This window comes from Glycine soja, chromosome 19 (genome assembly GCF_004193775.1).
Source record: "Glycine soja cultivar W05 chromosome 19, ASM419377v2, whole genome shotgun sequence".
Lineage (NCBI taxonomy): Eukaryota > Viridiplantae > Streptophyta > Magnoliopsida > Fabales > Fabaceae > Glycine > Glycine soja.
The window spans coordinates 43,114,242-43,179,398 of record NC_041020.1 but is presented as its reverse complement, the minus strand read 5'-3'; the positions used below and the strand labels follow the sequence as shown (position 1 = coordinate 43,179,398).

The 65,157-nt window shown below is 31.4% G+C and overlaps 3 protein-coding genes and 2 pseudogenes across 4 annotated transcripts; all 5 read right to left on the bottom strand.

The window, feature by feature from the left end:
- Positions 1-4,514: 4,514 nt before the first annotated feature.
- Positions 4,515-5,387, bottom strand: LOC114398369 (annotated as a pseudogene).
- Positions 5,388-8,208: 2,821 nt separating this feature from the next.
- LOC114400691 (CLIP-associated protein-like) lies at positions 8,209-22,354 on the bottom strand. Of its 2 annotated transcripts, XM_028363269.1 has the most exons (21): positions 21,830-22,352; positions 20,283-20,438; positions 20,122-20,184; positions 19,122-19,190; positions 18,790-18,955; positions 17,806-17,967; positions 16,169-16,266; positions 15,792-15,866; positions 15,647-15,715; positions 15,477-15,562; positions 15,280-15,397; positions 14,315-14,413; positions 13,876-14,233; positions 11,938-13,736; positions 11,307-11,408; positions 10,688-10,792; positions 10,476-10,550; positions 10,323-10,391; positions 10,136-10,204; positions 9,381-9,482; positions 8,209-8,650 (listed from the first exon to the last, which is right to left on the bottom strand). In XM_028363269.1, exons 1-21 carry the CDS (start codon positions 22,160-22,162, stop codon positions 8,489-8,491), a joined length of 4,335 nt encoding a protein of 1,444 aa, XP_028219070.1. In that variant the 5' UTR covers positions 22,163-22,352; the 3' UTR covers positions 8,209-8,488. The 2 variants fall into 2 exon arrangements, with proteins under 2 accessions (XP_028219070.1, XP_028219071.1); XM_028363270.1 differs by lacking the exons at positions 8,209-8,650; positions 9,381-9,482; positions 10,136-10,204; positions 10,323-10,391; positions 10,476-10,550 and having other exon boundaries at positions 10,740-10,844; positions 21,830-22,354.
- Positions 22,355-29,271: 6,917 nt separating this feature from the next.
- LOC114400563 (protein NLRC3-like) lies at positions 29,272-36,514 on the bottom strand. The gene is made up of 15 exons (XM_028363060.1): positions 36,272-36,514; positions 36,123-36,182; positions 35,901-36,017; positions 35,743-35,816; positions 34,905-35,007; positions 33,827-33,869; positions 33,133-33,195; positions 32,299-32,528; positions 31,438-31,558; positions 31,252-31,355; positions 30,879-30,992; positions 30,626-30,796; positions 30,402-30,545; positions 30,177-30,322; positions 29,272-29,832 (listed from the first exon to the last, which is right to left on the bottom strand). The coding sequence occupies exons 1-15, from the start codon at positions 36,442-36,444 to the stop codon at positions 29,681-29,683; spliced, it is 1,815 nt and encodes a 604-aa protein (XP_028218861.1). The 5' UTR covers positions 36,445-36,514; the 3' UTR covers positions 29,272-29,680.
- Positions 36,515-38,026: 1,512 nt separating this feature from the next.
- On the bottom strand, positions 38,027-39,491 carry LOC114398301 (annotated as a pseudogene).
- A 6,028-nt stretch (positions 39,492-45,519) lies between these two features.
- Positions 45,520-50,952, bottom strand: LOC114398153. Its single transcript, XM_028360312.1, has 6 exons — positions 50,714-50,952; positions 49,890-50,036; positions 49,367-49,446; positions 47,379-49,223; positions 46,572-46,719; positions 45,520-46,465 (listed from the first exon to the last, which is right to left on the bottom strand). The coding sequence occupies exons 2-6, from the start codon at positions 50,026-50,028 to the stop codon at positions 45,729-45,731; spliced, it is 2,949 nt and encodes a 982-aa protein (XP_028216113.1). The 5' UTR covers positions 50,029-50,036; positions 50,714-50,952; the 3' UTR covers positions 45,520-45,728.
- Between the last annotated feature and the right edge of the window lie 14,205 nt (positions 50,953-65,157).

The window sequence follows — 65,157 nt, the reverse complement described above, 5'->3', positions numbered from 1 at the left end:
GCAATACAATATAAAGAGATTTTATTACAAGCTATTTAAAAGAAAATAACGAGTTTTAAAAATAAAACAAATACTAGACAATTGATTAATTGGTTACAAGCTACTTATTTTTTTACCACACGCATCGCCCCAATTACTTTAAATTCCATACATTATTTTAATTTAGTAAGCAAATATTTAATTTATTTAAATTTTATTTGAATTTTTTATTTTAAAAAATTAGTTAAAATAATTTTAAAAAACTAACAGAAAATATTTGAAATACTAAATAAATAAATGCATATATTTTAAAATATTTTAAAATGTGATAATTATGCAAATTAATTTTATTCTTTTTATTATAATATTTGTGTACACTTTTGATTTTTTTTTATCAGTGGGAAAAGCAAAAGAACAAAGAAGAACTATACAGGTAAGTTATCAATTAAAAGAGAAGAATAAAATGTCATTTAATTAATTTTCTTATGTTATGTTTGTGTATATTATGACATGAAAAATATTTTACTTTTTATTTTATTTTTCTTGTTTATATAAATATTTTAGAGTAAAATAGACTCTTATTCTTTAAGAGATAGTGTTTAATTTAATGTATTATCTTTTTTATTTTAAAAATAATATTTTACTCGTTTTACACTTTACACTCACCATGTGTGTATAAAGTTTTATATTTGATATCTAATACTTATGATATATATATATATAATTTTATATTTTTTTGTTTAAAACACTATAGTAAAAATACTCTAAATTTTTTTTATTAAAAGTAAATGATTATTTATATATAATCTTATAAAGTTGTAATGATGGGGAATGTATCTTGATTGCATGACGGGCCCTTTAGGATGATGGAAATCCTGGATTAGATTTTGTGTTTTTTTAGACAATCTATCTGTTCTGGTGAATGAAAATCTAACCTAAAAGATTCAGCTTGTTGATAAGAATTAGCTGTAGGTTGAGGGGTTGAGTGGGCCGGGTTGATTAATTCGTAGAGCAACAAATATTGGAAAGCTAAACAGATGGGACAAAAATCTCTCATCTTCAACTTGCATACGATAGTTTGTTTATAGGAGAGGCGAGTACTTGGGACATTTCCCTGGACCACAAAGAAGATTTTGATGTGTTTTGAATTAATTGATTAACTAAAAATAAACTTTCACAAAAGCAACGTAATTGCAATTAGTGTGTGGAGGATAATTTATCAAAATCAGCTTCATCTTTCCCAAACTACAAAATAGGTAGCCTCCCTTAATTATTTTCAATTACTTGGGACTCTTTATAGGCCCTAATTCAAGGAAAGAAGCTATATGGCAGCCTGTATTTGAAACTATGAGGCCGAAATTATCATGGGCATACCTAATGTTTAAGAAGACAAATTACTTACGTTTAATGTTTAAGAAAACAAATTGTTTAAATTACCAAGGAAGTGGTTCTTATAGATCTCCTATGCAAATTCAATTTGGGATTTTGGAGGAAGTATATTAATTTGCAAAGATTGGAAAGTAAAATCAGAAGAAGATTTGTTGTTTGCTTGCCCGAAAAAAAGGAAAGAAATGGCAACAATATATCCTCTCTTTTTGAAAGCTCCCCTTTGAAAGATTCCTTTCCTATGCAGTTCAAATTTTCGGAGGACAAGAATAAGGTTTCAGAATTGGGATCTTGGGCAGATATGGTCACTAAAGTGGCATGAAGCAAAGAGATATTTGGTCAGTAGGAAGATCACACAAATGTGAACACAATTGGTATTTGGTAATTAAGTATGCTAAACTCGATTACCCGTCACAACAAACATGGAGGATGACACATAGTTATGGTTTATTCAATTCACAGTTTAAGAGTATATTCCTTAATAAGATCAGGATATTCTACAAAGTTCGATAATTTTAAAGCTTCTTTATCCCTTCCAAAAATATTATATAGCATTCTCTTGGTGGATGGAATTTCAACTTGACAGAATTAATTTATATGTAAGAGGAAGGTGCTTTATAGTTTCTACCTGGCAAGCCCCTTTGTGTGTGTGATATTCTCTGCATGCATGTAGAAAAATTTACTACATTTGCTAGTTACATGCATGTTTGCATATAATATTTGGACTAGTGCGTATGCTGACTAGTGGCTAGCTTCAACGTAGATGTTTTATGTGAGGGAAAAAGAGATAATAATAATAATAATAATAAGCTCTAGAGATATGCTTTCGCATGTGGTTAATTATTTTGTTCCCCTTGACTTCTGCATAATATGATATTATATTTAGACATGTGAAGGTAGATTTTGTTAGGTTGAGAGATTTAATGAAGGGCATGCAGATGTTGCCTGTTGGTTTGAGCTAGTTTGCTGCCACGTCCGCAGCCCTTTTTATCTCTTTAATTTTCAAAAGAAATTCTATAGTTTAAGGATCCCCTTTTCTTATTATGTTAAAACTCATTCAATTATTAACCAAAAAAATTATACTTTATAGAAATGACAACATTAGATTCTCTAACATATCTTTGTAACACTTTTTTATATTAGTTAAAATTTAATAAAACTCATAAAATTTTATAAATTAATTAATCTTATTTCTCATTCAATAAGTCTTTCTCGTAATTTGGTAGTTTTTAATAATTTTTAAATAATAATAAAAAGTTTATTAGAAGAAATATGTTAAAAAATATATTATAGAAGTACTCAACTCAAATTTCTTTAGGCAGTTCCAATGCAACTTTCTTTTTCGAATTTGTGTGTCAGCTGTTTTGCTTTTGATGATTTTATAGTATTTTAAAGTACAAATTTATATGTCAGTTAAAGTATTGCTTGTACGTACTCCACATTCTTGACCAATTTATTGTGCCCTTGACCAATTTAAGGCTCATTTATGTGGCCGAAGTTATATATAGTCTTAAATTTTGTATTTTAAAAATTATTTAAAAGTTAAAGTTTAAAAATAAGAGTTTAATTAAAAATTAAATTCAAACTATTTAGTAAATTTCATTTCATTAGCTAAAAATGATTCAAGAGAGAGTCAGAAAAGAGAGAAAGAGCAGGGAGAAAGGAAAGAGAAGTTGATTTTTTTCTTCTAAAATTTTATTGACCTAGATCTTTTAAAAAATACTTTTACTTTTTTTTATATATAAAAATAAGCTATTTAATTTTTCAAGAGCATTTTAGAAAGTGTGTTTCGCCAAATTTCTCCCTTTTAAAGAGAAGGGAAACATAAAAGGAATTAGCTCAAACACTTAATAAAACTTTAAAAAAAAAAAAAAAACACTTGAGGACATTAGTTTGCTTGTTTTGTGGAGCGTAGTGATGAAGATTAAAAATGTGAGAGAAAGGGAGTGAGAGAGCAAAGATCAATGTTGGATAGTTGAAGAAAAAAAGCATCATAGAATAATACTATAATGTAGTTTGAATGTAAAATTAAAATAAACACTTTAAAATAATTATAAATCACTTTTTTCAAATATTCTTTCTGTTTTTATAAATTATATATATTTTTATAAATTATATATATGGATAATCTTTTCTTCTTTTTATAAATTATGCCCATAAAGTATTTGTATATTTTGTAAAGAAATATGACATTTTTAATTCCTATAAAAATATTTCAATTTAGACCTTCATCAAAGAAAAAAAAATCATACTTTTAAAGATTACAAGTGAATAATTTTTTTTATAAGAATTAAAAAAATCTTTATATTAAAAAAAGGTTAAATTGATTTACAGTTCCTCACACTTTTACCAAATTTTTAATTAGGTCTTTAAACTTTTATTCATTTTTTAATTTGATACTTCAGTTTAATTATCGTTATGAAAAATTAATCACTGACAATTAGAAGCACAGACACCCCATTGATGCTTTTGTAGTAGATTAGTGCTTTTGGAGTGCGTTATAAGCAAAATTGAATTAATTGTGAGAATTTTGTGTAAAGTTTTGATCGAGTTAAACAATTATAAGAGATTTGTGAAAGAATATTTAGGTTAAGTTAACATGTAAAGGTTGAAATTCTATAAAAATATCATATAATTGATTTAGTTGTGCTTACAAAACATTCCAAAAACATCAATTCATTGTTTGAACCTTTAATTAGGTATTTGGAGTTAATTTTTTATAATGACAATAACATTGAAGAATCCAATTAAAAAATAAATAAAATCTTAGGTATCCTATTAAAAAAAGTTTGGAGATTTAAAAAAGTGTAGTACCCGCACAATAATTAAACCAAAAAAGTATTTAATCTTTTTTAATTATATATATCTGTTGGGTTCTATCTATAATTATATTATTATTCTTTTTTTAAAAGGCTTATATTATTATTCTGCAGTTCTCTTGGATTCTAGCATCTTGAAACAAGAGGTAAGCTTGGTTAATTTCCTATCCTATTAATCGTTCTAATATTTGAGCGCAAGTGTGTAACAACAGCAGCATGTAGCAAAGACTTGATCGCCAAAGTTCATACATGCATGTAGCAATAAACAAATTAAAATACAAAAAGAAAATGAGCATACATCCAGATCATATTAACTAGGTGCCATAGGAATTTCTAATTTTTTGTACTATCTTCCAACTCCGCCATATTGATGAATTGAACAAGAGTTATTCCTCAAGTCTTTTCTTTATTTTTGTCTAACATTGATACTCACGTGCGTAGTCACAGACTTCACCATAGTAAAAGAAGAACTACAGAATCAACAAAAGAAAAAAAGGAAAAACTAAACATGGAATTTGGAAACAAGGAACGGGTAACGTTAAATTTTTTCCACTAATTACGAGTAAAACTAGGGTTGATCTTATCAAGAATTGAACTAAGCTTAGCATTGTTCAAGGGTTTCTCATGGTAGTCATTCAGCCCCGCTTCCATAAATTTTCGTATTTCTGCTTCCGTACAGCGTGATGACACACCGACAATCATGCTACCAATGCCCATTGAGCGAAGTTCCTTTGTTGCCTATATAAAAATAAATAAATAAATAAATAAATTTTAAAAAAACAAGGGCATTAAATACTTGCATTTTTTAACAAAACCATATCTAGAAAAATAGTTTCTTTTTTTGGAAGCAAATCTACAAAAATCGTGATTTCAGCTTTAGCTTGACTACACAATATATAACTTATAATGGGAAACTTGCATGTAATGTAATGTAATTAATTAATTATAAGCACCTCAATGCCATTCATGATGGGCATATCCATGTCCATGAGAATCAGGTCAAATATTTGCCCATGGCAATGAATGTCCACTGCTTCTTGGCCATTTTCCACTCCTTGATTTTTCACGCCAACACTCTCCAACAGCTTGATGAATCTTTCGGTTGAGTATATTGTCATCTACAACAAGTGCTGTTAATTTGGTGCCCAAGTTTTTAGGTGCCATTCGGTTTTTGTTTTGGGATTCCGTAACTTTTTACGTCTCCTCACACTACTACTTGAAAGAAAAATACAGTGAGTTAATTTGTTTAAACAAAGATATTATATATATATATTAATTGCTAAATGTTTGTGTAGATTTAAGGATAATGTAGCAATATCACTAACCTGAATGAGAACTCTTTCTCCAAATTCTGAGAGTAAACTCACTATTATGAGTAGGAGGGGAAGAATGAAAATGGATGATGTAAAGCTAGCTAGTTGGGGGTGCTATATACATATATAGATAGATAGATAAATAAAAATATTGAAATGACACGTATATATCCCTCCCATGTGGATAATTGATCGAGTAAGGCGTGATATAAGATTGAAAGGAAATGGAGCGAAAAGAATTATCAAAGTACCAAATTGGATGTGAGTTAGCTTCAACATTGAATTTGTGGAAGTGTCTCTGGATTTCGTTCAAAATCTAAAAATCTGAGGGAGAGTGATAGTTTTCCAAAAATGTGGATGATTCCTATCTTGAATAAATTCGTAGGCCACCTTTTTTCTATTTTGAACTAGACAAGAAGACAATCAAATTTTGAAGTATATTTTTGGGGTCCTTTCGTTATTTGCCTTTCGTTTCTTGGCATGAAAAACGAGCAAGTATGCCAAACTCATTAGTTATAACTTCCTTATAATTCAGCCATTGCGTGACTCTGTATGTATACCTTACAATGCAAGGAAGAGAATAAAACAGAAGTAAGCACGTATGTCCACACAACTTTTGTTTACAAGGACGAGAATAACATATTACGTGGTGTCTACAACACTGCTATTAGAATCACAGAATGCTATACTACCTAGTTTGTCCTGGTTATAAATAGAATTAGATTCTCTCTTCATCTTCTCCACGTAGTATATATCTCTTCAAAATCAGTTGTTTCCATATTTTATTTTTTTCCATTGTTATGTTATTTTTACGCCTGAAATGTTATACCTCCCATATTCTAGTTAACGATTATGAGTCAATTATTGATTAACAATGTATATCGATTGATCAAATACTAACAAGTGTTTAGAAAAATATATGGATGAATAGTCCGTTAATCAATTCATATATACATGTTAATATTAAAATGGATAAGGAAACAAATAAGTGAAATATACACATGACACAACAAAGTTTGAACATTCGTTCATATTAAAAATATAAAATCAACTTATTAATATAATTGATAATTATAACGAGGGTCGAAAAACTAAAAGTTGAAATTGTCACGAAAACTTGTTTTGGAAAAATATTGGAAATCCTGAAACAAACAATAATCTTTTACTGTAACACAAAAATATATAGCGTCCAAATTATAGTGTTGCCCTCAACACCGACACTAATATTTGACGCAGGCATTTTTTTGTAAAATTATTTTGAAGCTAACAAATTAGTCTCAGTCAAAACTAACTCTAATGTTAAAATACAGTCTTTGTCAATGTAATCAACTATGTCTAAAGTAGTCTCAGCCAAGCCGATGCAACCTAACATTTATAATACAGTCAGGTTATTTGACCGTTTCAAACTAGCTAAAAGTTTCGCATAGCATCGGCTTAAGTCGACAATATATTTAAGCTATTTCATAATAGTTTTGCAATAACTATTTTGTTGTTCAGTAAACTAAATCATATCCCTATAAATTTTGCTTAAACACGAAGTATTATAATAAAAAAATTCTTTTCAAAATGACTTCGTGTGATCTAAGGAAAAATAAATTTGAAAACTTTAGTGTCGATCCCCATGAAATACTTTATCCATAAATTATGATATATTCTTTTAACCAGATAATCGAAACAATCTAAACAGTATAATAAATTCTTGTTTTATAGTATTATTTTTTTCTAATAACTATTTTACCTCAATTAAGTGACCGTGCCAATAAAAAAAAATATTGCACTATTTTCCCTCTCTCATTTTAATTTACTAAATCCATAATTAATTTAACAGATCTTTGAAATACCTCATCAGCTTCAGTATAGTTATTTTGTCATTGTTGGGGTTAAAAGTTGATACTGGCCAATTTTTTAACTCAAATTGTTGTTAAAATTGAAATTAAACCAAACATGAAAGATCTTAAAAAATTATATTTAAGATCCGAATAAAAAAAAGAAAAAACTTATGATTGAGTTGTTAAGCTTATAAATCGTTTTTAATTGAGTTTCAGGAATAGGGTTTCCTTTAAATTACAGATTATTCTTTTTTAAAAAAATGAAAAATACAAATTATTATTGAAAGTTATTACGAATATTAAAAATACATAAAACTATTTTTAAAATCTAAAATAGATTAAGGATCTAACCATTTATTAAACTAAGTGAGCTGGTTTATGAATTTTTGAGAATTTTCAAATAAGTTTCCATACTTTTAAAATTCAAACAGATATTAAAAATATTTCATCCAACTTTGTTGGAATCATAACCAAGAGATTCAATGAAAAATGTTTTATATGTTCAAGGACTCAATTACAAGTATCTTGAGTATAGAAGCTTATTTAAAAAATTTCAAAACAATTCAGATACTGGCTAATAAATTAATCCTTTTTTTACATGGCAATACTCGGAGCTCAAATAATGACTATCAAAAGCTTCATTATTGTGAAGCTTATGTTGGGACGAGAAAATAACATCCTAAGCTAATTCTATAATGGGCATACTCATGGACATATTAAGAGCTGCAACTTTACCCTTAACTTAGTTACGGCTATGTTTGGTTAGGAGGGACGCCACCAAAATGAGTGTTTGGTATTGTTATTTTGTATTAAGAAAAAAGAAAAAACATCTTTCTAGAACAAGAACTGCAGCGTGAAAATAAGTTGACAAAATAAAAAATATTCATGTAAATGAATCAATGACTTTCTTGAAAACCATTAACTACAATCAATAATGTTTACTCAATGTAGATTACAATTTGCGTGTTTCACCATCAGAACTCTCCAAATTCCAACATTGCCAGGAAAAAAGGAAAGACAAAAAAAACTATATATTTAAAGAGACCCAAGGAGAAAGACAATGGAACCCGCATCTAAATTCATGCACGCAGATATACAAAATACACAACAATGAATAGACAACACCCAAAAGCCACAATTTTTTTTCTTCCCCATGAACCTGCTAGTCTTGAACGGCATCAATTGCTTTGCCTGTCCTGGCTTGTGAGATTCGATTTGCATAAATGGTGACCAACTTCAACTGTGTGCTGTTAAGCCCTTGCAAATATGGCAAGAATGCTTTCCCAAGCATGATATAAATATCCACGAGACAGAAAACAACGGTCTGTAACAATCCACATTTATATAAAATAAGTATAATGAAACAGAATATATAAAGGGAACAAAAATATAATTATTAGTGATAAATAATACCCTAATCCTCTCATTCAAAGAAAATGTGTATAGATAGAAACAGTTACATTTATGATCCTCTATTATTAGTCAATATTTAAACCTTATAATGAATTAAGAGAGAAGACTACTGATCAGATTTGGCAACAGTAAAGTAGGCACAATGCAAAGTTTAGGTGGCTAATATATCAAACCATCAAGGCTGAAATCAAAAGAGCTCGACACATACAAAGGACAAACTTCCTGGCATTGTTATAAATGGTTTGCTGGATTGATTTTGTTCTAATGAGGGAATGGATTATGGAATAATCACTGCTAGTATGAATGAAAATGATCATCTCTTTCTGTTCATACATTTGGTATGGCAAATTATACAGGGAATATAGTCAGAACTAATTGTTTATGATGAGCCATAGCAAGTTCAGAGAAAAGAAGTTTCAATTTAGTGACACCATTGTCTTTTTTTTTCCATAGGGTCCAAAGTCCAAACAGAGATAACTTACTTAAGATACCAAAAAGGTCTCAAGCATCTAATCTCTGGTTGTCAGATAGATTTGTTATAACTACATATGCCACTTAACAGCATTATCTACCATCTGACATTTCTTAAGATGTACAACTCTATGGAACATAAATTACTCCAGATAAAAAATCTAAAGTACCTTCCGAACATCTGTACTCTGGTTACCAAAAGCTTCGAAAAGAGCAGGCAGAAACGAGGGTAACTGAGTCATCAGTTCCTCCTGAGAAAGCCGCCCCACAAGCTGAAGAAAGGAATAATATGATGTTAATTGTTAAACAAGATAAATGTTTATAAAACATGTTTAGTTTATGTGTAAAAATGGATCACTTCCTACAAAGTAATGGTATGATGTGGTGCAGGTACTATATGACAAAACAGAATACAGTAAATTCTTAAAAACATGAGATATGATACAACTAGAATACGTAAAGACATTTAAAAGAATAAGAAAAAACTTGTTCGCATGTGCTACAATGCTAGTGATATTAATGCACTTCATACAGTGAAATGGCATGTTGGCTGGAGTAACCGAGACAATGCAGGATACACTCCAGAATATGTTTTAGGGTCTCCTTAACAACAGCCTAAAAACACTAGTTGGGAAGCATTTAATACCCCCTGTTAAATTCTTCTAATTACTTAAAAAAGAAAATGCTTAAATGATTTTGGTATTTTTATTTTTAATATAATAAATACTTTATTTTACAATAAATGTCTTTTTGTATCCTTAACAAGTGACCTATGTGCACTGGTTAGCATTTACCTATGTTTTATAAGTATCAGAAGCATATACAGGATATGGACATGAAAATACTAACTCTGCTTTGAAATATTATTGATTCATTGGGCACTTCTTTCCAAAATAGAACAAGAAATCATTCTAAAGACAGTTACCTTTGTTAAGCAATTTATGCAAATAACGAGCGTTTTCTCATCCTCAGTAACCAGTAGAGGGACAATGACCTGAAATGATTGAAATTCTGAGCATTAGATTGTCAAAAAAGTAAAACCCCATTCCTTTCCTCTAACATTTTACAGGGAGTAAAGGGGCAACAAAGTACAAAAATCAAGAAATACATACACTTAAACATCTGAATGGATCATACTGAGATAAAACAATGGTCAGGCAGTGCTCTGCTTCATTCGAGACCTAAATAAGGGATGGAAGAAGCTGAGACTAGGAAAAGAAAGCAAATGTACAGAAGACAAAGTAGAATGGAACAACTTTTCCTACCTTAGGAATGATATCTTTTGTAACATGAAGCAGCTTCTCAATTACAATCTCAACAGAATTCTCCACGGCACCTTTCTGTGAACAATAAAAGTAGAAGTTAAATTTTAAAATCAGAAAGATCTTTGACTGAGGAAAGATATGCACAATTGTAGGTACTGACGTAATCAAGAGCATAATCCCCAAAACAAAAATGGAACAAAAGGAGTAGGAACCTGGTTTTTAAGCATTTCAACTATCAGTGAAAGAGCAAGCTCTTTGACTGAGGAATCTGAATCATCCAGCACCTCAAGCACTACTGTCAAAATCTGATTGAAGTACTGCAAGTACATCATGAAACTGCCATTACATAGAGAAAAGGGGGGAAAAACTCTACAAAGAAAAAAAAAAACTTCTTTACAATACATTATAATCACTGTTTTTAAAAGTTTAAACAAGCAAGTATCATTCTTTGTTGTTTAAGTTTAACAAACTTGGAGAAATTATAATATTCTAACAGAATGCCAGTATATATATATATATATATAAGTAATTGTATTGTATCACATACATTGATTGTGTGTTATAAATGGCAATATTATACTGATCTAGTGGTTAGTTCAGCACCTGTTGGTCTGAAACATGCATATATAGATGTAATTGTATTGTATCACATTAGGGTTAAAACAAATCATATTATTCAGATTCATAAGTATTTTCTTTCAACATTTCATCTGTTTCCCTGATTTCTCTCACTTTCTAATCAGTTCCTGAATCCTGAATCATAATAATAAGTATGACCAACAGCCATACAACTTATGAAGAAAAAGAAAGTGTAAATCAAATCAAGCATACCTTGGTCCAAACAGAATGATCATTTGTTATAGAAGCTTCAACCAATTGTTGAAGAGCAGTCCGTTTACTTGAAATAGGGCTTCCATCACCCCCACTGCATATCTAGAAAACAACATTTTTCAGACGCGAAGTGATATATCTCAAAGATGTCAAAGACAGGGGAGTTTGCAACAATCTCTTCATTGATTTTAGTGTTTTGGGTGAGTTTGTCCTGCCACCTTTGACAACTTTCTTACAACTCTTTATCAAAGTTTTGGGTAGGGTGAGGATACAAAAAATGTATGGAAAAGTGCACTTTTTGTCTTATGATTGCTCTTAACTAGCTACAGCATAATGTTATAGTTTTAAACAACGATGATAGCCATCCTTTCTCCTTGACTAGCCTTTATTCTTGGCCCTGTGTTTTTGCCAATGCTTTAACAGGTTTCTTTATCTTGTCTTGCAAAGAGACTTGACTGAAATTTTGAGTTGATTATTACTATTATTTTCTGCTGCAATTTTCCATCCTTGAAGAATGCTTTATCACCATCCTATTTTTTTCTCACTATATTTCTCTTTCTACCAGATCTTTTTGTTTTCCAAATAATAAAATTACAAAACCAGCTTATCCTATACTAGTTGCATAACTTACCATATGAAGAATTTGAGGAATGCTGGGTCCTGTGTCTGTCATAGAGTTAATCTTTACATCTTCAGCTGAGTGATGATTACGTTCCAATTCAGAAGGATGCTCTTTGTCATTTACATAGCCTTCAGTACCATTTAAATGCTCTGATGGCATCAAACCGTTTACATCTAGACGAGGAATGGAAAGACCCTCTAAGCTCACGCTACTGTCCACATGTCCATGTTGGCTAGTTTGAGAGCCAATGTTTTGACCCATCGGATTGACTGCATAAGCAAGATCCTTAGTTTTTGAACCAAGACTACCACTGTTAGGATCAGTCTCAAAATTATGATACAGATGTTCCCGAGTTTCACCAGAAGATGCTTGACCAAGACTGGCTTTTATCAGTGTTGAATCTTGGGAACTCCATTTCCTGCCACCATCACCATCAAGGGAACCAGCAGAATACTTACCAAGGTAATGAGCTTTCCTAGAGTAACCAACATATCCATCTTCAGAGGATGTTCCCACAACATCAGATGGATCATAGGAAGACTTAGAACGTTGTTTCTCTTTCTTGTTTTGCAGATAGTTTATTAGGTCTACTTCAATGCGAGGGGTGTATTGTTTCAATGCTCGTCTCAAGGAATTTTGTTCTTCAACTGACAAACTCAGAATGAAATTAAGAACAGCAGTCGAATCAAAGTGAGAGTACACTGATATAATGCAGGTAATAGCTGCTTCTTTAAGCTTTGTATTTTTGTCATTGACCAAAGGGGTTAACTTAGCAAGCCATAATTTTAGGATGCCAATATTCGCAGCACCTTCTGGATTCATAGCATGTTTGTTAAAGGAATTGATAGCAAATTCAATAACAGCCAATTTAGCCTTTGGAGACCTTTGTTCATCTAGTGAGCGTAATAATGCAGGTAAGAGAGAATCTATACTGTAAGTTTTGCTGACAACTTCCAGAGTTGTTGAACATGGCTGCCTGACAAGTTCTTTAGGGTCAATTAACCGAGAAAACACATGGGGTAATATTCTTTCCATGTAACCCTCAAATGGCTTTCGGCATACTGGAACAATATCTGCAAGTGTTGAAAGAGCAGCCTGTGCAACTTTATGATGGGGATCATCCAAGTGCTGGAAAAACAACTTCATTACCTTCTCAAAATTCTGAACAACTTCTAGAGTTCCCTTTGGACCTTGCTGCAACAAAGAATGAAGATAATTAAAGGCAGCAACCCTAGCAGACCAATTGGAACCTGAACTAAGTCCTTCACTCAAAGCTTCATGAAGAGATGCTGGTCCATCTGCAAAATTTGACATCTCTCCAAGAGATAGCTGATTATCATCAAAACTCCTCCTCCTGCTAGCAGACATGCGTCCAGCCACATTCTTTCTCAATAGTGGTCTCTGGAAATTAGGCACATAACTATTATGAGATTCCCTAAAGTTTCCATCTCTATAAGGGGCATCCAAATACTGCCTATCAGTGTTGGGGTTCATATATCGCCTAGTCTCCCTCATATCATTGTTATCATCAAGAGAACTTCTTTCTTGTCTGTCAGATGCCCTTTTACTCGAATATGATGATAATGATGATAAAGGCTCGATACCAACATTGCTACGATAGGATAACTTGGCCGAATCTTTCGAAGCTTGAATCTGAGTGATTATGTCAGACAAACCAAGACCACCATTTCGGTTACTACCTTTATTGATGCCAGAAGTAGTTGATTCTGTTAAAGAGCTTGTCAGATGATTAGATGCGGGGACAGCAGCAGGGAAAGGTGGATCACGAGATGATGGAGGGTCAACTCCTGCACTAGGGGCAATAAGAGAAAAATTTAACCGCTCAAATAGTTTAAAAAAACACTAACAGATCAACCATTGAATGACATCTAGTCCTGAAAATTGAGGTACAAATAAAAATAACTAACAGGAAAACTTATGTGGTACCTAGATCCAAACTTGTTGACCGGAGAGAAGATGAATTATGCTTATCAGACAAATCCAAGCCTCTAAGCATGCTTTCAATAGCAGAAACCTTCTGTTTGCTTGCATGTAACATGCTTTCCAAACTACGTTCTGTACCCTTACCAAGTGACTTAGCTTGTGAAAGAAGTATGCCAGATGAGATAGATGTCCCTGATGATATACTTGAACTTCTATCCATCGCAACAATAGCAGAAGTTCCATAACCAGGTAGATTAGAGGGAGCAGAGGCCTGGCTAGATAATGACATCAGTGCACCTCTATCTCGAATGGAAGGTGAAGCATGTCGCCGATGCATTCCCCCATCCTCTTCATTTATTAACTGCAATTTACATTCACTTTAAAAGATGACTTGAACAAAGATAAAAGAAAGAATGACATCCACAAAATCATAAGTGTATACCCGTTGAATAGCAGGGTCAAAGGATGAAAATAGGCGACGAGAACGCTCAGGCCAAGTTTTGGCAAACATTCTGTAGCACATCCTTGCAGTAGACCGTACCTATTAATTTTCATATAGTAATTATTTTCACATGCATATACTTTGAATAATCAATGAGTATGCTAATGAGTTTCTGTCCTAAATCAATGAAAAATGATGAATAAAAAATTTGCTCGAAAAAGTAAATGATCATAACTAATAATAAAGTAGGTGAGATTGGCTACATGGATCTCACAAATCACAACGCCTTTTGGCACAGTTAAAAACCAAAACTTCAGGAATATAAATTAAATTAAGCAAGTGGATGACAAATGGAAAAAAAAAATAGATATATGCAAAAAAAAAAGGATGATTTATTTCACTGATTCTGGTTCCTGAAGGGATATAATGGCAGGAAAGCCGTGAGTTTTTCACAACACAACTGCCTCTTGGATACTTATTTTCTCCCCACGATCATTATTGTAAAAGGAAATTTATATTATTTTGGCATGATGCACATGTGCGAGTGCACACAGAGATAAAGCATTGGACAGAGGCCTTGTTCTTTGGCTAACCATAATAGAAGCATCATTCAGCATAAATTCCATTACGCTAAGTTTCAGAACCTTAATCATTCCTTACTACACATAGACACATTCAGACATAAAGCCAACCAATAAATAAAAAATTTATGGAATTTCACAATTTAATTATCATTACTGATTTATCATATCATACATTTTATGAGAACTGAAATTTCACTAAAATATAAGCAAACAAGGGGAATCACTTTCACTTCCCACAACACTAACACGCTTATAAAGGTGATACAATTTCTTGATAGTTCAGGAAGAAGAGAAAACCCAATGGAAAAGCTAGTCAGAGTTTACAAATTCAATGCACTATATATTTACCAAATATCCAATAACCTAAAACTATAAAGCTACCTCACTCATTGCGTCTGAAACACAACACTTTATCAGATCCTCATATAAATCAGCTGATCGATGTATTTCTGGTGCATCAGGCCAATGTTCTAGGACCAAATAAGCATATTCACAACACCTACAGTACAAATGTCCACTGGTATTGATCAAAAACCAAAACTCTAGCTTGTGACTTTTCAATAATTGTTGATATATACCTTGCACGAAGTACTGCATTGCGATCATTTTTTGCACAATCGGCTATACGGGGAAGCACACGAGCAACTTTGCAGTTGCGCAGCATCTGCAAAGTAGAGGCAAAGGTGAAAATGACACATAGCAAGAGGGATAAGAAAATGCAGGTAATTAAATGAACATATTACAGTACCGTTTTAATGCAGTTATCTGCAGACTCTGCAATTACAAGCACAGTAATCACAACCAGCTTGAAAAGGACCTGATTATCAGATCAAAAATTAATAATTTCAAAAGCATCAAAATTGTGATAAATCCGAGATACTAGGAGAACTTACTGGTATCAACATTTCAGCACATGCCTCAAAATCACCCAAGAGTTCCTTTGACAAAAAGCACAATAGATGGCAAGCCTAGAAGAAAGCAAACAACAAACCAGAAACAGTTGGGTATAAGAACCTAACCTATGGACAAGGTCCTTCAGTAATTATAATGAGACAAAACCAACAAACATACTAAGAGAAGGAATTCATCAAATTCCAAACGAATGTTTCATTTTAAAGATATGCAAAGAAGGATTGCTTCAAGAGAAAAAATTCACCATTCTCCTAAGTTCCAGAAACAGCAAAGAAGGAACAGGAAATTATAACTTTCACCTAGACCAGTTTTACAAATTAATAAAAGAGAATATAGAACAATAATAATATTAGAGCACCTGCTTCACAATGGTAGATCTTCGGTCTGACAATTGTGTGGTTAAAGGTCCAACAAGTTGCTTCAGGAGCCCACAAAAACATGGATAATCCACAGCACCTGTTAAAGAAAGTAATAAGATATTCAACAATCATGCCACAGGAAAAGAAAATTTATTACATTTAGTTTATTAGCTCAGTGGATTACAATTAAACATACATAAAACCATTTTCGCTTAAACAATAGGAAAAAAATACATATTACAGAGAGAAAACAATGCAGATAATTCAAATAAGTGTAAATTACTCCAATCTCCATTCTATATTGCATTTTTTTTTATATAAAATCCCTTTTATTTCTAAAACTGACGCAAAACTCTTCTTATTTTATAAATATACTACACTTAAAGCTAAAGCTTTTATTTCCGTATAATATAAAATTGACAAAAATATCCTCATCACAAATTTTTGCACTTCAAAAAATTCTCTTCAATTTTATAAATATATTACAATTAAATCTCTCTACAATAATAACAATTTGAAATTATTAAATACCTAAACAATATAATTTGGAAGATAACATTAAATAACATAAGAAAATACAATAAATTATAATTCTGTATCTTCAAATAACAAGAATTGTTTTTAAATTGTTATGAAAACCATTTTTTTTCAATAACATTATGATAAAAAATTTAATCAAATGAAATATTAAAAAATAAATCAATAAAACATGGTTCTATTTTTTATTATTTAATTTTTTTAAAAATTGATTTAAGAATAGTTTTATTCTATCTTATTAATAATTCACATGATTTAGTTTTTTCTTACATTTATTACAGCAACAATTTTGCAATAGTTATTGTTATTTTTAATATTTGAAATTATAATTTCTTCATTATGTATTCTCATCCACTATTATAATATTATCTTCAAGTTTTATCGTTTAAGTAATTAAGAAATTAAAAGTTTTACTATTGCAGGGGATTTAATCATAATGTATTTATAAAATACAATAGGGTTTGTGTAACTTTTAAAGAAATGAAAATGAGTCAAAATAGTAATAAAAGTATATTTATCAATTTCATGCAAAAATAAAATTGTGTTTAACCCAAAAAAGTTCATAATTTTATAAAACATAGAGGGCTTTTGTGTAGGTTTTATAAATAGAAGTGATTAAGTTTAAGAAGTGCAAATTAGAAGAATGGTTTTGGAGTAATTTACTATCCAAATAATAATAGACTTTTAAAAATGTAGGCCCTGATCAATTAAGTTTAAGAAGTGCAATAATGTTTAAGTCACCCCTGGCCCACAATTTAGGAGAACTAGGATCCTAAAAACTGCACCTCTATAGACTGGTATCTCAACAGCTGTAGTTAATGGTCCTACCAGCATTTAATTTTCTTTTTTATTGTCTAATTGCGATAATCTTTCAATGCCACAGCTCAGTTAACTATGACTTGTGTTGAATCAACATCAACAAATAAAACCCAATACCATATTCATAAAAGATCACCACAAGCATCCTTCAAGTAATGATATTCCACAACAGCTAATGTTCTTTCCCTTTTAGACTCGAAATAGGAATAAGCTCTTAACATTGCACTCTAAGCGCATATTTTTCTGAACACATTTCTCAAAGGAATTCAGAACCACCAACCTCCAAGAACAAGACCTTCAACTCTCTGCATAGCAGCAATTCGAATTGACCAGTCTTTTTCAGGCACAAGGGTAGATGCAATCTTCTCAAATTCCCTGATTAACTCCTTATCTGAATATACCTTGACAGGGTCTATGGGTTTCTCAGTGATGTCACCTTCTCCTGCTCATAATTTAATAAACAAAATGAACACTTAAATAGTTAATATTCTCATCCAACTATACACAGTATATTAACATTATGGGATGTGGATTTTATTTTTTTAATTTTACAATTTTACAACTTGAGATGCCACTCATCTCTTTGAATCATATCATGTTATCTTCAATCATTTTGCCTCCGCCATCAAAATTATCTCAATTTTTACACATTCTGCACATGCATCTCATGTAATTTTCTATCATTGAACAAGTGCAGAAGAATATATCCACCAAATGACAACTAAAAGCAGTTAGATCCAAGGACTAACATGTAATTAAAGCTAGAATCCCAAAGACCAAGTGTGTTTAACTTTTGGAATTACCCAAGGATACATGTTAGCTACAATATCCCAAAGTTTGAAAAAAAATGACACAGAAAAACAAAATCACCACAATTAGTGCTAACTGAAATAGCATCGCTTAAAATCAAAAGCTAAAAAATCTAACATCATGATATCAAAGTTTAGTTTAATGATAAGAAACAAAGGAGCTTAAACTAATCTAAACTCAAACCAAAATTAGATGTCGAAAATATACATGTCCAAACTCCATAGGGTCCATAACCCCACACTATTTAAACATTTGAAAGTATGTTCCAATATAGCGGCAACTATGCAGCTCATCTCACATTAGTAAATTTTAATTACAGAGAAAATTATAAGGTAAATAGAGTCAGTATGAGAAGGAAATTACAAAGATATAAATCATCATGCCATGTATAAAATTTAATCGATATTAAACTAAAAAGAAACATTTATGATTGAAGAATTACAAATATACTAACCTCCAAAAAGAGAGTTCTCCCTTGAGGAACTTTTAGCCTTTGGACTACTTTTCTTGGGATTAACACTTACATGTTTAATTTCCCCAGTAATATATCCACCTGGAATGCCATCGGAAGAGCGAACTTTTGGTTGGATTCCCTCAAGCCTGGCATTAATATCTTTCACCTGAAACCATATGATGCAATGAACAAGACATAAGAAACTCTCACAGTAGATGCTATTAAATGTAAAATGGCAAAGGTCCAAATTCATGAGCTTAAAAGTGTGTTTGTGCATTTGTAATATATTAAATAACAATGAATGAGGAAAGTGATTCTTGTTTTATATTTACCAAAGATGAAGGAAGATTGTGGCGATGAAGTTCGTCACGAAATTGAGGTCCAGCTTGTGTATACATCTCCTGTAAAAAAGATAATGTCAAAGAAATGTACTAACAATAATATTCATCTTTTATCTTAAATCCATAATCACTATCCTCAGGTATGACTGTGAACACATCAATAAACCAACTTTTGTTTATGGCATCATGATATCAATTACAAAACTGTTCAATAAACCATTAAGATTAACATAAGGCTTAAATATGTTGTTAATTCCTCAAATTTGAGGAACTTTTGGTTTTGGTCCCCCAATCTAAAATTTGCTTGTTTTAGTCCCTCAAATTCGCAGAAAGTTGTTTTTAGTCCTCCAAAATGAAGTTGAGGAACTAAAAACAACAGTCCGCGAATTTGAGGGGCTAAAAAGTAAAAAGTGCAGATTTTTAATAGGGGGACCAAAATCAACAGTGTCCTAAATTTGAGGGGCTAAAAACATGTTTAAGCCTTACTGTAATCCAGTTATTCATACCAACAACAACAACAAAGCCTTTTTCTCACTACTAGGTGGGGGCAGCAAAATCCAGTTTTTCATTAACATGCATAAGCATGAATGAAAATTTCAGTAATACAAAACTTCAAACTTTCAAAATAATAGGTGAGCTTTGGATTTCTCAAATTTAGAGCCACAAAATTCACAAGCCTCAGGCCTTGAAAAGTAATATATTTTTATAACATCAGTTTTGAGATTATATAACATCAAATCACATCCTCCATTAGACAATAGACCCACTTCCATTTTCTTGTTCTTCAATAATTATGCCATTCTCTCATTCTTTAAGGTAAAAGCAACATACAATATTAGCAATTCTTTACTTTTGGTTCAGAAATTCAAGAATTGAAATTAACTGTTGATATGGCACAAACCCCTTTTTGGTAAGTAACATGATAATGCAACTGAGTCCTTTAGCCAATACATAGAAAATACTAAATGACTATAAGATAAAGCATGCTTACCTCAATGCACAAAATAGCTGCTTCCCTTACAGCAGGATTTGGATCATTAAGCAAATGCAAAACCTGACAATCAATCAAGTTTTGGAAGGAGTTATTATCACATCCCAAGAATATTCAAAATGTACAAAAGATATGTACTGCTTGTTTGTAAAAGTCAATACAGGGGGGAGGATAGCCCGTTGGAGTGGAAGCTCAGTAGATGCAAATAGATTAATTGCAGCCGTGACAGTTCGTGTAAACTCTTCTCTAACTCTCCAGCTTTTATGTGCCCAAGCAAAGGACCCTGCTCTTTCAACAATTATTGTAGGAGAAGAAACCTGCATAATAATAATCCAAAATGAATGCAAAATGCAAGGTACTAAAAAAGTATCATTTTCAAAATTACAATCAGGACATATTTACTTCACCTTTACTCTTTTAGACAGACATAATATAAACACCAAAATACACGTGGAAACATTATCCATTTCACAGTTAGACTAAGTTTGGATAATGACGAGTGGAATGGAATGGACTGGAATGCAGACTAGTTCCATCCCATACTCCAGAAATTGGAGGGGAAGAAAAGAGGGCTATTGGATGGAAAGCAATGCACTCCATCAGGTTCCATTCCATTCTCAAACAATCCAATAAGTGGAACCTAGCATCATGCCATCATGTTATTTCATTCCATCCCTTTCCATTAGTCCAAACATAGCCTAGGTAAAGATACAGATCGGAAGTGTAAAAGAAACACTCAAGCTATCACAAGGTCATATAGATAAATAAATCCAATCACAGATTAGCCATGAGAAACTCCACTTAATTGTTTAGTGATAAATCACAAGCTTATGTCAACATTTATGCCATGCAAGAAACCCAACACAAACTACTCTGCTTAAATAGTTTCCTGCTTGAACTGTTCATAGATCTACATCCATCCCCCGGCCATTTTATAATGATTCACCTAGAACAGCCTATGACTACATAATTATCAACTTAACAGAGTGCTATATCAGTTATCTTCGAAGCATTCACTTATAAAGTTACAATTAACTGGTGGTAACAGACTTAAATCTGGTCTGGCTTACAAACGAGACAATCAGAAATTATAAATTTTATTTTCACGGACACTAATACTATCTGAAAAAAGAAATTCTCCAAGCTTCTTCTAGAAGCTACTTGCAGACATTCTGTCACATGTTTCTTAATGCTCCTCTAGAGTCTAAAGTCAATTAAAAAAAATTAACTGGTGAAAGGTTAATTATTCATTTGAGTTGAAGGCACCACAATTTAAAAACACAGCATCTGAAAGGCTTTAGATTCATCTAACCTACTAGTAGTGTGTTTGGAAACACGATTGACACTACAGGACGTGGATCCCTAACAACTAATAGCTGCTTTTGCATGCTCTTCGACGTGATTTTGCAGTAAATATGGATCTTAAATGAAAAACCAAACACACGCGACGATGAAATCACACCAGCAAGAGATCCTAAGACTAAAGATCTCGCGATATTATTCCGATCCTCATTCTCCAGAACCACGAGACAGGTCATGCAAGAGCAAAATAGCGAACAATTCCGAAATCGTCGCCGCACGGTTTCCGCTCGATACATCAAAGTCATTATTATCCTAATAATAATTCCTAAACAGCACCCTATCGATACCAGTTAGTTAGCACAACACTCGATTACTGTCACTATCGAGTTAGAGGAAGGTGTACTACCTCCATGAGAGTGAGGAGGAGGCGGCGCGCGGCGTCGCGGACGGGCTGCTTGGCGTCGCCGAGGCGGTCGACGACGGCGGGGAGGAGGGCGTTGAAGTGGAGCTTGAAGTGTTCGCCGGCGAGGACGGCGGCGGAGGCGAGGGCCTGGAGCGCGCCCTGGGAGACGCGGAAGTTGTTGTCCTTGAGGAGATCCATACACGTATCGACGAGCGAGGTGACCTCGGAAGAGGATAGGCTCTTTCTGGAAGCTTCTAGAAGTTGGTGGAGGCGCTCCACGCCCGCCATCCTCTCCTTCGTGTCCTTGGCGCGTGACAGTTCCAGCGCTTCCTCCATTTCTTTCTTCGATCAGATCTGAAGAAGAGTGAGCGAGTCACTGAGTCACTGAGCGAGCGAGTGAGAAACCGACGAGATTACGCGGAGCAACCGTCAAATTCTGAGAGAGTGGCTAGATTGACGGGGGAAGAAGACGAAGGATGAAGTTGAAATGAAATCAAAACTTGCTTATGTGGTTCGGTGGTTGAAATTTTAACCATTCTTTTGTTCCAGATTTCCCTTCTTTTTAAAATAATAATTAATAACTAATCCGAAATTAATTAATCATAATTCAAACATATTCTAAATTATCTTTTTTCCTCGATGACCTAATTTCTAAACTATATTAATAATTAACTTATTTTACTATGTTCGGTCTCTTTTGCAGTAAAAAAAAAAGGTTCAGTCTCTTTTTTCTTTCAAAAAAAGTCTCTCTTTTTTCATTTGGTCTTCCTTTAAGGTTTGTTAAATTATACTTTAGGTTTCATAGAGAAATGTTATTGACACTTCACAAATTTTGTCTCACTTATAGATTAGAAAATAAAGTCATTAAATATTAAATAAAAAAGGGTGACTCATTAAAATCAACCATTTGCAATCAGTTTTAGCTAATAGTAGTAATAGAGAATGATAGAAAAAAATATTAGACAGAGTGTCAATTAGTATTTCTCTTCTTTGGTTTAGATTATCCTTTAGGTTTTGTTTAATTTTAAGAGTTGATTACGAAAAACGTCCCAATTACTATTTTTAATTCATTAAGATGCTTTTTTTATTCATTTCTAGAAATTTCCCAATTACTATTTTAACAATGAGATAACGCAAACGAAATATAGTAAAAGTACTTGTGGAGCTGCTGGTGCCTTTAAATATTTGCTTAAGGCACCGTAAAAGGAACCACTTATATAGAAGAAAGCATAAAGTTAAAATGATTTTTTAATGATCATGATTGATTTAGGAGATTTTGGTATACCAGAACCACACTGCATTATTGATTTGTTTGTGCCCAGAAAAAAAAAAAAAAGAGTTTTATAGTATAATAAAAATCACGTAGTGGAGTTAGTGTCTGGGAAAAAAATATAACAGTATAAAAAAGTAAATAAATGAATATAGGATACAACATAAGTGACATTTTATAAACTCTTTTTAGAATATGGTTTAAATTATTTTTTATTTTTTTATGAGAGATTAAAAATACATTATTTCTTTTAATTTTAAAGATTAAAAATAATAGTAAAAACTAAAAAGACTAATTTTGAAAATAGTGCATTTTTAATGACCAGACGACCAGTAATTAATTAATTTAAACATTTATACTTCTTAGTTCCCTTTAATGCATGGAGTGTCATTGACTGGTATAGGAAATCAGCCGTCAAAATAGCAGTATAAGATATTTTTATCATTGTTTATAACATATTTTAATGCATATGTCTATTTTCATGACTGTGTAATTGATGTCTCACATATAAATAAATTGATGTTTTTGTCAACATGAGCTTACTTTCCTTCCTTCTCGTTTCACGGTAGTTGCTCGATTTTGCTTGCCCTAATTTTTCTAAATCCAGAACACACAAAAAGTGGGTAATTATTTGATAACAATTTGCAAAGAAAATGATAAAAGGGTATATTTAAAAAATCGTTTAAATGTCTTATTTATGGAACATATATGTTTTACACAAACAAAAATTAAAATTCGATCATACATAACATATTAATAAGATGGTGATAGAGTGTATTTCTATTAAATCTTTGTGTCAAAAGATTATATGACAATATTACATTTATTTTTTCCTGTCAAATTTCAGCTCAATTTTTTTTATTTTTTAATTCAATAAAATACATAATTTTATTAACCTAATTATCACCAGTGTATGTTTTAATTAAAATAATTAAGATTAATTTAAATTAATCAGGGTAATTAAAAGTTAAAACCAAATACATTATTTGTTTTTGGTATAATTCAACCAGTATTTTTCTTAGTTAAAGACTTAAGTTAGGTTGAACCAATACACTTATTTAACTAAAGTAATTAATATTATTTTAAATTCATTGGAATAATTACAAGTAATGTATTAATATATTGTATTTTTTTAATTCAACCAGTATATTGTGTGCAAATGTGTACACACACTTCAGATAGGAAGAATAATTTATTTTAATTACCATGTAACATTATTGTTAATAGATTTTAATATCTCTTTCAAATTTTTTTTGTTAATTATTAGTTTTTCTTGTGCATTTTTTCAAGATATTTTGACATTAACAATTTTAATAAAAATATAGTCAATATATGAATGATTGAGAAAAGCATTTTTATGAGTTTTAATGAATTTACTTGTTGAGAAAAGATGTCTTATATATCACAACAATACAAATTATTAAGAAAAATTATCTTATCATCGTAACCTTTGTTGATGAGAAAGAATGTTTTTCATAGCGATAATGGTCATTAAGACCTGGAAATGTAGCAACAACTTTAATGAAGGTCCAACAATGGACATGGTTTAGAGGAACATTGACACTAGGCCTATGAATGAGAGGAGGCCGAATAGTTTTCATTTATCTTTTTTATAAGATGTTATCTAGAAAGAATTTATTTGGAAGTGAAAAAAGAAAAATTAATAAAATCACAAAGGACTATTGATAAGTTTGTTGGTGAAAATGTAAGTTCTTACAAAAATTTAAATGAATCAAATGAAAATTTGAATTGTAAAAACCATGTAAGTGAGGCTAAAAGCAATGAAGTTAATATTTTTAGTCCTAAAAAACATTATATTTTTTAATTTTATTTTAGGTCCTAAAAACCTGTTCATTTTTTATTTATTTTAGTATATGATGACATTATTATTTTTTGTTTGACATTTTTTGTCATAATCATTTACTAATATAGCACAAAGACTATGCAAAATGTTTGATTACATGACGCAATGATATTATTGTTAGTCACATTAATAACGTTACTAATGATATGACTAAAATAAAAAATGAAATTTTATAGAGATTAGATTAAAAGAAATAAATTTTAAAGTACTAAAAAAATATTTTATAAGATCAAAAGATTTTTTTTAAGCCTATAATTTTCTAGTTTTTTTTAATCATCAAATAATATTTCACCTAATAAAATTAATCATCTACTCATTTTAAGAAAAACAGTTTTCAAATAAGATGTTTGCTCACAGTTGTACTTTTAGTCAAATCTGTTACTGCAAAATTTTTGTCGGTTGATATAACATTTTCTTTTAAGATGTCAGCATTGGATTGACGGCATGTGTTTTCCAAAATAAGGAGCAATTCTTTAAGTGTTACAGACACAAAACAAGGTTCACTCTTCAAATTGCTTTGGCGAGACTTTTAAAATTATTACTGAACCAAAATAATAATTAAGCTGATGAGAAGTAAGAATTGTGATGACAATAGTTGACATCAATTTATCAACAGCATGTGACTAAAGAGCCTTACCTAATCCCTCATCACTAAAATCTCACTGAAGTTTAGTCCTGGAACACATTGGACTTAAACTTGTGGTGACGTGTGTTTAGTGAACTTATCACAAGATAAACTAGTTTGACTTCTGTAAAAAAATAAAAATAAAAACAAGTTTAACTTCAATGGTTACAGCATATTAGATGAAGTTACTGTATTTTATTTTACATTTTAACAACAATAATATTGCAGTGTAATAATTCCTTCTCTTTCTTTTTAAATTACGTGTTACAAGTGGATCCTTATAGACTATTTTTACTCCATTGTATTGACTTTTACTTACTGTTAATGAGCTATCAGTTTAATGACAATGAACTGTCACCAATTGTAAAGTAATTATAGTTATGAACTGTAGTTGGTTAGTAACTATCACAGTTGAGAATTAATTATAGTAGACTTTCTCTATATAAAGAGATAACACTATTTCTTGTAATTTTGTCTAATTTTTTTTAGATCAATAATAAACACTATTTTATTATGATATGGAGTCTATCTTAAATCTATTAAATAGGTCATTCATAATATTATTCATACATTAAATCCAAAAGTATTGAACATGATGAATGTATTAGAAAAAGTTAAAGTCTCACGTCAACTAGAGATAATATAAAGATAAAATTTATTGAGAGACAATCCTCAATCTATGAGTTAGCTTTTACAATTAAGTTAGACTCAAATTTACTTTCTAAGAATCCTAAATACAACATTTTTTTTCAAGGCATTAGTAAGAACTATGAATTAAAAACTCATTAGTCAACACCACTAGAAACCCTCGCGTAAATGATGAATTTATTTAACATATCTTCTCATAAAGCTAGGTTTGAAAGCAAGCTTTTGTTGGAGAGTGACTTGAAATAAAGGCATGAATGAAAGGATATTGCATTCACACGTTGTTGGAGATGTTAGATTTCGCATCTCTTAAATTGTGGTGTAACTTCTATTTCCAAGACAAGTTGAAACAGGTTCATAATATCATTGGAAAATAGAAGAAAACTTCATAAAGGGACAAGTGTGTGAATGATGTCTGATTTGTTTCTAGTAGGTGATGATTTTTAAGAAATTTATTCAAGCATGCAAACATGGAAAAAAAGAGTTTCGCTTGCTCTTGTCGTCTAATGGCAGCGTGAAAACTAGACATTAAGATGGTCCCATGATTCATTGCATCATCTTTACATATTTTCTCATAACATAATGATGGTTAAGACTTCAATTAAAAGAGATAAGAAGTTCCACCAGATAAACAAAATAAAAAAAAAGAACTTAGCAATTGTTTGTTCACGGGTCTTTCAGTGGCATTATTATATAAAGTTTGTTAAATGGATTTTGAGAAGGGATTAGTTTTGGCATTGGATGATGAAAACAGCCAAGAAAAAAAAAAAGAGGAGAGGGATAACTTCATGACAAATTCAACATTAGGAAAAAAAAAGAATATGTGATTTCTTTTTCAGAAAAAGAGTTGTCCACTTTCGCTTTTGCTTGATCATGTCAGTCCTTAGGTTATATATATATATATATATATATATATATTAGTATAGTTTATCAGGGGTCGTATTTAAGGTATAATAACTTTGTATTATTTAGAACTTTTTATTAATTAATTAAGAAATATAAGTCATTATTACTTATATTAATTGTTAGTAGTCTTGTTAGATTTTAAACGGGAACATTGATCGAGTTCAATTAAACCAAAAAAATAATAAATAAAAAAACCAAAAATAAAATAAATAAATTTGAATTACTTAATTAAGAAATACAAATCATAACTGCTGTTGTTTTTGTTGGATTTTATATCGAGTTGAATTAAATAAAAAAATAAAAAAGTTGTTTTCATCTTTACAGGTTGGCTGATGCGAGTTCCAGGTAGTCTCGTGTATTTTAAGCTGTAGGGACACCAGCTTATATAGTTATTTGTGGAATCTCGTAAAATTAGAATGACATTTGTCTACTATATTTAAACTATTCCTTATGATTTAAGAATCTATACAGTTGGTAAGTTGTGATCCAAGACCTTTATACATGAAATATGGACTTTATAAAATAATCATATGATATGACGCTCACTGAAAAAATTATATGACTTCATTATACTTTTGATTAATCAAATGTGGCTAATGTGTAATTTTAATTCATCGATAATTTTTTCCAGCCATCAAATTCTCTAATTTTCCTATTTGTAAAATTACATCTCTCTATTACTCCACTGTTCAATTACTACAATACTATTTAATCCATTTAAAAACGTCATTTCATACTTGTAATCTCTAGTGAGTTCATTAAGATTTTAAATCAGTAAAGTATCATGTCACATATAAAGTATTATTTGTTACCCACATATTGGCAATTAGACAGTGACATGAATGGAGAGATTTGTTATGGAAAAAAAAATTTAAGAGATCGAAATTATTAGGGTCAAAAGTCACCTTATTGACCTTTGATATACCTACTTCTTAGCCTTCATGCAATTCAGTTGCTTTGAGTGGCTAAAGAATGATACATTATACATAAAATACAGATAAAACATTAAAAACAAAAGGACGACACATAAAAAGTTAGGTACTTGAGTAATTGTTACTTCCATTATTATGACCCACATTTACTTGTGTAGTTGACTCAGTTTAATTAAGTTTAACAAAAGAATGTTTAAATTGAAATACCGTAACTGAAGTGAGAGGGCCAACTGTAAGAACATAATTAAATTTGGAGTCATAGTAAGTGCACCTGCTTCCTCGTACTGTTCTTTAGGGATTCCAGAACAAGAAGACCCAACACTGTCCACCTCCTCTTGGGTGGGATGTCTTTTTCATATTTTCATATCACAATGACTAAGATGGTTACTTTCTTCTGGTACTGTGATGATGCAGGTCCGACAATGAAGGATAACTCATAAGGAGGTGAGGTCAATTATGAAACCAACAACTTTGAGGTGGGCCCGCACGAATGTTAAAGTTAAAACTCACATTTAAGACACCCCCCTTCCACGAGGAGAAAAAAACCTAGATTCCGACATAATTTCTGTACGAAAAACTGAAATTTTTGTTTCTAAAATGTTATGCTTGTCATAATTTTTTTAAGAGAATCTAATCACACAATTAGTTCTTTAAAAATTCAATTTGTCACTAATTAAGTTTCCTAAATGTCTAAAACGTCACAATCAATTTGTTGCAGCAATTCAATTATTGCATGGGTGGTGGGCTGGTTGGTGCATGATCAGTCCTTGTAAACTGATCCCAAGCCAAAACCCCTGTGAAATTTCCACAAGATTTTCCAAAACTTTCCGAATATGCGTTGAGATCACACGCAAGGATAAGTTGAGTATTTCCAAATACCAAGTGTATTAGGAGGGGGGATGGAGAGAAAAGACTTCAACAATCCGCGCAAAAAAAACCAACGCAGCAGGGCCACATTCACATGTATTAAAAACGACATCACATTGACACAAGCATTCCAATGCAAATGGATCCAAGCCTGAAACCTGACAATATTGCAATTTTCTCTAAATCAGTTTATGGAATGATTTTCTATCCAGAAGGGGATACATTGCAACTTTGGGAGATTGAAAATCAGTTACATGTTTTTGAAACAAAAGTAATGCAATGAGGCTAAGCATTCAAATAGAAACGAACAGTAGATTTCCAAACCACTATGACCACTGTGAAAGTAACCCCAAACCAGGTGTTTTTATTGCATCTTGATACTTGATACACCATATTGTGCATGTTCTGTTGCACAGCATCTAATGAACTACAAACTACATTAAATTACAAAACACAAAGGGAGACTAGACTAGGAAGAAAAACAACCCCATAAATAGAGGTTAAAAAACAGATTGCTTGAAAACACAGAAAGGAAAAAAATGATCAATATGTACAAAAGTTAAATTTCCCTTCCCTAACTTTGTAGTACAATGAACCATCAAGGCATGATGGATCAGCCAATAATTTTTTTGCAAGCATTATGCATGAAACTATGCTAGCATACATAGTGATAAAGGAAGAAACAAAAACACCTATTAATTGCATATGCCATGCAACATAAATTGAAATCGCACAAATTCTAATTCTAAGGATCATGGTCGTGAGGTGCAGCAGAGGCTGATGATGATGGAAGAATCAATATAGGTAATCCATTATGTACAAATTCAGTGTAAGGGGAAACATGCTCTGGCTTATAGTCCCATATATGTCCTGTCAAGTCCACTTGCTGAACATTACCTAAAGCAAGATAACTAAAACTGTTAATCAGAAGAAAACATAAATTATTGACTTCGAAGCATAGATATTTAGACTTAAAATGGTTTCACTGTCCTATAAGAAACGCATATATCAAGTACTCTCTCTTATAGTAAACACCTAGCTAGAACTAGGAGTAATCTTCTAGCTGAAGTTAGTTGCTTCTTTGGACTATAAAATATTATATACTAGCATCCACCAAACTGAAAATGGGAGTTTAGTGGGGTATGCTGTAGCAACTAATCAAACTTAATAATCACAAAGTTACAACCACCTATCAGCATCTTAGAGCCAAGAGATCAACAATAGAACAGACACTAACATACCTTTTGCAAACTTTAACGCGGAGCAGATGATGGCCAGTGATTCTATTGGCATAAGATTACTGGCTGCATTCACATCAACTAGTTGTGGAGCCTGGGACAAGAGTTTAGACAAAAATTTGGCAGTTGCAATCCCACCACGATTTTTGCTGAACAAATAGGAAAACATGTCACTTGATTGTATGTGCAACATTACATTAAAACAGAACATTAAGTATAAATCTTGACCTTATATTAATTTTCACCAGCTTAACCTTCTCTTTTATTAGACTTTGAAGCTCTTGAAAACCGTAAGAACCCAATCCAATGCCTGCAATGTCAAGTACTTCGATTGGGGTGCTAAAAAATTTTCCCAATGCTTCAGCTACTTGACTATATAAGAAAACCCACTCAAAATACAAATGGAGAGATGAATTTAGTGATGAAATGAGATTTTATTGTTATACACAAACCTGCCAAGGTAATTGTCAGCAATAGAAAGAGACTTTAATGGTCCTTTGAAATTAGAAAGGATATGTAGGAGATTATTCACTCCAACACAGGACAGATCACAGTTCTCTAATTTCAAACAAGTTATGTGAGGACACGTTTCAGATGCTCCAACAAAATAGGGAATTAAATTCCTGTAAGATTGATGACACACAATTAGAGACTACTCTAATTTCATATCTTCAAACTATACCTAGAAATGGAAATACAATTGACCTGATTCCTTCATCTTCAATTGAATTGCCACTGATGTCCAGCTCCTCCAAGTTAGGCACATGTTGAAGAGCATATCTAAGACTTTCTACATCATCTTTTCCTAAATTGTTTTCCCTATAAGAATATAAAAAGATTACTTCACCAAACACTGATGACAATGAAAATATAAATGCAACAAGCTTATCAAAACTGTTTTACATTAGTTCACCCTAACACACTGCACCAAGTTGTATCAAAAGAAAAAGATAATTTTATCAGAGAAACTACCTCATTCCTTTTTTGTACACAGTCTATTATTAACCACGGCCAATTAAAGGGTTCTCACATTACACATAAAAATATAAGTATATAACTATATTTAGTACGGTGCTACCTCAGATTGAGTACACGCAACAGTTTCAAGGACTTTCCATTTCCAAAAGACATATGTGAACCACTCAAAAATCTTCTGTTAAAGTCAGAAAGCCATCCTGCTATCTTGAAGCATGTGCATAGAACTTTTGTCAGCTTACAATAACAACAACAAAATACAGAATGCATATGCAGATGAAAAACTTACTCTATTCTCAGAAAGATCAAGGACAGATATGCCAGATGAAAGATTGAGAAGAGTCACAAAAAGATCTTTGGCAAAAGTCCGTCCATGTTGGTTGTCAGATAATTTTAATGAGCACAAGGACCTAGTGGCAGCAGTAGCATAGGGCAAATACTCAACAGAAAGAAAAGCTATTATCTAGTTATATATGTCCCAGTGAAATACAGCAAACAGCATAACAAATCATCATGCAAACAGTTGCAAATGATTAAAATGGTACTCTTGAAGAGATTAGGGAACTTGGAGGATTTGTAAAATTGCTCTAGTGAATTGCACTCATCATGCTTAGGATTTATATGTACATATTAACGAATTAAATACAATGTGACGTTTACAAGAATAATAAATATGAAAGCACCTAATACTAAGATTCCAAAGATATTTGAAACTAGTTGTTAATTCTACTATGTAAATTCCAACACAACTTTGTAATGCAAAAACATAGTAGGGGATTGACTAAAGTATTCAATCTAATGTTATCACAAGATGATCGCTTTTCAAGAAGTTAGTCAATTTCTTCAATATCTCTGAAATAATCATATTATCTTGTAATATTACATTCAAGTGGAAGATATACATCTGAGATTTCCTTCTCTGCCACCAAATGCTAGCCAAAGGGGAAAACATGGAGAAAAAGTTATAAATAGAATTCCTTGAGAAAAAGAAGATGTGTCAGCTCTCAGCAGTTGTTTAGTTTTAGTTATATTAAAATCAAATTAAGTCTTTGAAGCAGTTCTGATTACTCAGAGAATAAAACTACAAAGTGTGAATAAAATTGCCAACAAGAAAACAAAAATATAAAAAGGTGAATTTACGCTCATGTACCTTCCCGAAGACAAAAATGACATGAGTCCACTAGGTAAAGAAACTGCACATGGTTCAAGAAAACTTGTGGCGATGATTGACAAATGTTGGATCCCATGTTTTTGTACTCTCTCTATGACTAAAGAACCAAATATTGCATTAATAAAATCTGTTGAGAGTGTGCAGTGAACAAATTCCAGAGACGTTAACATTCTACAATGTTGAGCAAGAAGTTTGCATAATCCATCAATCTGAGAAAACCATCAACAAGGTCATAAAGGTGCATTTTACTCTTGGACAAACTATTGATATAATCAATCATATAAGCAAAGTAAAATATATTTTAACACACTGATCTGGAAGGTGCTTCACCATGTATGAAACTTAACCATTCTCCTATTTGCTCAAAAGGTGCTGAATACTTTTATTTATAAATCATATCAGCCCATTGAGAGAAAAACATATATTAGAGCTAAATATATTTCTTTCTACTAGTTAGTCACCATCAATAGCAACTATGCAACAAAGGGGTATGGTATCTCACATTTACTTCAATCAGTATATAATATATATATGACAACCCAAGTAATTCAAGTAACTTGAACATGCCTAACCTAAGTTACTTAACCATAGACACATGGCCCAAAATGCTTATGCCCAAGATACTAGTATCATGCTACACAAGCCTTAAGTACATATTGTTTTAGCTCATTTTAGCACAATCACAAGATGAGCAAAACTTGAAAAAAATACAATTAGGTAAAGATTTGGAAAGATATAATATGTACATACAAGTACAAAATTGCAAATTCTTTAATATAGATTATACATATCTATAGGAGGAAGGAAGCTTACTTGTTCCTTGGATCGGATACATCTTAGTACCAGACTCTGTAGCTTGCATTCCCTCAACAAAACCTGCAAGTCAAAGTATAAGACATATGACTGTTACTAACAGAACTTAAACTGAAAATTTGTCAATTATAAGAGTGGCCAATGAATAAATTACATTAAGTTATGAATCTTATAATATATAAAGAGTAAATAGTGTTTGCACTAATATTGTAAAGGATTTTTTTACATTGTTATCTAATCATAAACCGTCATGTATGGTAAGTTTGTAAACTTTTACAACAACTACCTTAAGGGTCCGTTTGGTTTACAGGAATGAAAGAGGTGTGAAAGTGAATTGAGATGAAAAGAAGTGAAATATTTGAATTAAAGTAGAGCGTAGAGATATGAGACCCACACCAATTTTGAAACATTCATCTCAAATGCACCCAAGTGTAATTAAACCAAACACTACCTAAAAGTCATACAAACGGTGATTGTTGATTGATTGATGATGTAATTGTTTTTTACACTGACAATGCATAGCAGTTATATTCATACAAGCACTAGTAACTGTTAACACTTGTTGTAATCTTGCAAAAGCAACATAGTTGACCAGATGAAAATATAATGACCATAACTCCAAAAAGATAAAAACCAAATGAACTCTGGAATTAATCAAGGAGTCGTTCACGATATTCTATAAAACACAACTTACACTAGTTTCTGCAGTACATAGAACATTTTGCAGCATCAGACAACTGCATCAAAACAAATGATATAAGGTGCAAAATAATTGGTCAAGATAAAATGCAGAAATATATAACATATTTACTAGCATGGTTATAGTCATCACTCATCACACATTGTTACTATAGACAAAAGACAACATTAAACACTGAACTAATGAAAACAGTGGTCAAAAGCAGTTCATCTGGTCATCTAGGCTGGGCAGAAAACAGACACATCTTGTAATTTCCAAGATCTATATTCCTAGCCACATCTGTTTTGGACTAAAACTACTGACTTCCCCCTTTATCTCCAGTTAGATATAAAATCATTCATGACCCCTCATTGAATATCTTGTGCTTATAGGAGAGCTGATATGCGACATAGTATTAAAGACTTAGGAGTTTGATCATCACTGCCCAAAGGTAGGGTGGACTTTTGTAACCCAAAAGGCTCCTGTGTGAGTGGGTGTAAGATTCAAATCATTACGAGCCTTCGCATAACAATTAATGCTTTAGGAGAGTTAGTCTATGGCATCTCCATTTATTCTCTAATATTAGCCGCTGAGACTTGCTTAGCCTCTTGACTTGCATTTGGTTGGATTTGGATGTGTACATTGTTATATTTCTAGTCAAAGTGGATTATATTATGCTTTTAAAGTATTGCCATGACTTAATTTGCATTTAAATCATAATTGGGTCATCAATTGTCATTATGAGTAATTTTAGTTTTTCTCTTAATATACACATCACTACAATGATTTGACCATACTGCCTCACCACATCAAAGTGATGCAGTTTGGGGGTTTAGCCACCACAACCTACTTATCTCCTCATGACTACACTGATGGAAAACACAGCTTAATTAGTGAGCTGAATCTGAAACTGATAATGAAAGCAAGATGAAACTAACTATTCAACACTTAAGTTCCACCATTAGAAAAATAAGTATTTTATTATATCCCAGAACAGAAAAATGAAATCCATGGATCTGTCCTTTATTATTTAAAGGCAACCCTAACATATCATTTCCATATAAATTATGACACTATAAATTTTGCATCTCACCTCACATGGCTGCCAAATTGTAGGCAATGGTAAGACAATTTTGAATGGTCACAACTTGAATGGCTTGTATTCCCCACAAAGCCAATATATTTCAGTATGCTGTCTGAAAAGAAGAGGGTTAAAGTAAAGAAAATTCAATAAATTGTCCATAACAAACTAAAAGAATGGAAAGGGAGAGAGAAGTGGGTTGTGCAGCCAAATAATAAGATTATTTATGCAGAAAGTTGAGGACACCTTAAATATACAGACATTATATTGAGATTGATGAAAAAGCAAATACTTTGCAACTCGGTTTTTCTCAAAAGCTCTACTGGAGGAGGTGTTTAGTGTGTTTGAAAACAGTTAGGCACTGCTGGATATGGATCTCCAACGCAACTAATAGTTGCTTTTGCGTTGAGTTTGATGCGACTTATTTAGATGTGGATCCCGGATGGGGAACCAAATACACATGTCATAGAAAATATTTAAAGCATCAAAGTTTACAGCTTTATGCAAAAAGGACGATCAAGAAATTCACGAAACTTCCAATCATCCATATTACTCATTCATTATTTGTCAAGCCAACAGCATCCTGAACCGCCTTATATGTCAGTCTCAGAGATAATCTACACGCTTAAAAGTAAAAGCAATACTAACATTTCATTCTCACACGTCACAATCACATCTCTTCATGAATAAAAAGAACATCGGCAACAGCGTCATTGGAGAAGCAAAATTAAACCATTCCATGACAACTTTCAAAAGTAAACATACTTCCACCAAAGCTAGAAGTGGAAGGCAACTTCAGACATAAATTTTCAATTAAAATAAATACATAAAAAGCAAATAATCATAGTACCTGAAATCTGTATGTCACCAATATATCCACTAAACGATGGAATTAGTGCTACCTCAGCCGCTTCATCTAAACAACTGTCATTTCAAGTAAATTTAGAACGAAACCAACATTAACTGATAAGCACAACACTTAAGTTATAGTTCATATATTAAATATACTCTTGCAAATGAATTTCCCAATAGTGTTGCTCCCAATCCGTTGGCTGAATCTGCTTAACGCGATCAGGCCAGCGTAGCAGAAACAACCTCTGCCAAGCTGAACTTAAATTCCAATCCCTGAAACAATATTTTCCATAAGCAACAAATAAAATGCAATTTATTTACAGAAAGCTAGGGAGGAGTAAGAAATTGTGCGCAAGTGCAACCAACCAACCAACCAACCTTGCGCGTTTTCTCTTCTTCGTGGAGTCGTCGCGAGAAAACCCTTCCTCGTCGAATGGTCTGTTTCAACGCAAAGTAGAAAACGGTTACTTAGAAGTGAAAATAGAGAGCGTTTGAAATTTGAATTGGTGGAGTGAGGGAAGGTATACAGGTGGTGGCGGTGGAATGTGCGGAGTGCGAAAGGGGGCAAACGCGTGATTAAGGTGTGGAGTAAGTGAGAAGGAAGGTCGTAGATAGAAGGAAGATCATCGCTTGGACGGAGAAATTGTTGTGCGAGAGCGTCGATGCACAGAGATATTAGAGACGGAGGAGCCTCCGCCATCGTGCCCCACCACACAACAACAATTACACAACGCTTTATCCTTTATCTCCCTCGTTTTTTCTTTTATATTATGTTCAATAAATTAAACTAGACCTTCATCATAATTATATATATATTGCCTAAATTAATTTATTAAAATTAGTTATACCTAATTTTAAAATAAGTAATTACAAAGGATAATTGAAAGAACTATCGTAAGCAACATGTTAGTTTAAATATGGATACGAAAAGGGTTACTTTTAACACCAATTTTTTTCTAATCACACCCGTTCAAATTTATTGTATTTTTTTAACAGTATTCTAGTTAATTATTCCATCATTGTTCTAGAATTTTATTTCTAAAATGATAAAATCAATTATTCTAAATTTCCTTTCGATTTACTATCTTCCATCTTTCATAGACATGTAAATCGACCTTGTAAAGATGGAATGTTGACCTTACTTGATACCTCAAGGTCATTTGATCAACTTTACTTTTTTTTATCCCTCAATATTAATTGTTAGATTTATGTAGAATGTTAGTGGGACGATCAACATAATAACTACGGCTTGGGATGATTCCCACAGCCAATTAGAATCAATTCTTTCAAAGTTGAGGTTCATTGGTCAGTTGTTGACTCATGTTTGGTTGTATGAGTATATATAACAGCCTACCACATACAACGTAATTGTTAGGAGAAGAAAGAACCAAAAGGGTCAAAAGGAAAGTCAACAAACCTCACCGCTTCAAGGATTTTGTATAACTGTGAAGAAGAATGATGAGCTGGCAAAAGATTAGTGATCACCAAGATTAACTGTGTCAACCATTTTTCTTTCTATTAGGAATTATTCCCTTGGTTCCCTGAATTTGCATTCTACTAAGGCAAGTAGAGCCAAATTTCGTTAGAGATATGTTAGAGCATTGCTTATATAAGAATTAATGTTGTATTCTAATGGACAAACAGAAAATTAATACAAGTTTCTTTTCTTACCTTTCTCTCTTTTGGAGGTTCCTAGCCCTCAAAACTAGATTGTTCTTTCCCCTTGTTCTTGTGTTCATAACAGTAATGGTCTAAAAGTTTTTTTTTCTTCCAAAAATACCACTATATAATGGCACCTCACTCCTTAATTAGGTATGAATCTAACCTCATTTTTTTTATTCATTTTTACCAGTAACTATCACGGGATCTCACCTCTTTGTTTTGCCAAGTCAAGCTTCACCTGTCGAAAATTTCTCTGAATTGTGTTTTTATTCACTTCCAATTCTCCCATCTAACATATGTAAAAAGATATCATATATATATATATATATATATATATATATATATATATATATATATATATATATAGTTTAAGAAAAGGAAGGAATGAAGTTAGAAAAAAAAAGTTTTACAAAAAGTAACCCCCATGACACGATAATTAAACGTCTTGGTCTTGGGTCCGGTAAAAGAAAAAAACTAGAGATTTTGAAAGTAAGACACAGATGCTAGGTGATAAAATGTATAGAATGATGTTAAGTAAATTCTCATAAGTTCCCATTCTTTTAATGTATATTAATGCATTGAGGTTGCAATTCAAAGCATAACAATGTAAATAACTATAATTATAATAAGAAGTAATGTATACTACATTTTTGTTTACACACACATACTGATTGTTGAACACATCACGATCACATACAATGTATGGGCAATTATATCCCCCATCTGTATTCGGGAGTCACACTCCAAATACTCATGCTGTAAATTAAAGTAAGTAGTATAATTATTATATTAGATGTTGGAGTCCATGGCCATTATGGTGCTGAGGTTCATAGGGCTCATAAGGTTGCTGGTTCCCTTGAAGATCCCATCCACAATGAAATCAAGCGCACGTTGGCTTGGATGGAAAGCATCCCAAAATGCATAAGCATCCCGGTTTGAGCACAGACTCGACAAAGGGTTACACGGGCCCAGCCCATTGTATGGGCCTTGTCCACAACATGCCATCTTAGATGTAACAAAACCTGCATTAATTCTCAACAATAATTGTGTTGAAGATAAATAAGCACTCATAAAAGAAAAAAAGGGTATTCAGAAATAATAAAGTGAAAGCAAATGAATTAAATGATGTTGAAGTACTGACCATATTTTAGAGGGTTGGTGATGAAGTTCATGTTCATTAGGAAGGCATTGACAGAAACAAAAATATGTCAGCACCAAGTTGGGAGTTTAGATCTTTGGTCATGTTATCGAGCAAAGGGTTGAAAATTTGTGTGGCTTGTTGTAACACGGGTACACACTCCCCATTTGTGCTCCTCATAGCAAGCTGGGAAGGAACACACCCTAATGGACCAGTTCCTGTCACCAGCACCCGTCGAGCCCCCAACTCATACAACCTCTACATTAATTAGTACCAATTCAATAAACTCTTACCAGATCCTAAGGCTTGGTATTTTAATAACTTCATTCAAAAGAAATTGATAGTACGTCTTTACAAACAATTATGATAGTTAAAAAATCCTTTTTTGCGTTAGGATCATTGATTTTATCTAAAGAAAGTTACTGTCATTATAAGTATTTGAAGTTTATATTAACAGAATGATGCATTATGCATTGATAAAGAAATTATCGTTAACACATTCTACATCGTGTAATTAATATAACACTACCGTATATAAAGGCAGCCCTTTAAACTTGCAAGTACCATGCATATAATAATATAAACAGAAACGTACCAAACATGGATGAGAGGGAAAGAGGGCAAAGTAAGGAAAAATATAAGCAGAAGAGAAGAGTATTCATCACCATAAGAATTTTTCGGTACTCAGAGAGAAGTCAGGGACTGTGAATTGGCGAGACCTCGGAGTAATAGGAGCCAGCCAAGAAATAGTTGTTAACAAAGTCGTTACCACCCAAAGTCATTAGCACCAGAGCTTCATTCACAACCTTCTTCGCCCGTTTAGCCCCTACAACTGCACTTAACCGTTCCTGGTACTGCTCAAACATTCTGATGATGCCAACCTGTATGGTTTGAATACATTTAAAAGAAGGGATGGTGCTAAAAACTCACGGAATCAATTCGGCAAATAATTGATGTGTGATAGATATAGTGGGAGTTGGGAAGTAATGAGCCTCCATTTTAAGGACAATAGTGCATGGTACATGTTCATCTGATTTTTCTAAAAATGACATGATACTAGTACGTAATATTTTTAAAGAGAAGACCAGAATTCAAGACGTGTTACATGCGTTGGTGTCATTTAAGATGGTTGGTGCCTTGCCAAGATTTAAACTTAATGGTGATGGACAAAAAAGGAATCCGCTTATTATTCAGTAATACATTCTGCATATTTTGCCAACTATAAACTATATCTGCAATTAATAGCACAAGTAAGAGACAAACTACAAATAATTTTCACATGCACAGACCGGGCTCACACATTTGATCATTTACATTCAGTTACATAATTACAACTAACAACCACTCATATCTAACTAACTATAATTACGACCATTGACACATCAATTAGCTAACTCCAACACCCCCTTCAATTCAGGTCAGCTAGAAAAAACAAACCAATTTATTCCTCACCAACACCCCCTTAAATTCAGGTTAGCTAGAAGAAACAAACCAATTCATATATTCCTCAGCTCCTTAATTAAACCTGTTTGCCTTCAATGATTTACTTAGAATATTCACAACCTGCATACCTGTTCTGCAGTATTCTAAAACCAGCCTTCTTTTGTTTACCTGATGTCTAAGGTTAATGAAATTAGGTCTCAACTCTCAATGCGTTTGCTTCTTCCATATGAAATTGGATGCTTGGCCAGTGATTGTTGACTATCTTGTTATCAACAACAAGCAATTTACAGCTCCTGGTTCCTTCACTTTCATTTCCTGCTGCAATTTATCTAGCCATAAGGCTTGACAAACACTCATAGAAGCAACTGTTGTTGTCATTTAACAATTGCTAAAGTCTCTCAAGACACTATAAATCATCAATTAGAGCAATCTACTTGAGAATCTTATTTGAGTCCTAAACTGCCCATCAAATCAGAATAGGATTGCAAAAAACCACCATAAACAATTGTTATACAAAAGGTTATCTAGTGAGTAATTAAAGAACTTTTCTAACAAATGTATAATTAGAAAAAGAAAAATATAAATAAAAAATATGAAATACTGAATTAAATTGAGACAACTAGAAACATAACACAAACTCATCCTTAAACATATCGAATATAACTTTTAGAACTTGGATCCAAATTAAAAGAAAAGACAAATGAGATGAACGTACACCCATAATTTTGAATGCTTGGGGTGTGCATTGCGGCCCCTTTTTCTAATTAATAATGAAAGCAAGCTGCATTGACATGAAATTTTTGTCACCAGGCGCCTTGCTTTTTAAGGGTATATGTTCTCCAAACACACAGTCCAATTTATTAGGTTGGTACGTACATATGAAGTTAAGTTCCCATGTGAATTGCATAAATGACCAAGGTAAATGTAGATCTTAAAAAATGTTCGATTAAAAGCCACATCATAGGAGAAACGCAGGTTACTATCACTAATAGAAGTGCACTTAATTACACTGGGAATTTCTGAACTTTAATTTCGAGCAAGCATATTGGGTCGTTTTATAAGAGGGTCATCCATATCACTTTCCTCGCACATCTACCCCTTGTAATGCCATTTCATGGCATTCAATATTCATTAACCAAGTGTGTGGATTTTGCATTAAGACTTCTAATAATAGCTGTTTATCTCCATAAAATGAAGCTTATAATTAGTTGAAACTGCTGAGGATTAGTTTGCTAAATTTAGGTAAAACATATAATTTTGACAGAGTTTTAATGTGTATTCTTGAGTATATTACCTTCATTGTCTTATCATATTAATTTGGTATGATAATTAAAAAGTATTTGAATTTTATAAAATTATTCCTTTCATTTCTTTTATATATTTATCATTTTAAAGAAATTTTTAATTCTTATTTATCCATCATTTTAAAAATTCGAAATAGTATTAATCCTAATTTTCTCAATATACCACTATTTCAACTACAATTTCTCTATTCTACACATTAATTAGGTGTATAAGTAAAGAAGTTAAAAATTAATTTTTTATTATAAAAGAAAAATTATTATTATCGACACAATTAATTATGAGTACGACAAAAGTTTTTAATTCATGCCTTATTGCTAAAATTTGAAAATAAATTTTGTGAGTATAATGTTTATAGGTACAATTAATTAAATGTACTGTTAAAAATAATACTATAATTATTATTTTATACTAAACAATAAATTTCATTTAAATGGACAAGAGTTTTTAAAAAAACTTAAAACATTTTTTTGTTCCTCAATTTTAGGGGAAATTTATTTTTAGTCCTTCAAATTAAAATTAATCCTTTCAATCCCTATAAATTAAAAAAAAAAAAGTTTGTTTTAGTCCCTCTATCCAAACACTACCATTAGAGATTTTGCTTGCATGGCTAATGGATTATGAGTCGCTCACATGGCAACCTACTTTTATTTTGCATCTTATTAAAAAAAAAATCTTGCCACATGTGTGTTTTTCTTGTGTTTTTAAACTCTTGTCCATCTAAATGAAATTTATTGCGTAGCATAAAATAATAATTATAGTATTATTTTTCTTTTAAAGTATTCATTTGGACGATGTTTGCATAGATTCAAATAGAATTCTTTTTCAAAAACAAAATTTGGAATGTGACTTTTTTCAAATAACATAGACTAAATAGATCGATTTTAAATTTAGAGAACCAAAAATAAATTTATCCTAAATTTGAAGGACTAAAGCCAACCCATACAATTGACACAATGGAGTAAGGTTTCGTTGCATTCACATGTGAAAAAATGATCTATTTAATAATAAAATTGTGTTCGATTTCTTTTATTGTAAAATTCTTTTGGGCTAATGACAACCATGCATTGCAAGCAAGAATAGTCTTTGACTCAACGGGTTGGGGGACACATGTGGTCTCTAACCCATGAAGAACTAAAACCAACAAAAAAGGGATGGTGCGAAGAGGAAAAAATGGAGTGTGAATCTGGGCCTTATTTGTCGAGTCTATTGAAGATATCGTGGGCCGAGCCAACGTCCTAGTTTTGATATTTTGCCTTGCTCTTGAACCAGTTTGAGCTATATCCAATATTTTCCAACATTTTGTTTGCATATGCAATTTTTTTGGTACATTTTTTTTCTAGTGCATGTGCAATTCGACCTGTCTTAGTTTTTTCTTTTCAAACTTGAAGATATTGGGCAACAATATTTGAATCTAGATTTTAGGCAGAGATTAATAAAATAAAATAAGTTAGTAAAAGTAATAAAATAATATCTGAGTCAAAATATAAAATAATAACAATAAATCAAATCAAAATATTTTAAATTCGTGCAAATGTCTATATACTAATTCAATAATAATAATAATAATAATAATAATAACCAACTATATAATTTTTCTGTTTTTTATCATTATTTTTCTGGAAAATTCGTCATATAATATATAACTATAAGTTGTTGGGTATTATACTACTATATAAATTTTGAAAAAGCTATATTGAAGTTAATTTTTTGAGTCTTTGAAGCAACTCCCATATAAATGATATACGTGGTTCCGAACTAAAAATGGTTGGGGACACAAATGGGTGCTTAACATCTTCTGTTGTGTTAGATTCCATCAAGACAAGCCATTGCTCAAGTTGATGCAAGGCACAAAAACCATATAAGTCCTTAATATGGACAAAAAGCAAAAGCATTTTGTAATCCGTATCACTCTGAGGCATATCTCTATCTCTTTTTTATTTGATAGAGAAATGACAAGCAAGAAAGAAACCTTAGTCCCTTTCAAGAATCATGCTTAGTCTGTGCAATTTTGGGATCTCAAGGATGGGCGGAAGTTGATTATTCTACATGCTGTGATCATATATATATATATATATATATATATATATATATTAAAAGCTTATCTTGTGTAGAACACAGTCTAATATATAGATATAGAGCTGTCACGGGATTTCTGGGCTGTGCTTCAATTTTTAAAGTTGAAGGTGCCTTTATTTTGGCTTTTAGTCTGGTTAGAATTAGCACAGTAACACCTGCCACTGGCTGCCATGAGGGAATATTCTCACTTTTTCTTCAGGGTTGACAAATGCCCCTAGCTAACCTTTTGCATTTTTTAAAATAATAATTGTCCTATTGTGATTCAGGTTTCAGACTTATAGCTGCTATGTCTATTATCTGGCTCCTAGCATATGCACCCTAGAATCTTTTTTGATCTATTTCTCTTTCATTGCATTCCACGGGTGAAAAATAATACTACAAGTTGACCAACCCCTCTATCTCCTCATGATTATTCGTAATGATTTAGATTAGTTATCATTATTTTTCAAGGAATGTTTTACAATTTGCCAACTTGCCAAATATAATTTGGCACGAATATGCCATGATTGTATTGATTTCAATTGTTGACCTCAATCTGTATGTACTCATTTTATCATGTTCAATAAAAATGTAATATGAGTAACGTTTTGTCCAGTATGATCCTGAGTAACCCCTTTTTTCAAGTATGACAAAATTAATTTACAAGGGATTTGAGAAGAGATAATGACTAAGGAGAGAAAAGAAAGAAAAAAAACTTGTTTCAACTTGTGACCCGTTCTAGGACCACATACTTTTTGTTAGTACAATCGATGAGTTGTAGGGGAGTAGGAGAATCTTACATTAAGATATAGCTAGAAGAAAAAATAAAAAAGATTGGAAGTCAAGTAGATAGAAAGTTATATAGTACTACGAATAAAACAAGCAACAATTTCCTTGTATTGTATTCTACTGTATTGCACATACGTTTGATGTATTTTAAAAATATAAAACCTAAAACTTCCACACACAATATCCCTCATAATTTGCACATGCAAGATCTCTTCTATTATAGTTTGGAACACAAAATATAAAACAGAACAGAGTGATTTAGGTTTTTCCCTAATGACAAGATCGGAGACAACCATTAGGCCAAAAAGGGCAAGCTGATTGGACAATGTAGCTGCTATATATATGTTTTTGTAATTTAGCACTGGTGTAGTAGTGTGTCAGTCATCCCATAAAGGTATCAATTCATTTAGTGCATATTTGGATACCCAGTAAAATCGATTTTAGTCTAAAAAATTATGGCGAATAACTGAAAATGGAGAAGCAACAAAGAGTTTTGTTTTGCTATGACCGTGAAAAAATAGGCAAGGTGCGATGACCGCACCGCCTACTCAAACAAGCACTTCGATCAGACTAATTCAACATGTCTTTAGTTAAGCTTTGGTCTATGGTTTTAGGAAATTAGAATCATGAACAAAAAATATCGTTAGGTTAGGGAAAAACAAACCATCATTATTAGTCTGGCCATGCGTTATGTTGTCATTGTTGTGAATCCAATCATCATTAATCATTAATCATGAATCATGATTTAATGGGAGCCAGCAGATCATTGCATGGAGGAGACAGGAAAGAGAGGATAACTCTTCAGGGTTTTGGTGGGTCCTTGTTCCATACAGGTTGTACAGATGGTGCAGCCCCATAGGCCCACAGCTATGTCTTCGTTTGTGTATGTGTACCCATTGAGACAGACTGTGACATTGTTACGTGTCTACATAATACATATACACTCGGCGTTGAGAGAGATGATTGAGTACTCAAAACCCGAGTGTGTATGTATTACTAACTTATTCTACTGTCAGAGCTGAATTAGATTACACACTTATTACAATGTAGATTGTTACAGTGTGTATCAATCTACTTTTGCTGATCTTTTCTCTTGCAGCCTTTTCCGGATTTGCAAAATCTGAATTTCCATTTCTGGGTTAAAGTTTGAGACCGTAGAATCTTCAAGACGTCCCACTAACAAACTTCTAACTTTCCAGATTTCAGTTAGTAGAACAAAATCTATTTTCTTTTTGTGGGAAGGAAAAGGGGGAAAGACTTCGAGTGTTCAATTATTGAACAATGAACTACAGTCTTGTGAAACACATTAAACTTGAACCAATTTTGGATTCATGATTTAATTGCACGGTCTTTTATAACCTGTGTAATTCTTTTTGTTCTTTGTTTGAGAAGATGAATGGATGATTAATACATTACAGTTTCACTGGTGTGAAATAGCTGCAAGTTGAAACAATTTTTCAGTAGCATTTAATAAATTAGGTAAGTAGGGCCTTGTGTTGATAATCGAATACAACAATAATAGAGTTACAATATATTAAAAAAAAAAAAAAAGCAAAGCCAAAGCGAAAAGCCTTGTCAGGGTTTTCAACCATTCAGGCCCTGCCTGTCAAATCAACCACTGCATCCTCCACAAGTTCTTCAAGCAACTTCCCCTCAAATTCCTTCACCAAAAAATCCATCTCCAATCCCATAAGCTCAACCCACCCTTTCCCTACAATCTCTTTTCTGACAACACTCTCTACCACCAGGCTGTTACTGTCCCCACAATCCACCCAAACAGACCTCATTGCACTAGATATTAACTCCTTCATCTGGGCCACAATGAGGTCCACCAATGGGGGAGGAGGTGCAGCTTCTGGAACTTGGACCCTGCTGTGGCTCCCACTGCACAACCTACCCATCAAGTAATTCTTCTCTGATCCATAACCAGTAATTTCTATTAGGGCAATATTTACACAATCGAATACAAGCTTCTGATTAGACCTCCTCTGCCTTCGCTTGGCCTCATGGAGCTGCTGAGGCTCCGTGTCATCGAGATTGGCGTATTTGTCCCTCAATGATGGATCCAATGGGCTTTCTAGGGAATGCCATCTTGCGTAAAACGAGTCAGGCTGCACTTGATCATCAATTCCAGCAGCTGATAGTAGTTTCTCAACAAAGACGAACCAGTCTTGATCCTCTACCTTGGTGTCTAAGGATGCCAACGAGGGCTTCAAAGGGTATGGACTTGCCACCTCTGCACAAGAATCGTCCCATGAGAGGGTCCGGGCGATTGATTCTATAGGTGGTGATTTATCAATTAAATTAGACTTCAGAGACACCCGTGATCCTACAGAAAAAATTCAGTCAGGTAATAAAACAGTAAAGACAAGGAATATCAAAAAGGAACTTACTGAAATAGCAATAATAAAGTGAGAGAAAGGAGTAAGCATTACCCAGCTGACCACCCCTCAAACAGCCCAAGGACTCGATAACAGCATTATCATCTTCAAATGGAGGCTCTAAAACAGAAATTGGACTGGGCTGACCCTGGTTTTCACTTGAAATCCCAGGCACCATGGGCTTTGACAGAGTCAATCCAGGCTGTAAAAACAAAACAAAACTCTCAGAATCCTCCAGTCTATTTATTTACCAATTTTCAGTAAAGATATATAATTTTACTTATATGATCCTAGGACATTCCGCAATCTGCAATAACAAGAAATCAAAGAGGTTGTACTGTGCTGTACTACTAATGCTGACTGAGAAAAGCTAGTTCTATTATTTATCAAGTAGCAATTAGAATCCAATGACGTTCATAACCAGGTAAAGTTTTCATTTGTTTCACCATTCCAGCAGTAGCAGAAAATCCTAAACAATTGCTCAACTAAATAGATTTTGCTTAAATAGAACCTGCTACCACATCATCCAATTTCCGTAACAGTAAACCATGCAGCCTCCAACTCATGCAAGCATATCTATAGTACCATAAGTTTCAAGGGACTAATTTTATTAGTTAGGTAGAGAAGGCACAGACTAAGTTACATGGCAAGATATTGGTACAGCTAAAAAAAAGGACAGAGAAACAGCAGTTTCCATTCTTTCCCTTCCTTTGCAAGGGGAGAGAGACACAAGGGACTGAGAGGTGGTGGGAAATTTAGAGGGCATTAATGAGTGACCTTAAGCCAATAAAATAAAAGAAAATTTGCACAATGCACTGTAAAAAAGTGCATTAAAATATGCAGAATAATAGAAGCTATTACCTCCAGTGGTACAACACCTTGTCCATTAGAGTTAGAATCTGCTAAAATTTTGCCTGATGATTCATATGGAGCTGGAAGAGAACACTGTCCGATGGATCCACTGTTGAAACTTTGAGACACATCATCCGTAAGGACTCTAGACAAATTCACTGGAGAATCTGATGCTTCAATGACAGTGGATTGGGATTCAATTTTAGATTGAGATAGACAAGATTTTTCTCTGGATGGTTTCTTATTCCTTGAGAAGAAGAAACTAGTAACTTTCCCTTTAAACGATGATTTCATACTCTTTGACTTTGTCAGCTCCCCAGACCCATGTGCTTTGCCAGCATCATTATCACAAACTTCAACATTGAGCCCATTTTCATAGACAGTAGAAGATGTCGGAACAGATTTTGACCTAGAAAGGTTTCTAGGAGAACCATCCACACATGTTTCAGCACTAAAATTTCGACTACAAGAAGCAGATTCACTTGGCTCCTGTTCTTTATGAATACCCTCAAACTCAGATATTACAGATTTCTTTATATCCGAAAGAGCAAGCATCTCACCCAAGGTAGAGCTTCTACGCACATGCCTTTGTTCTTGAGAACCCTTACTTGATGACATCATGGCCCATCTTTCAGAGAGTCGTTTCTTGGCCTCTCTGCATACTGACGACTCAGGAGAACAAGATGCACGGCTGAAGGATGAGGAAGAAAAAGGACTGCCACAGCGATTGACGTAATCCCAAGAATGTCTTGGAGATGGGGACATAACTTCCAAATCACTGAAGTTCCCTGCAGTGTACTCATGATCTGACTTGTTGAATGAACTCTCATCGCCAGTATAGCCATTGGAGAATACTGAAGAATACAATGTTTCATCTCTTTGATGGCTCCTCAGATTTTCATGCATTTGTTGTGTAATTTCACTTGGCACTTTTCTTGATTCCAGTACATCATCATCCTCAGGTTCCTGGTAGAAATTTCCACTCTGCAGATTTTGAGGTGATGGCATAGTAGGTGAAGCCACAGCCTTAATCTCATGTGTCTTCCCAGGGCTAGGCTTCAATACCACTATTCGAGTAGGTTGAACTGGAAACTTGTCAATTTTCTGACTAGCTGGGGAGTACGCAGGACTGTATTTCTCCCATCCAGCACCAACATTTGCTGTTTTCTTAATCTGCTTGTCGTTTTTCTTCCCCTTTCCACCAGAATTTTCATTGTCAACCATCTTCGAAGGTTTAAGAACAGTAATACGCTTAGTCTCTGCTACTGGAGTAGACTGAAGTTCATAAAGATTTTGAGAATCCAATAACCTGACTAACAGATCATTATTGGAACTTAAAACTTCCAAGGCCTCCTCAAACTCCTTGGACTGGCGTAGCCTCTCATCTGTAGACAGACGTTTAGCTTCCATAAATTTCTGGCGAATGAGAGCCATTTTCTTCCCATTAACATCTTCAGTCCACTTTTCTCTCTCCGGTGTCTTGTCTCTTACATTGCTTGTTCTCTGTGATTGCAGCCATATTTCATAAATATCTTTGTAAGCAATCTGTTCTGTGTTTGGATGAACTTCATGAAGCATTTCCTTGTCCATAAATCTATCTTCCAGGTGCCAGTGGTTGAATGGTGTCCCTGATTGACCACACATATGTTGAGAATAATCTCCTCTATGGCTTCTCTCCACAGATAAATTTGGCTCACCCTGTGGGAAGGCTTCAAGCCCCATTAATTTTGCAACTACATTTGGTGGTGAGTTGTGCTTGGAAACAACTTCTTTGGACATTTCTTGGTCTATGAGCATCTTGATGGGTGTTCCATTTATTTTCTTATTTGTAGCTCTCATTGAGTCAGAAACAATCTGCAAAGTCCACGAAAATGGAATATAAGTAAATAAACAAAAACAAGTACAACAAAGCATATTACAAATTGAAGAAAAGAGCATTTCACATGACGTTGCAATTAGCTTGAATGACTAAAAAATATAATCCCTCTCCAAATTACCAGCTTATCCTCTATCTGATCACCCAAGGTAGGACTCATGATCCTTGCAACATCTGATTGACTTCTTGAGAGTGAAGATGCTGCAATCCAGGTACAATTCAGTGAAGACTGAGATAGGATAATAAAAAGGCACAGCAAAATTTCAACAGCATGCAACTTGGAAATATAAAAGCAATTGACAATTTAGAGAAACCTCCAGCCTGGTTTCATATTGGCCAAGAATATATAAAATCAGACGGATCACCAAGAGAGATGTGTCCATCCAAAACTCGGTCTATGAAAACCCAACGGAAATATGCTCCTACTAAACCCCAAAACAAACAACAAAAAGCCAAAAACCCAATTTAAGAAAACCATCCGTTACAATACCAACCAAAGAGTCAATATGGCCAAAGCAAGAAGATCATCCAGAAAATCTTCTACCAATCAAAGCAATAATTTTGGGGGGTTAAAAAAGAAAACTCCCAATGGCAACATGAAAAACCAAAAAGGGTAAACACAAACAGAGAAAGAGGGAGATCACCATCACGATGAGGCCTGTCCGTGAGTAGCTTGTTTCCATTTACATCCCCAGTCAAATCAAAGAGATTCACCATTCTTCCCAGGCATCCTGGAAAAGGTTTCTCAACATTGTGAACCCTTCTGTTCTGCACTCCATTCATTTCAACAGCTGCACGCACAAATCACCTAGATTAACATTAACAATCCCTACACACACCTAGATCTGTAAGCTGAACAACAACGAAATACAACACACATAAGCATCACACATACAAATACAAAACAGCATAAGCTAAATACATTAAAAGTGGAATAAGAACTAATCAACAGAAAAACACAAGATCCAAACCCCAATGCAATCAAATTCAGGGATACCTAGAAATCAACTAGAACAAGCGCTATTAGAACTGATACAGTGTGAACTTGAAGTGATTTTCAATCAGTAAACAGAAACATGCGCGAAGGAGAGAGTAAGAAGAGAAGCACAATAAGGCATAGTGTTCAAATACGACAGCGAATTGACATGAAAAATCAAATCACCTCATGCGTCAGCAGTAGAATAAAAATAAAAAATCCGTTAGAACAGAAACACAAACACGCAAAGAGCACACTGATGAAAGGGCTATATTAAGAGGAGGTTGTTCTTCCCGAATCCCGAACAGCAAAAAAAGAAAGAAATGATGAAAGCGGAATCTCGGTTGGGGAAATTGAAAAGCTGCAGAGAAAAGCAAATCTAGAAAGAGAAACGCAGAGGAAACGAGAGCGGCGAGATCGAGGAGAAGCAGCAAAAAGGGGAAGAAAGTCGCTGAAGAAGCGCAGAGGGAATAAGTGAGAGAGAGAGTGGACCTGGAGAGCGAGAGCGGTGGCCGGAGACGGTGGCATTCGCGGCGAAGACGGTGGCGGAAGCGACGGAGAGAGAGAGAGAGAGAGAAATGGCGTTGGTGTGTGGTGTGGCGTGCTTTAGCTGTGCGCGTCGTTCACCGATTCTGTTTGTCGGACTTCAAAGGCTTTCTTCGGAACTACGACTCTCATAATATATCACTTTTTGGATTACGCAGAATCATCTTCCTCTTCCTCTGCTTAATTAATTCATTAATAAATTAATCAATTCTCCTTTTCTTTTTTAATTCGGTTTCGCCCATAAAAGGAAGATTATTCTTGCTGGAAGTATTTTTTGGGGAAAAATATCGACCTTAACTAACGTTTTTTTCCTTATTATTCAGATTCTTGATTTAAGAAAAAAAAATTACAGTTAAGCTATGTTGAGATATTCAAACTTTATTTCAGTTTGATTTAAGAATTTTATTGTATCCGAGATTTCTTTGTAGTTGATACAGTTTTTTTTTTCTTCTTTCCCTTTCATGTGTAAGATTTGAGCAATCCATATTGACTTATCTCTTGTGCAAAATGTATAAAGTGATGTAAAAAGGTCGTGGATATGGACACTCACAATCACACGTCTAATTGACAAAAAGGCAATGAAAAAAAAAAAAACAGTAGATTGTAAATTTTCGATTCAGCAAATTTATTTGTTATTGCATTTTGATTACGTTCCTCCTTTGGCTATGTGATCTGCATGCTTGTTCTGGTAGGATTTCTTCCATTAGGTTCCATGTTTGCTGTTGCATGATTAGGTATTTAGGTTCCATTTTTATTTTGTATGATTTTATATTGTGATTGCCCACTTTAAATCAAATATTTGATATGTTCGGTACCAAAGAAAATAGAAGGGAATGATAAAGGGAGAAGAAAAAAAAAAGTAACAAAATTTAGTGTATATTTATTTCAACGTCGTGTCTTCTGGATTTTTATTTCTTTAATGAGTATATAAAATCTTACTTATGCATTATGTTTGACATATTTGATGTGATTTTGATGTTAAACGTAGTCAAATAATACTCTCTCAAACATGTAAACAATTTTTTTCATCATTTGAAACACACACACAAAAGGGCAAAGTGTCACAGTGGAAAGAAAAAAGATATTGGATCACATGAAAAAATAGTCCTCCCCATATTGGATAAAAAAATATATATAAGAGAACGAGTTAAGGGTTTATTGTTCTTGCAACAAATTTTTCTCTTAGAATAGGTGTATGTATTTGCATCATTGAATATTGTTCATGTTTAAAACTGCAAGATGAGTTCCAACAAGGTAGCGGTGATCTTCGGTCGACAATAACGAGAGGAAAATATGATGATTACCCATAAGTACTTTAATGCTCAAGTTAGTAAGCGATCGAGAAAATAAATAACAAGATTTTATCATACCTAGAGAACGTAACCTATATAGCCTTCGTTTGGCGGGAAAATCTGTTATACTACTGAAGTACTTAACAATTTGTTATGTTACACATGATTGATGGGGCAATTGTAATCAGTAACATAGTTGCGAGATTCCCATTAATTTGTAACCTAGCATTCAAGAAGTTATGATTCTCAACTAATATATGTGAAAGCACTAAGCGAAGCCCGTCATGTAGGTGGTATTTGTTTGTGATCGGGATTGGCCACAAAGTCAAGATATTTCTCCATAACAAATATGTTATTAGTTTATCATTCTTTATGCACTGTTATTTTTTTATTGTTTTATACTATAAGATAATAATATAAAGAAATTTTACATTATTATTCAATTATAAAAATATCATACATAATATTATTAATTTTTGTAATAATTAATTTAAAAATCATACTTATAATTTCTTGACTAAAGATATCTATGTTATTTCATGCTGATGTTTTCTTTTTACTTAATATCCAATTATACAAAAAAAGCTTGTTTTCTTTTTTCTTAATATCCAATTATACAAAAAAAAAACTTATTTTCTCTTTTATCTTCTCCTTTATCAAATAGCCTAAAAAACCGTCCATTTTCTTTTTTTTTCTTTTGCATTTCTTTTATTTTCTTTTTTTGAACCAAACGTACTCTACTTTCAAAGTAATGAAATGTAAAAAAAAAAAAAAAAAAAACTTAGTAAAAGCATCTTCCTTATTTTTAGGTGCTTTTTTTTATAAGAGAAGATGGGTTGTTAAAGTAACTAATTGTTTTTAATTAGACTTACTATTGGAAAAGGATGACGACATAGATATGATCATTGGTAAGATTTTTTTTATAAGTACCATTTTTTATCCAATAAAAAATATTCTGGAGGTAAAGAAATGTAATATGTGAGAAAACTTGTTGGGCATATTTTATGCTTTCAAAGAATTGCACCATTTAAGTAAAAAAAAAAAAACACTTAAATTCTTAAAAGCTGATGTGAAATAATAGAAGTCATAAAAAGAAGTTATGAACCTCTGATAATATTCAGAGTTAGAAATGCTCCAAGTCATTTTAATTTGTTTAAAACACTAAATTTTGTGCTTTGCCTTTATTTTATGAAATTTGATCACACTGCGATTAGTTGGATAGATACTGAAAGCACGTTTTAGATTATAAAAATGAGATTATGCAATAATTATGTAGTTTAATGAGCTAAATTCTAAAATGATGATAAAATTTAATCTAGAAAATAAGTAAAATTAATTTTGAAAGCAAAACTTATAAAATTTGAAAAATATATTACTACAATTATTTATAATTGAAAAATATTTTATCATATAATTAAATTAATTTAGGAATTTATTTTTTAACACTATTATATATATATATATATATTATTTTTTTAAAAAAAATTTCTTAAAATTATTCTATTAAAAAGTTAAATAGATTATTGCTGTCACGAAAATACCAATTCTACTAAACGAAGTCTCATTTTCTTAAAATTAACTTAAAAATGACAAAATCCACCTTCGTCTCACCCTATACCAATACCATATCAAGTCCTACGAAGCAAAAATAAAAATAAAAATATCATATCAAGTCCTCACCACCACCAGCACATCACACGACTGGGCAAGTCTATTGACTAACGATGGTTGACTTCAACCTTTTATTTGCTATATAAGTATGTTGAGTTAATTTCATAAGAATGGAAGATCAAGGTGGGTCTCTAAATTTAAAACATATTTAAATTTATCTTATGATGTACTACTATAAATAAGTACTTTTTTTAGGAGACTACAAATACTTATGCAAGTGTTTAAGATATTTTTTCTTCAAAAAAAGTAGTTGTGATAATTATTTATAACATATTTAGAAGTTGTTTTAAGTTTACATTAATAAGTTCTCTATTATGAATATATTTTATAATTTATATAAAAACAATTTTTCTTAATTTTTTTTCACAATATATAAAAAATTTATGCACAAATCTTTATATAATAAGCACTTTTTTTATTAAGTATTAAGGGCCGATTTAGAAAAAACAATTTAATATATTCTATAAATTCTTATAATATAGTAGCTTATGTTATAATATTTTTTGTTCATGACTAAATCTTGAATACTTATATTATTCTACTGAACTATTTTTATAAAATATGAATTTATTAAATTTAGCCACTGAATTAATTCTGAAATGTTTTTTTAATGATTATGTATATCAAACTTAGATTAATATAAATATATAATTTGATATTCGACATTTACTTTTATTTTAAAAATTATGTTATGTGTCAAAAACAACTAGATTTTTAAATTGTATAAGTTTTATAGACTTAATTTACTCTCTAAAAAAATTCTATTTAACATTTAAGTTAACATAATTCATTGTCTATAAAAAATTATTAAGTAGATCAAATTTGATAATATTTTCTTTCAAAATAAGTTGTCCTTGCCAATTAAATTTGAGAGAGTCTTGAATGATAATTATATTTGATTTTTTTCACAGAATAAGAATTTAACAAAGTTAACCCTTAAATTATGAGATATTAGGTCCATTTGTTTAAGTTTACTTAAAAAATTATTTTTTGTATGAAATAAGTAACTTTTGGCTTTTCTGATATATTTGTCTAATTTTTTTCAAGGTATTTTTTATGTTTATAGAAGAAAATAAAAAATCTTACGATCTGCTTTTTAAAAACATTTTTTGAACACTTTCTTTAAATTGCCTTTTTTTTTTAAAGTTAAATATATCGGTCCATTTACATCACAAATTTTAATAAATACTTGTAATAGTTTCTTCTGGCCAAAATTAGTACTTCAATCATATATAATTTTATTTCTTTAAAATTTATTCTATATCATTTTTCCATTTCATAGTTATCCTATATCTATTTTTTATTTTATTTTTTGTGAATTGCGACAATTATTAAAACAATGTGACATTTTTTGCCACGACAAAGGTTAATAACTTGACAAAGGATCAAATAAAAACACAAAAAAAGAGAGAAAAGAGCTGCATATCTAAAAAAATTAAAAAAATCAAATTGAAAAAAATATATATAGTTAAGGAACAAAGTAATACTTTTATCTGAGTTTGTTTCTTTATTTTTTAATCTGCAAACCTTTTTATTTCTCAGTTAAGTTTTTTTATGAGGTGAATTCTTAAGCTATAAATGTATGCCTTTTAATTTTTATTAGTTAGGAATAATTTCCATTCAGTGTATATATAATTACCATTATACTGAATAAGAAGAAATCATTTTCATCTATGTAAAAAAAATAAATTCAATAATAATTTAAAGTGGGAACTTTTATATTATTTTTTATTTATGTCATGACTTATAATGCTTGATTAATATATCATTTAAAATCATGTTTTAATTAATTATTAATAATAATATCAAATATAAAATTAGATGAATTGTAAAACTTTTTGATAATGTGATAATAAATATTAATAAACTGCAGATTTTTTTTCTTTGCTCACAATAAAATAGTAAGTCATCTCAGGTCAATCATTCATATAATTCAAATACAAATATACAAATATTATATGAGTCGTGCTAGAAACACTTTATTAAATAAATTTATTTATGATAAAAAAAACAAATAAATAACTATATAAGATATAGTCTGCACCTGATTTTTATCTTCAGTATTTTTCCATATCATTATGAATGTCTCTTTTTGATAATTAATATGAAGAGAAAAATGAGGATAATTTATTATGATATAAATAGCTAGAGACCATATAGACCCAGGGAATATTTAGCTTAACTCAGAGTAAACAAAAATAAATATTTTTACAAATTGAGTATATAATAATTGGACCTTTGTTCATTGTAGTACACAAATCACACTTGCTGCACTGACCTAACAAGAAAGGTTTACTATTGTTGTGTTGTTGTGAACGTGGACTCTTAGTCATAATGAGAGGTTTTCATGAAAATTACTAAAATATAGAAAACCAAAAGCGTAATTATATTCTTCTCCAATAAATTTTAATATAATCTCTTATTTTTATTTATTGTTTTTATATACTTTAACACTTTAATTATTTAATGAAAGAAGCACACTTATGTAATTTTTAAATGAAAAAAATATTGAATACAGTTGTGTCAAACTTCGCCAAAGGTGAGTATAATTGCTGCAAATTGAAATAAAAGTTAATGAGATATGAAAAATAGTTATTTTTTTCTATTATAAGAAAGTATGTATTTATTAAGTCATAATTAAGTTATTAGGATTACGTTAATGGAGAAGGGTCTAAGTAATTTACATAAATAATATTGTTACTATTAATAATAAAAATGGTGGAAGAAATATAAGGTTGATTCAATGGTTGAAGAAAGATGAAGGGAGAAGGGAGGTTGGAGGTTGAAATCTCCCAACAACACATTTCTAAAATAATGATCAAATTAACATTTGTTGATAAAAAAATAAATAAATAATTGGTGGATATTGTAAACTTACTTGTCCTAGTGAGAGAAATATAGAGAGAGAAAAATCAAATTATATTTATGTAACTTTAACAATTATTATATCATTTTATAATTTTCAAGTGAATAATATTTCATTAAAACTCACTGATTGAAAGTTCATTTCCCATAAATCACATATACAAAATTTTATATTAATATAAAATTATTTATTACCTTATTCATATTGATTAAAATTGACCTAATATAAATATTTCAAAATATACTAAAATATTGATCATTTGATTACTTTTTTATTATTTAATTTTGATAAAGTTTGACACAAACAATTTTAATAATATGTAAATATAATTTAACGGTTGAATGAATATAAATTACATTTTATATCAAGTCATAAAAATAATATAATAATTATTAAAGTTATGTTATATGATGTAAGTTGATTCTTTTTAGTGTATTTATATATATATATATATATATATATATATATATATATATATATATATATATAATTATTATTATAAAAAAAGATATGTGTATATTTATACAAAATTAATATTTACTACAAATGGTGATCAACAAAAATTTTATTGTTTATACAAGTTAATTAACTCCAACGTTGTGGAATTGAAGCATGAAGTCGATGAATTGCGAGAAATTTGGTTCTTGTCATGATGCTTTTTGCAAAGAAATTGGCGGGTAGTTAAAATCTGAATAAGCATAGTACATGTTTCGGATGGTAGCGACCTACCACCAACTACTATATGACCTTTTACATGACAATGAGGTGGACTTCGTGATAATTGCTCCAACGGTCCTCTTTCTCTTGAAAGTTTAAATTACTATAACTGTAAAACCTTAACACGGGGAGAAAAAAACAAAGCAACATCTATTAATTACACTCGACAATTTTAATAATACAACAAAGTTTCCTACTACCTAGCAAGTAGCAACTGTCCGTTGCCCAACTTTCTAATTCGAGAGGCGATTTTGTTACGCGAATCATCGTTTTGTAAATATTAAGGGATCCATTGTAAAATTATACATATGAGTTTTAGATTGAGCTAAATAATATGCTCAACAACATATAAGTTTGGTCTAAATCAAGTCTTGACACTTGCCAGAACTAAGTTCTATTTTTGAATTTATCTTAATCACAGAGCGATGCATCATGCATCTAAGCTTGCTTAATTGCATCTCGAATCAGATTGTTTGGTTCAGTAACATGAAGACATAGAAACATCTCACACTATCTCAAGAATCTATTTTTATCCATTTGCTTTGTGGTTATGTTTCACAAGCATGACTGATTATTTAGTTAAAAGTGAAAAAAATATTTTTTTAACTAAATGTAGAGAAATATGTTAAATTATGTTATTGGATAATAGTATATTTGATTTGATAAAACCATTTCTTAAACTAACTATGAAAAATATTTGCACACCTTGATTGCAAAATTAATTATTGAACAAAAAAATAAATGAATTGTTATAAAGTCTTTTTTAATAATCATATTATAGTATTCTTATAATAGTATTATTTTATCTTTGCACACCTTGATTGGGAAGTTAATCATATAATAAAAGTAAATGAGTTGTATTACACTTTTTTTAAAAAAAAAATTCAGTACATTATTTGTTTTATTTCATAATTTATTTCTCCTCTTTGCATTGCTTTGAATTTGGAATAAAAAATGTTATACAAATATTATACAAAATTATTGTTTAAATACAGTTTTTTTTAATAAACAATGGGATCCAAAAATTATTATGCACTCTTATAAGCAAACGATTACGTAGGGGTGTGCATTGGTACCATCATTCATGAATTCAAATTGATTCAAAACAATTCGAGTATGATATGTTTTAGTGTTTGAGTCAAACCTGATCCTACTATTCATATTTATTGAGTTTTGGGTTGGATCATGAGATTTTGATATCTAAACTCGTTGACTCATTAATTTGTATTAAATTATTATTATCATTTACTTTTTGTATACAACATATTGTTAATAGCACCATTTTTTGATTGTATCAAAAACTAGTATTTGAATATTTTGATTACCAGAAGATGAAGATTAGACATCAATGGTGAAGATCGAAAACAAAAGTCATCAACGATAAAAATTGAAAATAAAACTATCAATGATAAAGATCGAAGACTAAAGGCATCGACAATGAAAATTTAGGGGAAGTTTGTAGCGACTGCGGTAGTTAAGATTTGTACTCTATAAATATGGAACTTGTATTTTGTAATAAGGGTTGAAACTTGTAAAGACTCTCATATCCTAAGTCTCTGCTACGCTCACGAATGAACAAGTTAGTCCAATTTTCTCAACAATTTATTTTTTCTTCAATAAAATATATTTTGATTACCCTTTCTCCTTCTTATATCCCTTTCTTCTTCCTATAACACATTCATTTGTGAATGTCTCATTCTTCTTCCTATAATATCTTCTTCTTTTGATGTCTCCTTCTTTTACTTAATATGTCTTATTAATTTGTTTGATCATGCTTGCAATTATATATTTTAGATCGAACTAAACATAAAAATTTAACACACTAACCCATGATAAATGACCTATCGGGAGGATAAAAAGCCTCCAAAGGAAGAATGTCCCATTCTTTGAATTTCTATAGGATTATGTTTGTTAACAAAAACAAAATGCAAAATTTACTGTCAACGCATGTACAATATATATTTTTAAATTTTAAAAATCAATTACTATTATGCTTCAAATTTTGTAGTTTAGATCTATTGTAAAAGTTGGTTGTAGACCATCTATTCTATTTTTCAATTTGTTTCAAACTATTTTAGATTTAGTTGAATTACTCATTTGACTATTTGAGAACATTAGAATTGTCAAACTATACTATAATAGTTTTAATTTTTGGGTTTTTTTTTTTCATTTTGTGGGTGTGGCGCTTGTTTATTATATTTCAATCTTTAAATCATATTTAACATAATGTGTTAGCCTATGTGATGATAATGATAATAATGTGATTCTTCTCCTGATTTTTTTTTCACTATTTAACTACATATAACAATTATAAATAATGTATTCGGTATTCCATTTAATAAATATTTTAGCTTATAAAAAATAAAATTTAAAAAATAATCGATAAATTTAAATGTTTTACCCATTAACCTAACTCAACCAAATCGTTTATAAATATGTTGTTTTGGATTGAATTTTTAATTTTTTCTTTAATATCAACCTAAATTAACTTGCACAAATTTGATTGAATTAAATTATGGGTGTGACAAAACCCAACCCAAGCTAAATTGCTTACACTCCTATGATTATGCAACCCAAAAGTAAGATGATTGCTTATTTTTCTTTGCCGGCTTGCCCCTTATTTAAACATGATCAATCCTTGTAAAAGAAATGTAAACTCATCAATAACTAATGAGATGTTGCTTATGAAAGAAAAATATATAATTAAAAATAATATTTGTTTTTTTTTATTCAGCACTTAGAAGTTCCAAGTGATAAGGATCTATTTGATTTTATTCTGGATCGTAAAATAATTGGTTCGAGCCTTACAAATAAAAATAAAATAAAAGTTAACAGAATTTTTGTGTTTTTTGTTCAAAACTATATATGATAATTGTAACTTGTATTCGCTTAATGAATATACCTAACTTAGTTCATATTAGTGGATCATAGTGTGCCTTGTGAATAGCGAGAGCCTAGGACATGCAAAATGACGCATATTATTTGAAGAAAAAAATAGAATATGTAATGATATTATAAAGTATTTTATATTATTATTTAATTATAAATTATTATATATGATAAGGTAAAAATATTAATAATACATTTTTTATTATTGACTGAAATTTATTAAAAATATATTTTTAATGAGTCTCGTTCTATATTTAATGGTTATCTTTTCTAATCTATAATTTTTAACCAATAACTATGTGTGTTAGGCGAAATTAGTAGGTGCTATAAGCTTGGTCGTGTTATTGTTTTTCTATGTTTATTGTTTATATGTTTGTCCTTAATTGAAACTTGACTTTGTTGATATGTATATATAGGAGAGAAGCTGTAGGTTCGAATCCATATGATGTGACCTCTTGGAGCTGTAGTCTAATAAAAGGTTCTTTCAGGGGGATGCTTTGACGGCTAAAGCTCAGCCAAATAAAATATGGAAGCAAGAGAAAGGTAATAATAAAGATAACCCAAACCACACAAAGTATATATAAAAAAAAAATTAGGAGCTGAGGAATTGATATGGATTGTCTATGTTAAGTATGCATATGTGTTCCTTGCAATAACGTAGATGATGGATACTATGCCTAGTTACTAGGTGTGAGATATCATATAGACGTACTTAAGCACTAGATAAAATGTGTGTATGTCATATGCTACACCAAGGGGTGCGTGAGGAGTTATGCCCTATAGGAAGGTTATGAAAGCTCGTGAACGTCAAGTGCCAAAGAAAAGAATAAAGTTTGGTTTAGTGTGATAGTAACAATAATGGGTTTGGGGTAATAGCGTGAAAATGAGTAAAATAGGACAAAGCAATACAAAAGTTAGATAACATATATATTAATGAGAAGTAAGGATAGTTTCTAGAAGCTCAACGAGATTCGGAAATAAGAGAGTTAATAAATATTGGATACCTAAGATGTTTAAGTCAATTTAAAATCTTTAAAACATTCGTTGATAGAAATACAATCTAGAGTTTTTAAAAGGGATAGATAATTAAAAAAATTAAGTATAATAGTGTTAGATACACGTACATTTATTATATGAGATATAATACATGTATTACAATTCATAAACAATTTGTACAACATTAGTTTTGTGACTATCTCCCTCAATTATTATGACATATAATAAATGATGCAATATATATTCATTCTTATAAAACTTCTACTAACTTCAACATGGAAGTGTCTATTACATATTTACATCCCAATCACATTTTGGACTTCAATCAACAACAAAAAAAGAAGACCGATCAAAATGATACTAGAATATGCTCACCTCAATCTCCAGCACCTCACATACAACACAAATACATAAATGATTGGCCGATAATTAGCATTATAAAAGAAGAGATTCTTATATTCCATACGTATTGATTCAAAGGAGATAAGGAGGATGGATAGAAACAAGAAAGCATAGAACCAAAAAGCTTTCCTAATTTTTTAGTTTGACTTCATAATGATAATATGTTTGATGTTACCCCCTAATGCGCCAAAACATAACAAAACTTTGGGAGGTTTATAGGCAAGCATGACAAGTGTATCCGTTTTCATGGGAATTAATCCAAACCTATTCTGACTTTGACGAAGAAAAATCAAATTGATCAGAGTTGGATTCAGATTTTTCCTGATTGAAAAGGTCAGATTCAAGGATGGAATCGGGTATATTGGTCCCCATCCCCGCCCCAATCCCACTATTATTTTGAATTTCTAATATAATAAATATTTTATATTACTATTAGTATATTAGGCAGGATATAGGATTTTATAAATTTATATAAAATATACAATCATATATATTATATATTTATACAATATAAATAGTACATAATTTTTTTTAGGGATAAATAAATTGATGTATCATTTAATATAAATAAATAAAATTAACAATTAAATTTAAATATCTTATAAATATAATATAATATGACTTGATATAAATATTTTATAAACACATTTTGTTATTTTTATCTTCAGTATCTTCTCTAGTTTTCTCAAATTTTTGGTTTAACAAAATTGATTTGGCTAAGCGAAATGTGTTTGATATGGGATTTTTCAAATATTTTTTGCATAATGTGCTCAACTAAATCAATTACGTTCAGCGAAAACTACTCTATTTTTTGCATATATGTTTTAATATCATACACGATAGGATAATATGACTTGATATAAATCTTTTGTCGTGCACAATAGGATAATATGACTTGATGTTTTGATATAAATATTTCACTAACCCTATGCAATACACATTCTCTCAACTCTCATCAAGAGTCAAGTAGCTACCCACTACCCAAGCGTTTGCCTGCACTATTGTCGACCCAGTGCCAATGTCAACCTACCCACATCGCAGCTCTGTCTCTGCACTCTCTTTTTGACTTAACCTATTTCCTTACTTTTGAATTTGATATTTTATTGTGGTGGAAGTTGAATGGTATCAAGTACCCAGCACTTCAAGTAATTACAAAAAATATATTAGTTATTCCCGTCTATATTGAAGCTTCTGAATCCTCTTTTAGCACTAATGGTCATATATTGAGCCCTCATCCCGATCGACTCCGTTGGACTACTCTAGAGGCTTTGCTGTATACTAAAAGTTGGTTATGAAATGCTGAAAAACCTGGTAATATTTGAAATGCTACATTTAAATGTCTTATTTAATAGTTGTATTTAATATCAACTAAATTTGTTATGTTTCCTTTGAAATTTATAGGCTGCATGGAATCTAAAGTAGTCACTAATTTGAATTTGTTAGTTTGTTGAATGAAATAGATTCAGATGATAAAGGTATATTTTCTGAATCTAAAAATTGTTGAATTATGAAATTAAATGTTCTGAATTTTGAAATTAGATACAAATCTAAAGTTTGCTCATTGCTCATTTCTTGTGTAGGGATTTGTTGAGTGACATTACTTCTTAACTTACTTTGGAGGATGATCAATAGATGTTATGATGCATGTCAACCAGTTTCTATTGTGACATTTTGCTAAACTTAGAAGTTTAGATTATGTTTCTCTTTAGTTTTTGTGTTTTTTGTTAGATTGTTGGAAAGTGGAACCAAGATTTTATGTTTATTTTATCACACTTTTTGTTTTATGACACTACTTACTAATTCTCATTATCAATTTTAATGAATTAATGTTTATTTTATACATAGAATTACTGCTTACTGCTTTTCTTATAGTTGTATATAATTTTTACTTAATTTTATATTGAGATAAAAAAATAAATGAGAATAATTAATTTTTACTTAAAATTTCAATTTAACATGTTATAATAGATTGAGTTCAATTTTATTCTATTGTCTCCCTTTCTTATGAATAATAATAAAAAAAGAGATAAGATTGAGGATGAAACGGGATGGGAAAACCCAATTTCCAATTGAGGACGGAGATGAATTTAATTTTTGAACCCCAACAAAAATTAGGGCAAAAGCACGGAAAAGACATGAAAAAGTCAGGACAAAGGCTGGCAAAACATGGAAGTGAAAGCAAAAAATGATGGACCATAAGTTAAACGTTAATCCGCCGAGAAAATCTTGAAAGGGCCACAATATTATTCATATTTCTTTCTTGTCTCTGTTAACGAGTGGCGTATAAGGTGCACATGCAACCGAAAATGACCCTCTAAAGTCTAATAATAATTCAACAATATACGACACAACAGCTAAATCTAAATGTCATTTATAAATTATAATGCATAATAATGTACGAACAAGTATACATGATTGTCCACTTCAAAAAAAAAGTATACATGATTGTCTCCTTAATTGAAAAACAAACAATTAATTAAGCCGAAAATCTGCATGCAAAATTCAGGTCTAATAATTTTCACTTCGCCTTATATAATATTACTAAGAAAAAGTAAATATATATGGAGATCGACCACTTATTTAATTATTACGAACTCTTTTTTTTATTTTCTTTTGTTTTTTATGACAATGGAATTTCCTTATTATATAAATGACTTTATTTTTACCAATTTTATAATTAATACTATCAATCAGTTATTCCAAACTTAAACCTTCATTTATTGAATATAGTTTTTTTAATATAGCATTATTCTTTTTCTATTTTTGCTAATAACGTTCTTATACTAGCAATAAGAATATATAAAATTAAAACAAATTGCATATATTTATTCCTAAAACAAATCATATTAATATTTCATAGTTCTGACAGCTTGTGGCCATGCATGATGCTTGCCGACAACCAAACATGAAACCATGGATGCTAAGAAGACGAAGTCACTCCTCCAAATGATTCAAGAGAAAGCAGCGATTGAAGATCATTGAATCCAAGTTACTGTTTGGCTTAACGTAGAGAAACAAATAAATATATGTTTGGTCCAAAAGTAACCTATATATTTGCCTTCTTATGTAAAAAATGATTTTCGTCAACCCATCCGAGTAATCAAGAACATCATGTGCGGATCATCAATTGTTAACTTATGAGCGATAATATCTTAGCATGACCTTTGTTAATTGATTTTTGGCAATGGACTTAATCATTGAATCCTATCCTACCTAATTCTCCTCTATATAAACACTTTCAACAATCGCATGCACACCGGTCATTGCTTCACTCCCAATCTATTTTTCTCTGTCTATAACTTTTTTAAGGCTCTCACGCCATTCTTATCCTTCATAATGTGTGAATATATAAATATATGATTTTGATGTGATTGTGTTCAAGATTACTTCAACAGACATTCAAAGGTTAAGTATTACTTTAAGATTAATATAAGGTTGCTTCAACAAACAAGTATTACTTTAAGATTAATTTAAGATAAAGTTTTGCCTCAAAACAAAATATTTTCAAGACATTCAAGGCTCTGATAATTGATTACCAGACAGTATAATCGATTACC

Excerpts from the sequence above, each read along its gene's own strand:
- LOC114400691 (XM_028363269.1), bottom strand. The coding sequence starts at position 22,162 with ATGGAGGAAGCGCTGGAACTGTCACGCGCCAAGGACACGAAGGAGAGG. Across the intron at positions 13,737-13,875 it reads GTCAACAAGTTTGGATCTAG|GAGTTGACCCTCCATCATCT; the intron begins GTACCACATAAG and ends CCCCTAGTGCAG. Across the intron at positions 10,392-10,475 it reads CAAAAGATATCATTCCTAAG|GTCTCGAATGAAGCAGAGCA; the intron begins GTAGGAAAAGTT and ends TCCCTTATTTAG.
- LOC114400563 (XM_028363060.1), bottom strand. The coding sequence starts at position 36,444 with ATGGCGGAGGCTCCTCCGTCTCTAATATCTCTGTGCATCGACGCTCTC. Across the intron at positions 30,797-30,878 it reads ATTGAAGATGAAGGAATCAG|GAATTTAATTCCCTATTTTG; the intron begins GTCAATTGTATT and ends TCAATCTTACAG. Across the intron at positions 30,546-30,625 it reads GCTGACAATTACCTTGGCAG|TCAAGTAGCTGAAGCATTGG; the intron begins GTTTGTGTATAA and ends TTTCTTATATAG.
- LOC114398153 (XM_028360312.1), bottom strand. The coding sequence starts at position 50,028 with ATGAATGGAGTGCAGAACAGAAGGGTTCACAATGTTGAGAAACCTTTT. Across the intron at positions 49,447-49,889 it reads GGACAGGCCTCATCGTGATG|CATCTTCACTCTCAAGAAGT; the intron begins GTGATCTCCCTC and ends CCTGGATTGCAG. Across the intron at positions 49,224-49,366 it reads ATCAGATAGAGGATAAGCTG|ATTGTTTCTGACTCAATGAG; the intron begins GTAATTTGGAGA and ends TGGACTTTGCAG.